This window comes from Rattus norvegicus, chromosome 11, assembly GCF_021556685.1.
Source record: "Rattus norvegicus strain SHRSP/BbbUtx chromosome 11, alternate assembly SHRSP_T2T, whole genome shotgun sequence".
Taxonomy (NCBI): domain Eukaryota; kingdom Metazoa; phylum Chordata; class Mammalia; order Rodentia; family Muridae; genus Rattus; species Rattus norvegicus.
The window spans coordinates 92,411,094-92,482,126 of record NC_141544.1 but is presented as its reverse complement, the minus strand read 5'-3'; the positions used below and the strand labels follow the sequence as shown (position 1 = coordinate 92,482,126).

Genomic DNA, 71,033 nt, shown 5'->3' with positions numbered 1-71,033 from the left:
AGTGAGCTAAATCCCCAACCCCATTGTCCTACTTTCATTCACATAGATCATTGTAATTTAAGAAGTATCTTAAGGGCTGGAGAGATGGCTCAGTGGTTGGGAGCACTGACTGCTCTTCCAGAGGTCCTGAGTTCAAATCCCAGCAACCACATGGTGGCTCACAGCCGTCTATAATGGGATCCGATGTGCTCTTCTGGTGTGTCTGAAGACAGCTGCAGTGTACTTATATATGATGGATGAATAAATCTTTTTAAAAAAAAGTATCTTAAAACAATATATAATTGTTTTTAAATCAAATTTGATAAACTTTTTTTTTCTTCTTTTTTCTTTTTTTTGGAGCTGGGGACCGAACCCAGGGCCTTGTGCTTGCTAGGCAAGTGCTCTACCAGTGAGCTAAATCCCCAACCCCTAAACTTTTCTTTTGATTAGCATATCTAACATACTTAAGGTTTCCCTTATCCTTCCTGAACTGTGCCAGGGATTGGCACATCCAAAGCAGGTGGTCTACCACTAAGCTATATTACTGTCACGGCCCTGAACTTACATTTAAAATAAATTCATGTTAGATGGTGGTGAACAGGCCTTTAATTCCAGCACTCTGGAGTCAGAATCAGATGAATCTCTTGAGTTTGAGGCCAGCCTGGTCTACAGTTCCAGGACAGCCAGAGCTACAAAGAGAAACTCTGTCTCAAAAATAAACAAGGGGCTGGAGAGATAGCTCAGTAGTTAAGAGCACTGACTGCTCTTCCAAAGGTCCTGAGTTCAAATCCCAGTAACCACATGGTGGCTCACAACCATCTGTAATGAGATCGGATACCCTCTTCTGGTGTGTCTGAAGACAGCTACAGTGTACTTATATAATAAATAAATCTTAAAAAAATAAGCAAACAAAATAATTTTGTGTCGGTACACTTAGCCTCCTATCTTGCGGACTGTTGGATTTGTTTCCCTGTGTGCACATGTGCGTGCATGCATGTATATGAATGCAGGAGCCACTGAAGGCCAGATGAAGATCTCTTGGAGCTGGAACGAGATACACCAGGCCCCCAACACAGGTGCTGGAAACTAAATGCGGGTCTTCTGAATGCATTGTCCTCTTAATTGCCAAACTATCCATGTAGGCTCCACTGTTTGGCTTTTATTTCTTTCATATGTTTTGTTCTTATCTTTCCCCTCCCCTATCTTTTAATTATTTGGGCATACTAAATATTCAAATTCCTTATCAGATGATGAGGAATCTATATAGAGTCTTTATTTTATAAGATTAATGTTTTTTTTCCAGGATTTACAAAGTTCATCATCATGTTGTGTGTAGGGGCTGGGAAGGGTTAGACAGTGTTTCTCTGTGTCCTAGAACTCACTCTGTAGACCAGGCTGGCTTTGAACTCAGAGATCACATGCCTCTGCTTCTTGAGTACTGGGATTAAAGGCATTTGTCGCCACTGTCCAGTCAAAGTTCTTCTTTAGGCTACTCTATGTCTAAATAATAAGACCTCGTGTTTAATTATTTTTTTAAAAAAATTTTGTAAAAGTGTATTTTAGATTGATTTTTTTTTCCTTTTTAAGTATATAACTATGCTGTCTTCAGACACATCAGAAGAGGGCATCAGATCCCATTACAGATGGTTATGAGCCACCATGTGGTTGCTGGGAACTGAACTCAGGACCTCTGGAAGAACAGTCAGTGCTCTTAACCGCTGAGCCATCTCTCCAGTCCTTATGTTTATGAAACTTACACACCAGTCTGTTTTCATGTTTGCGTCCTATGCTGTGGTTTACACAGTTCATCTCCACATTCGGCATGACCCCTGCAGTGTGTTGTCATTTTCTAAAGTTTGTTCTGTTTTCAGTGTGTGTGTGTGTGTGTGTGTGTGTGTGTGTGTGTGTGATATGCACATGTGCACAGGTACTTATAGTGCACAGAAGAGAACGTTAAACACCTAACGGTGGAGTTTCAGTTGCTTGTAGGTCAATTGAGCTGAGTTCTGGACACCAAACTCAGGTCCTCTGGAGAGCAGTGCATACTTCTTTTTTTTTTTTTTTAAAGATTTATTTATTCATTTATTATATATAAGTACACTGTAGCTGTCTTCAGATACACCAGAAGAGGGCATCGGATCTCTTTACAGATGGTTGTGAGCCACCATGTGGTTGCTGGGAATTGAACTCAGGACCTCTGGAAGAGCAGTCAGTGCTCTTAACCACTGAGCCATCTCTCCAGCCCGCAGTGCATACTTCTAACCACTGAGCCATCTCTCCTACCCTGTGGGTAGTTTTGTTTTTGTTTTTGTTTGTTTGTTTGTTTGTTTTTTCTTTCTTTTTTTTTTTTTCGGAGCTGGGGGCTGAACCCAGGGCCTTTGCGCTTGCTAGGCAAGCGCTCTACCACTAAGCTAAATCCCCAACCCTTGTTTTTGTTTTTTAATCTGAGTATCTTCTGAGAGAAGTTTAAAAATGAGGAAAGTACTATTTTACATCATCATATTTATCTCTTCTGGTATTTTAATCCTTTCTTCATTTATTTTTCTTTAATCAGGTATAATTTTTTTCAGCCTAAAATTGTTTTAAAAATTCTTAGTAGACCCTATGTATTGATATTGGTAATGAAATGCTCTGAGCTTCATTTGTTTGAAAATGGCTTCATTTCCCTACATTCTTTTTTTTTTTTTTCCTATTTTCTTTTTTTCGGAGCTGGGGACCGAACCAAGGATCTTGCGCTTGCTAGGCAAGCGCTCTAACACTGAGCCAAATCCCCAACCCCTTTCCTCTACATCCTTGATGATTAATATACAGTTTAATGTTTTCCTTTTTTAAAATTTGCTTTTTCTATATGTCTCTTCCCCACGCTGTGCGCGCGCGCGCGCGTGTGTGTGTGTGTGTGTACATACATTTGGATACCCAGAGAAGCCAGAATAGGACATCAGATCCCCTGAATCTGGATTTACAGGTGGATTTGAATTACCAAATCCTCTGGAAACAGAAGGGCAAGCACTTCCAGCTCCAGGATTTCTTTTTCTCCTGTCACTGTCCACGTGCGATCCTGGGTGCTCTGACTCACAGTTTCTCATGAGATGTTAGAGGACATTTTTCCCACTATTCCCCCACAGAATGCATATTTCTTCCTCTGGCTGCTTTTCAACTGCTTTCTTGTGACTCCATTTCAGTAGCTCACTACCATGTCCCTGGCATGTTTGAGTTCACTTTTTCTTTTTAGGGCCTCCGGGGATGCTTAGATCTGTGGGTTTATGTTTTGAAAATTTGGGGTGTGTGGGGTGGGGTGGTGGTGACGTTTATTCATGCTGTGACCATCATTTAAGTGCTTTCCTACCAAATACATCTCACCTGCTATCCTCAGAGCTGAACTTCAGGTGCAGTAGCTGACCCGATCCTGTCAGCAGGTCACTGACAGGCCATGTGTAGCATTTGTATAGGATGGTCCTATAGACTCCTATATATTTGAAGGTTGGTGGACTGTTTAGGAACAATTAGGAGTGTGGCCTTGTTGTAACTGGGTGTCTTAGTCAGGAGGATTTCTATTCCTGTACAAACATTATGCCCAAAAAGCAAGTTGGAGAGGAAAGGGTTTATTCAGCTTACACAATCACCTTGCTGTACGTCACCAAAGGAAGTCATGACTGGAACTCACACAGGGCAGGAAGCAGGAGCTGATGCAGAGGCCATGAAGAGATATTATTTACTGGTTTGCTTTGCTTCCCCTGGCTTACTCAGCTTGCTTTCTTATAGAACCCAAGACTACCAAGCCCAGGGATGGCACAACCCACAATGGGTTGGTTCCTCCCTCCTTGATCACTAGTTGAGAAAATGCCTTATAGCTGGGTCCCGTGGAGGCATTTCCTTGACTGAGGCTCCTTTCTCTGTGGTAACTTCAAGCAGCTTGTCAGGTTGACACACAGAACCAGCCAGCACGTTGGGATTACGCTTTTGTCTCTCTGTCTCTGTGTCTCTGTCTCTGTCCCTCCTGCTTCCCACCATGATAATGAACTAACCTGAAACTGAAGGCAAGTTGCCTTTTATAAATTACTGTGGATGGACATGGTGGTATGAATGCCTTTAATCTCCACCCTTGGGAGACAGAGGCAGGATGGTTTCTGAGTCTGAGGGCAGTCTACAAAGCAAGTTCCAGGACAGCCACAGCTAGAGAGGGAAACCCCGTCTCAAAAAGAAAAAAAAAAAAAAAAAAAAAAAGAGTTGTCTTGGTCATGGTGTCTCCTAATAGCTACAGGACAGTGGCTATGTTAACAATTCAGGCTTTTTGTCATTTTGGATCCAAGGCCATATGTTCTGTTTAATGATTTTCTTGTCGTGTTTTATCAAACCTATCTAGTGAAATCTTTAATTCATACATTTTGGTTTTGGTTGCTAGAATTTCCATGAAATTTTTTTATATTTTTGATCTTTTAAAATATTTTATTTATTGTATATGTGTACACTGTAGCTGTCTTCAGACACACCAGAAGAGGGCATCGGATCCCATTACAGATGGTTGTGAGCCACCATGTGGTTGCTGGGAATTGAACTCAGGACCTCTGGAAAAGAGGTCAGTGCTTTTAACCACTGAGTCATCTCTCCAGCCCTATTTTTGATCTTTTAATTCTCTCCCATGTTTTCTCTCACAATATTGTCTCTCCCTTACAATAGCTGTGACTAGAATAGTAGGTTTTTCTGGTGTTAAGACAGGGTTTCAAAGGCTGGCCTTTGATTTTACTGTGACTGGGAAAGACCCTAACCTTGAACTTCTGATCGTTCCTCCTCCCCATCCGGAGGATCAGGGTGCAGATTTGTGCACCCTGCTGACTTGTGTGGTGCTGGGGACAGAATGGAGGACTTTGTACACAGTGAGTACTGTCAGCTGAGCCACATCCCCAGCTCCTCCATCATCTTTTTTTTAAAGATTTTATTTATTCATTTTATATATGACGAGTACACTGTAGCTGTCTTCAGACACACCAGAAGAGGGCATCGGATCCCATTACAGATGGTTGTGAGCCACCATGTGGTTGCTGGGATTTGAACTCAGGACCTCTGGAAGAGCAGTCAGTGCTCTTAACCGCTGAGCCATCTCTCCAGCCCCCAACTTCTTTTTTTATAATTAAAAATATGTTTATGAGTGTTTTGCCTGAATGTATGTATGTGTACATGTGTGCAGTGTACACAGAGGTCAGAAGAACATATTGAGCCCTGGAACTGGAGTAAGGGATGGTTGGGAGCTACTATGAGGCACTGCAAACTGAACCTGGGTTTACTGCAAGAGCAGGAAGGGTTCTTAACCACTGAGCTCCTCTGTGTGTGAGAGAGACAAAGCCCCAAGTACTCCAGTGACAGGAATGTGTTGTATCTGAATTGTTGGTCAAAGGGCCTCATGGAAGCCCCCAAACTCTAGGTATTGCCAAGGCTATCAGTGGCTCTCCACAAACTGATGGTAAGGCCCTATGCTAGTGCCTAGGGTTCAGCAGGGATCTGTACCAAAGAGGGTTTATAAGGGTATGTGTGTGTGGTGACTTGGAATGGAGGCAGCAATCAGGATGTAGAGTGAGTGAATGTATGCATAAATGGAGGATAGCCCAGTAGTGGTCGGCGCCTTTAGAGGTTTGGTTTGCTGCACACACACACTGGGTAGTGCAGAGCTGCCTAATGTTAGGACTAGATTAGTCCTTCCCATAAAGTGAGGTCGTGGAGGCATCAGTCCGGTGGAGTAAAGACCATCTACCAGCCCTAAATGAGACAGGGTAGTTCAGCTCTTCTTCCTTGGACCGGCCTGCTGGGAGTCTCAAATGTACAGTTTGGCCAAAGACTTGAGGTTCCCAAGCTGATTTCCTTAATACCTCCCTTCTTGGTTACCTGCTCCACAGGTTCTAGAGCCCAGGTACCCCGAATAGAGTCCATCTTGTGCCTTGCAGTCAGCTGTGCTCAGAGCATGGCTCTGTCAACAGTCCAGAAACGGGAATAACCCCAAGGCTTATGGGCCACCTTGCCAGCTTTTGAGCGCCATGGTTCTGCATTACCAGTATAACTAATACTTTAAATGATGTTGTAGTATGGTTTAGGGATGATGTGATAGTAATATACTAAACCATAACTTGTAGAGATGGTCACGTGACTAGTCACTTTTCAGGGCTGGGGATTGAAATCAGGGCTTCCCTCACGCTGGCCACTCCCCCTCCAAGCCTACCTTCATCTTAGTCTGTTCAAATTGTACCTCTTTAAGCTTACAGAGTACACTAAGGTATTGTGACAAAGTAGTGTTTTTTTGTTTTTGGTTCTTTTCGGAGCTGGGGACCGAACCCGCTTCCTAGGCAAGCGCTCTACCACTGAGCTAAATCCCCAACCCCGTGACAAAGTAGTGTTAACTATCCCAGGCACCCAGAAGCATATGGGACATTAAGAAACTCCTTTTTTGATCATCGCCCAGCCTACAATACAGACACAACCAGACACATGCATCTTGCTTATCCTCAGGCTTAGGACACCCATCTTGATATGTATATTTTAACACACATGGTATTGGCTTTCCTGTTTCTAAGGCCTACACAGGTGTTCCAAAACCATCTAGCCGTTCTCAGCAGACGCAGCAATAAGGGAACCAGTCACATTTATACAACCTCTAGCCTCCAGGCTGCATAGAATGAAAACTTACTGGTTATCTACCTCAACTGTACTCACCCCCGGAGAAAATGCTGAAGTAAACACTGCCATCTACTCCTGTCTGGGACTGGGTTGAGGGGCACAGGATTACTGAACACCCCATTTGTAAAAGCCTGGTCCTGCTCCAACAGCTGTAGCAGAGACTCATGCGTGCACAAGTGACAAGGTCTGGATGCTCATATGGGCCTGAGTCAGCAAGCCAGCTGGCGCCTGGTGTCAGCTGCTTCCTGGACAGTCTTTAACCTTCTGCTGAATGGAGGTAACCCTGCCAGCCCCCAGCCCCACACCTTATTAACTCCATGGTAGAAGCCAGATGTCTAATTCCATTCCTCTGAGGCTCCTTTTGATGAAGTTTAACCCAAGTGCTGTTTTAAGAGGTGGAGATTCGGGGGTTGGGGATTTAGCTCAGTGGTAGAGTGCTTGGCTAGGAAGCGCAAGGCCCTGGGTTCGGTCCCCAGCTCCGAAAAAAAAAGAACCCCCCCCCAAAAAAGTTTAAAAGAGGTGGAGACTCATAACCTTCCTGACAATGGTTCAGATCTCACAATTTAAAATGACTTGGTTTGTAATCAATCTGCACCTCTATTGTTTGTTCACTCCACACTGCGGTGCATTTCCACCTCATTAGATGTTTTCCACTTAGAGCTATCAATGTGTCCCGCCATCCTATGGCAGTATAGTGGAATGTCCGATATCCTAACTGTATATGAAAGCATGAGTAAGTTTGTAGTAAATTTAAAATAGAAACAGCAGACCAAGGTTAGCCTGGTGTACAGTAGTAAGAGTCTCTAAAACAAAATTCCATAAAACATGAAAATTTAATTCTCCAGCTGTTCTCACTTAATGGTTTGTAATCTGGGGTTCGTGTAAGTCCCAGAAGCCATGGGATTCACTTGCAGGTCAATGACTTACTTACCTATGGTGCAGGAGAGAGCCAAACCACTTGGAACTCAGAAGCACCAGGTGTCTCCATTCTATCCTTTTTAAGTGCTTGGGCGCAAACCATCCCCCCCCCCCCCCCCCCAGCTAGGAGGCATTCGATTCTACCTGAGCAACACCCCACCCCCTTTTAAGACTACAGAATAAAATTGTACTTGAGTGACAGGCATGATGGCTCATGCCTGTGAATGCTATTAGCTTACACGAAGTCACTTCCTTTCATGGCATGGTGCTGTATGCCTAAACCCAGTACTGGGAGTTCCCTGGCTAGTCCACCTAGTGCAAGCTTCTAGTTCAAAGTAATAAAGGAATCTACCTCCTTCTCTGGCCTCTGCATGCAGATGTGCACACACAGCTGCTTTAAATACTAGCATCTGGAGTGAAAGTTCATGCTCTTGTTCACAAAACTCCCATCTTCTATTATGCTGCCAAGACCCTAGTCTTTTCCCTAGAAACCTTGTACCTAACATCAAGCTTCAGACTATTATTATTTTTTTTGGTTCTTTATTTTTCGGAGCTGGGGACCGAACCCAGGGCCTTGCGCTTCCTAGGTAAGCACTCTACCACTGAGCTAAATCCCCAGCCCCCAGACTATTATTGTATGACGTTTACACATGAATCAACTTACCCAACTCTTGCCCACAATAGCTCCAACATGTTTTATAGCCACCACTCTTGCCTGACCTCAGATATTTTGTGATTTTACTAAGACAGCAAGCAAAGCTACTCTTAATGAAAACCATGTTATATGATGCATAGTGTATCTGTGTGCTGTGTACCCTCAAGAACCCATTCCCCAAAGCATTTTAGCCATTAAATTCAAGCTCAAAATAAACCATAAGTCAATCAGCTCAAACAAAATTGTAAGCGTTACCATTTTAGTAAACTATAATCTTGCTCCAGGATGTAACTTCTCTGCTTAATCCAAACAGCAATATTCCTGGGCTGGGTTAAACAGCCTTTCACAAGATCCTACTGATAACTATTTTGATTCAGCATTCCTTTGCAACTACATTTTAGTCCCAGTCTGCAGTTTTAAGACACAAAATCTCCCATTAATACCTAAGAATTGAAGATATTTCAAACACTTAAAATCCCATTCTTCAATCTGGTAAGATCCTAAATTTTTACAAGATTTATCTGGAGGTATGCTAGCTACAAGGGGCCTAAGGCATCTGTTCCTACACAGTTAGGGATTACAGGAAGCTAGGAGCCTTTTTTTTTTTTTTTCTATTTTTCGGAGCTGGGGACCGAACCCAGGGCCTTGCGTTTGCTAGGCCACCGCTCTACCACTGAGCTAAATCCCCAACCCTGGAGCCTTCTTTCTTAAGGGCTAAGTCATTTTCCACTCCCTTAATCCCAGCACTCACAGGTAAAACTGAGAAGCCAGTCCAGTCTACAAAGTGAGTTCCAGGATAGCCGGGGATATAGAGGTAGTTGGATAGGTGTGCTGGGCTTGGTGGTACATGCCTTTAATCCCAGCAGTTAGTAGGCAGACAGGATGTACTCTGGATTTGACACGATTCTGGTCTAGACAGCAAGTTCCAGTTAGGTAGTGTTAGACAGATCAGATCTCAAAAACAAAAAGCCCTCACACTCCAAAAATTTTTAAAGGGGGGTGTGGGGTGTGAGAGGTTTTGGAAATTGGATAAGAATATTAGCAGATACAATTTAGGGCATTTGTCTCTCAAACTACCAAACACCTAAGCATTATATTAGTCACAAATAACAGTACACACAAGACTTATTAGATACTCACGTTTATGTATTTATACTAAAGCTGCAGTACCTGCATTCACTGCCTGCCTTATTTCTGTAATAATAAAAATTACCATTATTATTGGACCCGAGAACACTTAAACAGTCCTCAAAACACTGAGTGAATTGGGCCTCCTTTGTTAAGCAAAGGACTTGAAAATCATATTTAAATTATGAACAGGCAGTCCTCATCCATGACACACATGTGATTTCTTCTCTCATTCTATACTTTGAAGAGAACTTGTTGCCCTTGAAAGACCTGGATTTGACTTCCAAAATTAACATGGCAGTTGACTAAAATCTACAAAGCTCCAGATCCAAGAGATTCAGGGATTCTGACCCACCACCCCCAGCCTGTATTCAAGCACAAATTAATGGCACTTACTGCCCTTTATCTTATAGCTAAGAAAACTTAAGATTAAAACTGATCTAGAATTTGAATAACAGTATCTCAACACCCAAGTGGAAATTTAGTTCAACTTGTTACTGTTACATTTAAACTAATGTGACTCCTGTACATCTGTTACAGTCAACAAACCCCTGTCTTGCTTTTAGAGACCAACTGGCTTTTCATCAAAATGCATCCTGGAGATAATAATAAACAATACAGTGGAAGTGAAAACTACCTCATAAAAATGGTCTAAATGGAGTCTAGTTATGAAAAACATCAGCCTGCGCTTTTCTGAAGTACATTTACTCTGTTTGGCTGTCTAGAAAGACACTGTCATCTTGAGCTACATAGAAGTCCGGAAAACCCACTTGAAGGCAACAGCAAAGTCCCCACCCAGGTCTGAATCCCAGCACTGTATCAAGGTAGCCTTAGCAGAATTTCTGCACATGGATCCTAAAGTAGTAAGTAGCACTTATCAAACACCCGTGTGTACTAAATAACATCCAGTGCTAAGAAAGCACACAGTAAGCCCTGCATGTAATAGAAGCAAACCACACGCTTTGCAAAATACCCAGAACATGTGGGAAGGAGGTTAGCTATTTAATACCTCAGCCCCAAAGAGAAACTTTCATTCCGTATCTACCAACGTATTTGAGAAACACATTTAATGTTATCTTGAAGCGAGAACAGTATTGCACCAGGCACTAAATAAACTACAGGACTTTAATTACAACAGTTAAAAAGAAAACCAGCACTTCTTTGTAAAACAAGTTGCATCAGCAATTTTTCTTGCTTGTTTATTTAAACAGTTCTCAAAACATTTGAGTGAATTGGGCTTCCTTTGGTAAGCAAAGGACCTGAAAATCATATTTAAAAAATGAACAGGCAGTCTTCATCCATGACACAGGTGTGGTGATCCCTTCTCTCATTCCATACTTTGAAGCACCCAGTATTTTCATAGTCTAAAGGCTAGAAGAACAAGAGTACATTTGTGGTGGAATGTATTGTCACTTGCTGATTAGTTGAAATACCATTATCTCCTTGTAACAGCCTTAAGAAACAGCCTTTTAAAGGCATGTATCTATCTGTAGCTCTTATCCCCTGCTATATATAATACAGATTACATAAAGGCCGACAAATCCACATTAATGTAAGCATTAAGCATTAGCTGTATGGAAAGATTCTTGTTCTAATACTAGCAGTACAGAGTTACAGCGTATTTTTAACACTTAATTGCAGGTATATCGAATATGGCAAGTTTCATGGACTCCTGAAAGAAAATTTTTATTTATTTATTTTTTACTGATAACTTAAGAATGGTTCTTGTTAAGCATTGATATTTAGAAAGAAAAGTAAAAATCAAACTTGTTTATTGTTGCTTTTTGCCATCTGGTAGCATTTTACACACAGGCTTCGATCTTCAGAATACCCTGGATTCAGTAGAAAAACCTTTTAAATGAAGTTTTGTACAATAGAAACTTCTCAGCAGTCAAAATTTGGACTGTAAAAAAATACATGCAAAACATACTTTTCTGAAAACACTTAACTTTGAACAAAGCACCGAACTACACAAATGCAGAATGAAAACAGCATTTCAACTCCACCAAAAGTAGTCATCATAAAAGGTGTAAAAGTCACCTAACTTCACTAGGCACTGTTCACTTTTTAAACAGGAGACAATAGAAAATATTGTCCACAAACAACATCCCAGCTCTATGGCAGGTCTCAGAAAGTCTTCAACTTCATGCTTTAATAGCGACCTGGAATGAAAACAAACCATGTATTAAATGGGAGGCTTTTTTTAAGCATATATTTAAACCATTCATGTATCACAGATTAAACTGTGGGCCACCATCACCAGTTAGAATGGAACAACATGGACTTGCAAATTCTAACAATCACAGCAAATCACATTACACCAGATAAAGACCCATATCAAGGTAACTTACGAGGTGAGTAGGATCTTGATCGAGAACGAGACCTGTATCCTCCACGACTGTAGTAAGGAGAAGGTGACCGCCTTCTGTAAAAAAATTAGGATTGCATCTACATCTATAGGACATTGGGCTAAGAACATAAAGCCAAACTTTTGCCAGTTCCCAAGCTAGAAGGCTCTTAATCAACCTTTAAAATGTAGTATATTAGGTCCAAATATCAATTAATCATTATAATTAAAGTATGTTTACTCTTTAAAATGCTGTTCTACAACAAAAAACACCATTCATTCAAGCCATTTTCATGAACACTCAAAAGAAAATCCACTAATGGATAAGCTTTAGTTTTCCTGTTTTCATTTTCATGTGTAAATTAAAAACAAAAGAAAACTTAAGAGCACATGGACTGAACAAGCAGTCTCCGTGTGATTCAAAGCTTATAAAATGCACGATCTAAAAAATGGTGTTATCAACTTATTATCCTATAAGCTCAATTAACTTGTAATTTCTATAAATGCCTTTTCATTGTCTACTGAAATCTATTTTTCCAAACTTGAAGGAATCAAATCCTGGTCAGAGAGAGACAGCTAACAGTGAAGAGCAATGGTTAGTCTAGCAGATTCCCAGCACCTACAAGGTGGCTCTCAAAATGTGAAGCCCTCTTCTGTCCTCCAAGGATACATCATCTAAGCATGAATGTGGGAGAAAATAAATACAGGCAAGATATGCAAATGAATTAATCTTTAAAAAGCCAGTTATGATAGGGCACAAGTCTTTAATCCCAGCACTTAGGAAATTTTACAACAGAAGCAGACAGAACTCTTGAGTTCTAGGATCCTCTCCCTCACCTATCTCAAAACAAAATCTGTTGTACCACTTAGAGGCAGTTGTCTAAGTATCAGGCAAACATCTTTACAAGTATTCTACTTTACCCAGATTTTAAAACCCTTTGGCACACCTGTAAATCTGATCTCTATCTTGAGCTGCTCTCCATCCACCTCCTCCTCCACCTCCTCCTCTGTAAAGACAGAAAAAGGAGCCAATTGTTTAGTTAGAACAATCACCACAAATAACAGAGAAAACCCAGTTCTCACAGTTAACATGTTAAAGAACAGTCCCCCGTCCCACTAACCACAGCAATGATAATGGGGATGGGGAGATGCCATTTTGATAGAGGTCTGGACTTTAAATATTAGAGACTTATGCATAGAAAACACTATATGAACAACTGTCCATTTCTTGATCATGAAAATACAAAAACAAAAAACAAACAAAAAACCCCATGCATACCACACCTCGAGGAAGCCAAGAGGTGTGACCCACACTGAATTATACAAGTTTACACTAAAGCTTTAGAACTGTTTGGTGACTGATGCCATACAGACACAAAATTAAGTTTCACCTTTGTATTGGCAAAGTTTTCTTCATCTTTAAAAAAATTAACCAGGCATCCAACTATTAAAATTTGCCCTAAATCCCAGCTATTTCTTACATTCTAAAAGCATGGATCTTTTTGTGTGGATTGACTTCTATACAGCTTACCTGTATGATCTGCTGTAATAGTCCCGGTCATCATAACCCCGATCATATCCTCGGTCATAATAGTCCCGGCGTCGTGAACTGCCACTGTGAATGACAACGTATCTTTTAGCAGCCCTTTCTTGCTAAAACTGGTCCTCATAGATAGAAAGAGAACTCAACTCAACCTAGTACCTTGGATATGATTAAACAAATGTGTCTTTGGACTTCCTGTACAAAAACTGAAGATATCTACTAATAGACCTCTTTAAGTATGTATGCTAACCAGAAAATATTTCTATATATTAATTTATCAGTATCAATACCATGTTTTCTTTTTTCCTTGTTACACTTTATCATTTGTAAGTGTATATCCATATGCAATGTTTTTGATTTTAGGAGCACACAAATCTGACTTTGTATTAAAATTCAGCCAACAGTTGGGTACAGTGGCACACATTTCTTTAATTCTAAACCAAAGAGGCATAGGGGAAGGTAGATTCCTGTGAGTTTGAGACCAGCCAGGGTTGTATGCTGAGGATCCTTCCTTTGTTTTGTTTTACTGTTGATGTTCTGAGACAGTTTTCACTGTGTAGCCCTGGCTGCCCTGAAACTCACTCTGTAGACCACATTGGCCTTCAATTCACAGATCTGCTTGCCCCTGCCTCCCATGTGCTGGATTTAAAGGTTAGCAACACCACTGATATCTGACCTTAAAAAAAAATTTAAAAAAATAATTTGAAGCTGAGACTTAAAGATATTCTCTAGCATCTGCAATTTAACCCCTTCTCCCACCTCACGCATTTTAAAATACATTTAGAGGTTCTAAAGATGGATGAAAGGGTAAACTGTTTGCTGCTCAAGTATGAGGTCTAAAATAGGTCAATGTAATTAAGTACCCGCAAAGTCACAGCCTCACTGCAGTCAGTAAACTATAGATTCATTGAAACATTGTTTCAAATTTGAAACTGGGACCCATGATTTAGAGCAGCCCAATGTTAAGCAAAGCTTCTTTTGAAACTGGAAGTAAATTAAGTGTGTATGGAGTGTTCAACCATAAATGGGACATCAATATCAATCTATTCCCCACCCAGACACACACCAGGGAAACAGGAGGAAGATTCTAAAGCTACAGATAGAGAATTAGCACACTGTAAGGAAGCAGCTAGCTGTAGCTGTAGGTGCTGGCGGCTGGTGGGGAAGAGCCAGTCTTCTAGGAAGGTGTGAAGCATGGTAGGCTGAGCAGGGTCCAATAGACGCACACACCCATGAGGCATAAGGAAGTGCTATATTATATTATATAATATATTATATTATACTAGACTCAGTGTGTTTTAAAGGGGAAGAAAAGAGAGGACAGGAGAGTAGGAGGTGTATACCTGGGGGAAGACAACATGAACAGCGAGGTTGAAAAGGAAACAATCTCCAGAAACCACATGAACCACTAAGGAAGAAAGGGGCTCCACAAAGTTGCCCCCTGAACCTTACATGTGATTGTGCATATAAACAACATTAAAGAATTTCTTTTAAAAAGGCCTCGAGAGATTGGTGGGGGTGGGGGAGTGGAGCAGGACAGAGGAAGATACCCAATCCACACATCTAGATCATTCAAGTACCCACCCATTCTCACACACAAAAAGTTTAACTTACTAAGTGGGTCTCCCCATATAAATTCCTGGTGTTGGGGTATGGGGCCTTTTTGTTATAGAGAAATCGACCCTAATCCGACGTCCATCAAGCTCCATTCCATTGGCACGTTCTTTAGCCTTCAAAAGATAAAAAAGTTACACACATCCTGGACAATGTATCTAATTATCTTATAGCTATTTTTGGCCAGGGGACCAACCCCACCCACAATTTATAATGAGTTTACAAAGTGTTTACCTAACTACAGATTTAGACGGCCTTAGCATGACTAACCTGTCTGTGACATCCTAAGTGCTGAAACTATACACACATGAAGCACACTGACATCTATGAAGCCCCAGAGCCCAAACGTTCCCCCACTTCACACTCAGCTGTTGGGAAATAGAAGAAAAATTGTCACTGACATTTTATCATTCAAAATGCCTGCTATGGAAACCAAAAGCCTCAATAAAAAAGGCTTGATTGGCTTTTCAAATTGTATCAAAAGCTTATTTCTTGGTCTCGACAATAAATGACAGACTCGTTATTAGCTATTTCTCTTTACACTAAAATGAGCATGGACTAGAGAGACGGCTCTGCAGTTCACTGTTGGCTGCTTTTCCAGAGGACGTGGAATTCAATCCCCACAGAGGCATGCTAAGGTCTGTAGCTCCACTTCCAGGAGCCCCGATACCCTCTGATGGCTTCCAGAGACACTGCATACACAATGCAAAGAGATACTCATGGACATATAAATTTAGGGTCTAAAATGTAAAGTAGCACATTTCTAAACAGGTAATCACAATCTCACTTTCTATTGAGTCAGGCAAGAAATTCAAATGATGAATTCACTTATTTGCTAACAAGTACCTTTAAAACAGAAGGGGAGGGAAAAAAACCAAGCCATGATACTTCATGGCTTATGTACCAACACAGGATTACAGAAACAGCAAGTCAAATACATTAGCAGGTTAGAGCCAGACCCTTAATGAAGCTTAGCTTCTGACTCAAATCTACAGTTGTGTGCCTTAAATCTTAATTTATATACTATAAAATAGAAATTGCTTTGTCAATCACTTGGTTATCAGAAGTTAACAGGATTGGTGTTTTAAAATAAAGTGCAAAGAATTTACTTACTTCCTTGGCATCATCTACATTTTCAAAATATACAAAGGCAAATCCTCTTGACCGTCTAGACTGCTGGTCATACACAATAGACACATCAGCAATGGGGCCATACTTAGAGAACACTTCTCTTAGATCTCTTTCTGTGGTGTACAAGCTCAATCCAAACACTCCAAGACAACAGTTGGGGTCAGGATTTGCCTAGAAAACAGAAATGCGAGATTTTTTAACCTGTGAAAATTTAACATAAGTCTAACTAGTATAGGAAAATGATAAATGATTAGATCAAGCACCATTGTATCTTACAAAACATTGTGTGTGCAATAACCACAAAAAAGGGGAGGAAATCCCACAAAAGAACTAAATTCAACCTTAAAACAGGGAGGGTTATTAAACCTAACAATCTGCTTTTGGGGTTTGAAGTTCAGCTGAGTATTTATTCTAAGAAAAAATTACAATAAGCAGACGGAAATCAGAACAGCACAATCCCAAACCAAGGGATGGGGGATTGGGGGGGGGGGGCTTTTAAAGACCATTTTGTTCAGTCAGGGACTCACACAACTCAGGTTGGCCAAAACTCACTACACAATCTTGAATCAACAGTAAGCCACCGCACAACTCAATTCCCATCAATGAAATCACAGCTCAATGAATAAAAGCCCTTGCTTTGAACCTTCTAAGCCTGACAAACCAACCCATTCAAGCTTGTTCTGACTTCAATATGTACAATACACACACCCCCAGTTGTACACATATAAAATAAAGATGAGTAAAAATAAAACTTGGTTGAGCTGGGTACAGTTATAAACACTTTTATTCCAGCACTGAGCAAGAAGTCAAGTAGATCTTTAGAGGCCAACCTGGTTAACTCTTGAATTTCAGGACATGAGAATAACATTAACACTGTGAACCCTCCTCTTAAAATGGAGCAAGAAATAAGGATGAAGCTTCATAAATTAATTCATATGCTTTTCCCTTCCTTCTGAATGTCTAGCAGCTGAAGTCAGAAAGGGGAATTATACTGTATATTAAGTGATCATAGATGAAACCCACCATAAAATATAACAAATTAAACCCCCAGATTATATTCCAGCCAAATGAGTGTCAAAAGGTTCCAGCAGTTTTACAATCTGACTTACTAGGGAAAGTACACCCCAATGCAGACACTCAGCTGTTAAAAGCTCCACTGTCAAAACAAAGATCAGCTGGTTCAATGCTCCAAAAGAGTCTTAAGAGACTGGGAGCTGCACCTCAGCGTAGCACTTCAGAAATCTTACCCGGTTCCCAACATGACGCCTTCGAGTAGACATGGGAGAATGGCTGTGGCTGTGGCGTCTGCGATAGTCTCGGCTGTAAGACCTGCTCCGGGATCGTCTATGAGAGCGAGATCGTGATCGTGACCTTGTATAATGCCTTCTAGAACTTCTTCTGGATCTAGACCTGCAAGGCAGAAGTCTTTGGAGTTATGACTAAATAACTATGACAGAAGGCCCTTTTCTCTTTCTCTCCAGCCTAGAGTGAAATGTTGGCCACAACCCACAACAAACCCACCCCTAAGAGCCTTTTAACTTTACAAAGCACTCAAAGTCACAACAAACTCCCTCAAAACATTTCTTCAATATAAAAGGAAAAATCTTCATGTTAATTAAAAATACTTAGAATTCTTTTGCAAACTAGACATGGCACAATCCTTTGGTTCCTGCACACCCTTACCTCTCTCAAAGCTATCTATTCCCTTTATTCCGTATTTCCTACTATGCCCACTAAGAATTTAGGCCATCACAATTAGTTTCTTAAAACATTCATGGGTTATGACTAGGGTATTTACCTCTGTATTATTAAACCAGAACACATTGAGGGGTGGGTGCTGGTGCTACAAGCAGCTCAAATTCAAAAGGTTAGGTCAGCAAAAAAATAGGGGAAACACCTGAACCCTGACTCCAGAAGCCCAGGTTATTTCAGTCTTCTGGCCTCCATTGCTAATACCAACATATAACAGATCTTCACTAGTTTATCAATTACCCCATATCAGCAGAGTTAACAGAAGAGATCTCAAAATGGCCTTTTTTACCTAGATTCAGATCTGGATCTTGACTTTGATCTAGAACGTCTTGAATCTTCCTTGGAGCGAGACCTTGCAGGTGTGTGCCGTGCAGATTTCCCCGATCCATGAGCACTTCCACTTCGGGAAGCAGAACGGGATTCCTATACGCAGACGTCAAAAGTTTTAATTTGTATACTGTTTTGGAAATTTTAAAAACAAATAAGCTTCTGTGAGATAAATGGCCAAGGAGAGCAATCCTCTTCCAAAGATAAGAAAACATACGTGAGGGCAGGAATTGAGTATACCTGGTATAATGGTTTCATTGCTTCAACTGACATGAATCAATTGGTTCTTCCACCTTTCTGGAGTAGGGATAAGAAGTATCTAACTTCACTCCCTTAAAAGGTGTCCAAGTCAGACTGTTACTACAAACGATACTACAAAGACTGGGAACGAACTTAACTATGAAGTTTATTCTAGCAATTCAGTAGCAACGAAAACAAATACCCTACAAAACTAATAAAATTTCAAATTAAAGTTTGTTGAATGAAGGCGAAAGCAGTAAGGATAATCTTGAGTTTCAAGCTCTGAAGGTAGAACTAACTAGGTTCTTGTTTTTAATGTCTGTGGGGCCCTCCAACAGAACTCAAGAACAACCAAAAGGAGCTAAGAACAGAGGAAGGCAGTAAACAGTTTCAAGAGTAGAGAAGGTAGCAAAGATTGAGTTTTATTGACTAAACTGACAAGAGCCAAGGCAGAATACAACAGATAAATGAGAAAAAATAGAAATGACTTGTCAAAGGCACATTCAAACCAAGAATAAAACCAAAGCTCATTGTCTAGGAGCCCAGAAGAAAAATCCTTAAGATGCCTAGGCAAATATCATGTACTTGCTTTTCTGTCAAAACTCCAAAGAACCGCTAGTTAACCAACACAAATGAAGTCTCAAAAAAGCACAAAGAAATGGCTAAACAGGTAACCATTTCATAAGCCAAAGGCTTGTGTCTATTGTAGAAAAACACATATATAGCAATAGAATGCAAGAAAAATTCTACAAAGACATTAAAAATAAAAACTAAATAGGTAGACAGTACCAACTCTCCTAGACAGCTAAGTTTTACCATAACTAAACTTTTTAAGGCAAAACTAAAAGAAAGGACATGAATCTAAACAGACACTTACAAATAAAAGTAACCATAAAAGCTCTCCCTTGACAGAATGTGGCCATTCTCAAAAGGATAAAGAGAATACAGAATAAGGGAGGCAATTTAAAACACCCCCCCCCGCCCCCGTGCTCAGGAGATAAAAGTATGTGTATTTTGTATACAACATAGAAAAGGGACCTCAAGTAAAACAGTTATAGATAACTAGGCCAGACAACTAGGCCCCAAATCATCTAGAAAATACCCGAGTGATGATAAAACATAGTGTGATGTGACATGTCATAGGGTCATAGGTAGTATCACCTCTCAGACCTTCCTTAATCTCTAATTGTATAAGAGAACAGCTGCCTTTAATACCAAGATACAGTTTAACATCCATTGCGCTGGTGGGAGACTACTCCAATTACCCAGCCCCTGGATTTCTCTATCAAATGCTCAAGCAAACACATTCAGCAAGGCAATTTACCTCACTCTCTCAGATTAAAAAATACTGAGAGTAGCTTTCTCCATCTTTACTATAGAAAAAAAGCTAATCAAAATGCTTTCTATTTCAATCCTGTAAGAACATAATATACTGCCACATAGCATAAAACAAAAGGGAAATTTGGCCAACAGAAATTTGCCTAGGAATAAAAGGGTAGAAAATAAAAATTTCCAGTATGAAAACTAGCCATAGTAAGGTTTCTCTTAAAACTCTAATAGGCTGAAGGGGTCTAAACAGATGGTTTACAATGATCCTCCCAAGGCTCCATTCAGTCTCCCTATCTAATAGCTATATCACAGATGTACTTTTTGAGCAACTATTTCTTAGATCAAAAATGAGGGGAAGTAAGCACCAGAATACAAGATTTCACTTGTCTGTGCATATTGCCACCTTGTTGGACTAAGGACAAAAAACCCCAAAAAACAAAAAAAAAACCAAACTTTTAAACTTTCCCACCAGAGTCTAAAGATGTTAAATCCTTCCAGTTATGCCGAGCACCTTTAATTGGTGTAAAAAATATAAAGATTTTTGTGAAGAAACAAGACTCTGATTAGCTAAATCCAAAGCTCTATGGTAATCATAAACCTTAAAGCACAAACTCTATAAAACCAGCCAGGAAAACCCTTTATACATAATACTGAAATTCAACGTCATGAGAAAGCTATATATATATATATATTAAAAAACACAAACAAAAACCCAAAAAAACAAAAACTGTGAAGAATTAACTCTCTAGAGAGCCAATGTTGAAAGGAAAGAGACCATGAACATAAAGCATAACTAAAACAATGCCAGAAATTTCCAGGAAAAAAAAAGTTCTCATATGAATCTTAGCCATCATTTTAACTAGTGCACAACCTATCAGGAACAGGTCAAGTTTAAGACAAAATCTCAAGCAGCGTGTAGCTCTCAGAGATTAGCAGTTCAGAATCCAAAGCCCTAGATACAGCTTCTAGTTTGTTAGTCATGCTAGTCCTATGCTAGTTAACTTCACAAACTTAGTATTTTCTATGATTTCTTTGCAAAGTAATCTTCCCTGATTGCAAACCCTATTTCAGCCCTGATTTTAATTTCAGTTTTCCCTGTAAACAGGACTTAAAAGCATCATCCTCAATGGTCTGTAGGAGACACAAGATCCAAAAAAGAAATTAAAAAACAGATGGGAAAATGAATACGCTAACATTATTTTCACTTTAAGTGTATTCAACTTGGGCTATGGGGTAAAATTCCAAATTCACATAAATTTGTGTAAATAAAGTTAAACCACTAATAAGTTTTACAAAGCAACAAACTGTCTCCTATAAGTGAGTGTTGTGTTCTCTTTGCAAGATACAGAGATAATATAAAAATAACTGACAAGGTACACAACATGCATCCTCCACACCATTTAAGTCATTTTTTCCAATAGCTCTAAATACCTGACAACACTCGGAAAAAAATTAAAGTTGATATAGCTTTAAGATGATAACTTAATATTCTGCATGGTGAAGACAACTATTGGTAGTTTGCGGGTTATGTGTGCTTGGTGTTAACGTTATAATCAATCAAAATATAGAATGACAGGAACTTTTTACTTTTTCAGTTGGAGTAGCTAGAAGAAAATGTTTACTGTAGGATCATTATAATAAACCAAGGATAAGAGAAAAGGCACAAAGTACCAGCTCTATCATAGTTTTTGAATCAGCTCTCATTTCACTTGTATGACCCATTTCTTTTAAGGGAAGCTACTATATACTTCAGCAAAAACCCTAATTCAGTTGGAACAGGCATTAAACTGAAACAATGTAAAGAATCATCCTTATTTGGCACACGTAGATCTCAACATTGGACTTAAGTGGTTGTAGCTTTCCACAAATGTGAAAATCTAATGGTTTCCTCACGATAGAAGCAATTATGGTGGATGCTTTGCTTACATTTGGGGGATTTAGTCCCATTATCACCCTGGTAACAAACCTCAATTTTTCCAGTAGAAAATATTCTACTATACACTATCAGTGCATTTTGAGAGTCCAAAGGGCATTAAAGTAAGAGACCACCAGTTCCAACTCACTCATGCCCCAGAACCAGTAGAGTTTAATAGATGAAAAGCCTAAGGCAAAACAGAAGGCCAATTACCCAGAATGGATAGCACACTGCTGCAGCCTATTTGACTAAAAATAGTTATTGTTAAAGAATTGCATTTCCATCATTTGACTAAGCAGTTAAAATTAGAATTATTACCTAATTTAAACGATTCCCTTGGAAGTCACTTCTTTACCCTGTATATACTTTCTTCTATTAAACAAATAATGCATGCATGTTTAGCAAAATATACAGGGACACATAAACAGACTAGTAATTACTTAGCGTAGTGCTTTCTGATTCCAGATTACTTCTTATCTTAACTTCATTTTTATTTCTTTTCTTCATTCTTCCGTTTCAAATTCTGACTTCTTTCATCTTCCCCACTTCACACAAATTGCTCAATATTCTACAAGTGGGACTTCTGGTCTGATAATTAGCATGCATTCTTTCTTTTATTTTTTCAAATTTCAGCTTCACTTATTCCTGAGCTTCAAATACTCATTTATAAAACTTGTCAAATGACGACTTCCGCATTTTCCTTCTTCAACATTAACCTTAATAGAAAAAGAACAGGATGAAGAATATTTTAAAACTCCAGGATAAAATCCAGTGCCAAAACTGAAACTAGAAAAAAAATCCCTTTTTGTAGTTTTGGATTTAAAAAAAAAAACAAAAAACTAGATATGCAGCTCAAAAAACTGAAACTACATAGTTTCCTGTTAAACTGTAATCATTTGTTTATTCCAAATAAATTTATCATGCTTAACATGAATGTGAAGTGCGTCACTGAACATTTACTGTTCATTTAACATTTTTACAAACTGTAATCACATCTCACACTTCTTATTGTATTAAAGAGAAAATTCTAAGTGCCCAAAGCACATCTCTAGTCAAAAAAATGACACATTTCACAAAAGTGCAAGAAAAGAAGCATGGACAACTCATCTGCATAATAATGACAAAGGCTGGGGTTGAGGAGATTTACAATATTGTGACTTGTCTAGATAAGGAAATGTATTTAATGCCACATTACTGTGTATTTAAAAACAGCATTGTTAGACAATGTCAGCAAACCTGACTATTTGGATCTGTTCAACCCACCCTTGGGAAATCTGCATTAGCGAAACTGTACCCTAAGAGTAGTTTAATTACTAAATTTAAAACTAAAATCCTGATACTAAATAAAATTAATCAACATGCCAACGACTATAAAGAAAAACAGCAAGCTCAATTCCAACAGTGGTTATGCCCAAAGAATTCTGCAAGTTTTCCCCTCTATTAACAAAACATTAGTCTTCTGGATGTCCAAAGGAGAGATGATACTTGAAAGGATGGTTGAGAAAATTACAGTTAACCTCAAATTATTAAAAAGGCCCACTTTAGCATATTATTGAATTTTAATACAATCTGGGACACTAAGCAAAATACTGTCCATGTAAACCAGCCTAATTCCCCTTATTACCCTGTTACATATTTCTGCATGCTTACTATTTCCTCCTGTATTCTCTTCTGGTAAAAATGAAATTTCTTAAAAAAAAAAAAAAAGGGGGGGGGGGCGGGGGGACAAGTCTTTATTTTTGGTATAGGCAACCATGGCTATAGTAGATAGTAACTTTTCTAAGAAAAAGCTTATCGATTATCGTTTAATCTGGAAACATTTTAATGGCTTTTATTTAAGGGAGTCACAATAATTCATTTCCTTGTAACATCCATCACTAAAATGCAATGGGAAATATTTACTGGAAGCACGAATGTAATCATGGAATCAGAATGCCCAAGCACGTTTCCTTAGTGCCTGGTCTCCCTAAAGGCTATTTATGTACATGTACAGGGCTTAGATTCAGAAAACACTAAAGCTCTAGGTGCCGTGACTTCTCAACATTGAGGCCATTTGGCATTGCCTCATTACCACCTTCCAAGTCTCCCTTCTCTTATACTCAAAAGAACAAAATCACTGCTAAACAATATTTGCATTTAGAATTATTTGAACTTAGCTAAGCTGAAGCAGCCACTTCATAAAACCACAAGTTCAACTACTGGGCTAACATACATACATTTGGTTGAAAAAGAATCCATCCTACTTAGAACACTTTACTTGGGGGAGTAGTTTAATAATAAAATGAGATGAACAAAGAAAAACTCCACCTTGCTACAGAAAGAAAAGATCAGCACAGAAATGAATTAAGGGCTTTTTTTGAGTCAGTGTCTCATGTAGCCCAGAATGGCTTCAAAGTCACTACACAGCTTTGCATGACCTGATCCTTCTGCCTCCACCTCCCAACTGGGGTAATTAGAGGCAGTATTTTCTACTTTTATTCTGCAAGTATTAGAAAGATGGAGGAGAAAAATCCTCAAATGCTTAAGTAGTTTCTTTAAAAGAAAAAAGAGGGAGGAGACCTGACACACCTATACTAGCTATAAAGTATGATTTTTATAAATGTGCAAAAATACCAAAACCTTAAACTTATGTTGATAACAATCATTTCCCTCAAAAGCACATATATAAATCTTTTTGGTTAGAAAGTTCTTATCCACTATCTAAGCACAAAAATTTTAATGCAGAAGAGGGCCCCATCCAAAAACACCACATGAAAATCTATGCCAATAAGTAACCTAAAAATAGCCCCTAAAACCCAATTCAAAGCAATGATTTGGGGATTATAACTTGTTAGTCAATTTTTACTGAAACTTAAAAAACAACGAAAACACCTAATTCTATATGGCCCACATCCTACAATAATAAATAACCTATGTAAAAGTACTAATTTCTAAAATAATCACCATTAAAAATCACTTATTAGAAAACAATAGCTTCATATAAATACTAATCAATACAATGCTGGACACATACACCATAGCCCTCATCAATGACTTGGCCAAATTATAAACTCAAGGTTAAAAGTATTTATCTTTAGCTTATAGGTTTGTGGTTTTACTGAAAAGGAGAACGTCTGTACAAACGACAAATTCCTCTTTGAGTTTTCAACAAAACCAGCAGTACTTACCTTGTAAAATCATTTTAACTTCACCTTGAAAGTATCACTTTCTATTTTGACAATAGTCACAACATTAACAAGCATTCTTAAGCCAAAGAAAACAATTTTACAGTTTCAAGAGACTTATACCTATCTAGTCATCGATGAAAAAAGTATGCAATTTTTTAAGCTTGCCATTAATTCAACCCTTTCTTTGTTAACAAAAACTATGTGAAGACTACTATTACTTTAGAAATAAATGGTTTAGTTTTAAAAGTGAGAATTTAGAATTAGGGGATAAAACCAAGGAAAACACCAAAGGCATCACAGGATAGAGAAAAATTGCAGAATCTGAAAGCAATTTGATAGGGTGGTATCCAGAAGCTAATCCTTGATTCAGATGGCTTATGTTCCAAAATACTATGTTTCTAAGTAAACAGCGACTATCCTACCAGAATATTTGCTAATTCCAAACTTCTTTAGCCTCTTGGCCACTATAGTTATAAAATAGCCTAACAAAAAAAATTTTAATTATCTAGCTTGTACAATCCTTAGTTTCTGGGTTCTAAGGGCAAAGACTCACCTGTATAATCTCAAAGAATTTTAAGCTAAGTGGATGATCAAAATGCATAAAAGCCTCACACCTTATACTAGGTTTTCAAATATTAACACCAATATACTTTACACTTTTAAAGAGTGGTAGTGTTTTTCCTTCAAAGAAAAGGTGCTTTTCTTTGAATAACTTTTGAAAAGTACTAGAAGAGATTTTATTGCACCAACTTTAAAATGTTAAAAACAAACCAATAAATCCTACAGATAGCAAAGAAATGAGAACAGATAGCAACAGAGCTAAATGCTAACATCCATCCAATAAATTTTGTGACCAAGCCAAACACTATTTCACACACTCAATTATAATCTGCATAGGAAACAACTTTGAAAGCATCAAGGGTTTGAGGGAATCCAGAAGTGTGGGAGTGTCCACAGGAAGAGAAATAGTCATGTACATTAACTCCAAGTTTAAGGGTCTAGAAGTCAATGAAACTCATTTTCAGGATCCAAAGATGGGTGGTTATACCAGGCATATCCAAGACTATTACTTTGAACATGATTTTTTTTACACTTATAAGAGGTGAGCCAATCAGACCTGGCCATGTTACTTTGCATTTACTGCTGTGACTGGTAAAATCCAAGGGGAGCTTGAGCTACCTTGTATTATGTTTGAGTGTGAGCCTTCATGGCAGGCAAGCATTCTGAGTTACACAACCAGTCCTTAAACTACCCCTTATTCCTTTAGAGGAAAATGTTTAGTCTTGCTAAATAATTTACCCGGGTATCTTGAACTCTGGATCCTATCCAGGATAGTAGCTAGGATTTACAAACCTGCAACACTCTGCCCTGCTTACCACCCTAAAGTATTTTTAAGCCTTGCCTCTAAACTTTTTTTTGGCAAGCCTTCTTGAAAAGTTCAGCTAAACGTTTCAGTTTTCCACTCATCCTAAGATCCCAATTGCAAAGCCAAAAAAAAAAATTATAGAGCTGGAGCATTGGCTCAGCAGTTAAGAGCACCTACTGCTTTTTAAGAGAACCCCATTTTGTGCCCCAGCACATGTATCAGGTAGCTCAAAATTTGTACACATGGGCCAAGTTGGGGTGGGGGGGAGATCATACACATACATTAAAAAAAAAAGTTTATCTTTGCCCAAGGGGTTAATGACTCATGTCTTTAATCCCAGCACTCAGAAGTCACAGGCAGGAGGATCTCATGAGTTTGACAGGCAGAGCTACAGTCTCTAAAAAACAAACAAACCAAGAAAAACAAATAAATAAAAACTGAGGTTTAAGTATTGTGCAACTTTCAAGTTAGAAATAAATCAGAAAGTCGATTTTTAATACTTTTCTCTCCAACTAAGTAGTCAGGTTAGCAGGATGTGGCGATTCACACTTTAAACCACAGCATTAGGGAGACAGCAGCAGGCAGGTGCCTGAGGTTAATACTAGCCTAGTCTACAAAAGTCAAGTTCCAAGACAGTCAGGGACATGAGTAACCCTACTTCAAATAAATATTGAAAAATCACCAGAAAGTGCATCTTACTAGTAGAAATAAAAACCCTCAGATTAACAGGATTAATTCCTCAGTTCTTTGAAAATGGTACCCACGGGGCTGGGGATTTAGCTCAGTGGTAGAGCGCTTACCTAGGAAGGGCAAGGCCCTGGGTTCGGTCCCCAGCTCCGAAAAAAAAAAAGAACCAAAAAAAAAAAAAAAAAAGAAAAGAAAAAAGAAAATGGTACCCACTTTCATTCAATTGCTTTTTTTCCTTGAGTAATGTGTACCACACCTAATACTATGAAAATTTTCCACGGGTGTGATGATGCATACCTATCTAGTTTCAAAACAACAAAAAACTATTTGCTTTTAATTCTAAACAGACTAATTTCAACTTTGGGAGGCAGGATCAACATCAACGTGTGGGCTACATAAGTTCAAGCAAAACAAATGTAAAAGTTTGGGAATGTAGTTTAGTAGTACAGGCTTGCCCATCACTGAACTTGAGACTAGGTTCCATCTCCATTATCAGGAAAACAAAATTCTGTCCCCCACCCCCATCGGTTTCTTTTCTTAGGAAAGGCTAAAATGAGAAGGCTCAAACTGGTTGACACTGCACTTTAAATTATTAAATTATCTTAGGATAAGGAACTCATCTCGGTATTTAAAAATCAGATCTGTTCAAATTACTGGTTTTTTTTTTGGTTCCAAGTTCACTATGGAAGAGTCCCAGAATACTTTCTACCAAACAAAGGCCTTTTAGAGATTACTAATAAAAAAAAAAAAAAGTGACCAAAAGGTAAACTATGATCTAGTGGTTGAGTTCCTGTGAGCTTTTTGTGAAAACAGAAGGAGCAAAACATTCTTATGACGATGCTTCTAAGCAGTTTTCACACTGCAATTACTCGTTCACTGAGCCCTGTACTTCCGCATCTTCACGTGACAGTTTTTAATCTAATACTCTACAGTCACGCCACATGCGCTTTGTTAAGCTTTGGTACTGGGTCAAACCCAGGCCCGTTATATACAATCTAATCAACCTCCATCGATTTTCACCCTCTGGGAGGTGGAAACCTGAGAATTAAAAACACGTCGATTTCAGAGTTTAATAGCGCCATAAATCGTCGCCACGGGTTTCTCCTTTACAGGGGAGGGAGAATCCATACAAAAACGCCTAATGACCTTGAGTTCTAGTTCAGTAAGATCTCAACAATGAGAGAAACGCTGCAGCACAAAGCTCTCCAGCTAACGGGCCCCCAATTTCCCTCAGCTGCTTCCGTCTCCAGATGTTCCAAGAGCACCCTAGAGCTGTCCCTTCCCGGGACAAGGCGGCCCTCCACTAACCGAATTCACCAGCCTCCTTGGGCTCCGGGTCACACGTGGCCTTTCTCCGCTTCACCCTGGAGCCCGGGAGAGGCGGCAAAGCCTGGCTGCAGGAAGCGGCGGCGGCTCCGCCATTTTGTGCCTCTGGCAGCTCGCCCGGCCCGCGAGCCCAAGATGGCTGCGGCGCGGCTTCGCAGGAGAGCAACGGCGAAATAAGATACCGTTCCCATCCCCCACGCCGAGGGACGCCGCGGCCATTTTTAATCTCCCCCCACTCCGTAATGGGGGGGAAAAAAACGGTCGTGGCGGGTACGAGGCACGTATCCCACCGGCGGCCTCCCTCGGACCAGAGGCGTCTTCCTCCAGGCCCTTCGGCGCCCCGGCTCCCTCCTGACGTCAGGCTCCCTACAGCCGGGCGGAGTGGGCCCAGAGGCCTAGAAGGAGAAGCAGGGTGGGACCGCGGCGCCCGCGCACCCCCGCGCTTACCCGCTCGCCGTAGTTCTGCTCGCCGCTGTCGCTCATGACTCCGGGTTGCTGTCACCGCTGCTGGTCTTTACTGAAGCTGTCAAGCTCCCGCCTTCCTGACAGAGGCTCCGCCGCAGCCTCGCGCGACGCCACGCTAAGAGAGTAGTCCAAAGTCGACTCGCTCCGCACCACCTCCGCACCGGTCTAACGCTACCGGATGTGACGCCACGCTCTTTAACTTGGCCCCACCCACTCCCCCGAAGGCGCGCTTTCCTGGCTCCGCCTACTTCACCAAGCCTCCGAACCGCTTTCTCCTGCAGAGGCGCTTCCCAAGCCGGACGTGACGTCTACCTTGCCTCCCTGAGCTGACCCGCCCCTAGTACCGGGCCACAGCGTGGCGGGAAAGTGTGTTCCTGCCTTTGGGCGTGTGTAGTGATCTCTTTGGGACACCGTGATGTCGATAGCCTTGCCACAGTCGCTTCTGGAACTTCTAGGGGACCGTCCTGGGTGCGAGAAGGGAAGAGATGGTTGCACTTTTCTCCATGCCTTTGTTCTGCCTTACTAGTTTCCTTTCCTTTTGTTCTTTCTCTTGATGTAGGAGAGAACACAGCCACACACTGGATCCTCACCTCCCATTTATCTAGACTTAATTCTAGATCTTCCTAAATAAAACCTTCATTTAAAACTTGTCGGGGCTGGGGATTTAGCTCAGTGGTAGAGCGCTTACCTAGGAAGCGCAAGGCCCTGGGTTCGGTCCCCAGCTCCGAAAAAAAGAACAAAAAAAAAAAAAAAAAAAACTTGTCAAATTTAAACCGGGCATAGTGGTGCATGCCTTTAATCCCAGCATGAAACAGGCAGAGACAAGTAGATCTCTCAGTTTGAGGACAGCTTGGTCTACACAGAGAAAACCCGGCCCACAACAAACAAAAAATTGACACAAAGCCTCACTGTTGCCTGGGTTGACCTTGAACCCACCATGTAGCCTAGGCTGATGTTAGGAAAGCATTAGCTCTTCTGGGTCAGCCTCCCAGATCCTGGGGTTACAGTTATAAACCATCGATCCTGACTTTGATCTACTATAGTTTACTATGGCCTCACGTGGTAATGCAAGCCTTTAAGGCTCTGAGTGGTACCTTGTCTCAAACACACACACACACACACACACACACACACACCCATCAAGTAAATAAATGTTTAAAAAAAAAAAAAAACTAGGGCTGGAGAGATGGCTCAGCGGTTAAGAGCACCCGACTGCTCTTCCAGAGGTCATGAGTTCAATTCCCAGCAACCACATGGTGGCTCACAACCATCTGTAAAGAGATCCGATGCCCTCTTCTGGTGTGTCTGAAGACAGCTACAGTGTACTTATATATAATAAATAAATAAATCTTAAAAAAAAAAAAAAAAACTAGAGAGGGAGAAGACAGAACACTCCATAATCTCAGCCTAGTACACTAAGGGTTGATTACTTTATGCGTCAGGCTAGCCCCCGAAAGTGTTTTCCTAGGTGTCTATATATTGTCACCCACTCCTGCTACTGCTACATTTTCTTTGAGAAAGGCAGGTAATATCAAAACCCCATCTGAGTGGAAGAAAACAGGCAGGACATCTCAGGCTCTTACAGAAGTGGTATTTAGTTTAACAGAAAATTATAGAAAGTGAGTTTTTAGTTTCAGACCCCAGGGCAAGGGACTGAAGTGCATATTTTACATATCAAAGTAGACCTAGCCTCCAGGTTCTCCCAGCATCCCCCAGTCCCTAACTGGCATACCATGAACTTCTCTCTTCTCTTCTCTGAGAAATCAGTTTCTCTCTTTCCCCATCCTCATGGCGACTCCCCTGGCCTCAATCCTTGGGAAATCTATTGGGAGCAGCTTCCCAATAAACCTGCCTTTAATATAATCTAGTCTGGGGCTGGAGAGATAGCTCAGCAGTTAAAAGGACTGACTGTGCTTCCAGAGGTCCTGAGTTCAAATCCCAGCAACCACACAGTGGCTCACACCATCTGTAATGGGATCTGATATCCTCTTCTTGTGTGTCTGAAGACAACTACAGTGTACTCATGTAAATAAATAAAATCATATATATATGTATATGTATATATATGTATATGTATATATATATACATATATATATATACATATATGGTTTGAATTGGCTCATTTCACCAGCAGAGAAGTATCCAATGGGTATGGTGGCACAAACTTATAGGTCAGCATTTGGGAGACAGGCAGGTTGAGTTTCATGGTAGCCTGACAGGATCCAGCTTCTTTTCTTTCCCCGTCTTTCTTTTTTAGAGCTTTGATCTCCTTTTCATTACTAGGGGCATGAATTCTTACTGTTTTTATGTATGTTGCGAGTGTCTGTGCATGAATTTGAAGTGCTCTTCCTCATTAGCCGTCTACCTAGTGTTGTGCTTTATAAAAAAGAATGAGGGGTTGGGGATTTAGCTCAGTGGTAGAGCACTTGCCTAGCAAGCGCAAGGCCCTGGGTTCGGTCCCCAGCTCCGAAAAAAAGAAAAGAAAAAAAAAAAAAAAGAATGAATGAGGGCTGGAGAGATGGCTCAGCAGTTAAGAGCACCCGACTGCTCTTCCAGAGGTCATGAGTTCAATTCCCAGCAACCACATGGTGGCTCACAACCATCTGTAAAGAGATCCGATGCCCTCATCTGGTGTATCTGAAGACAGCTACAGTGTACTTACACATAATAAATGAATAAATCTTTAAAAAAGAAAAAAGAATGAATGAATCAAAAATATGTTTGATAGAGGCACGGTATGGGGAAGTGGGAGGAGGTGCCTCTGGGGGCCCACGCTAAGGCATCCTTTCCCCCTAAGGGACCAGTCACAGGACAGCATAGTATAGAATAGAGTTTATTCAGGGCATGGGAAGGGGAGTTAAGGAGGGAGTAAAGCAGAGAGAGAGAGAAAGAGAGAAAGGGAGAGAGAGAGAGAGAGAGAGAGAGAGAGAGAGAGAGAGAGAGGAGAGACTGGTTGGAACATGTGGAGAGAGAACAGGGAGGAGAATGGGGAGAGAAGGGACAGACAGGGTGAGAGTAAGAGATTAAGAGGATAAGAGAGTAGGAGGGAGAGGAGGGGGCAAGCAGCCCCTTTTATAGTGAGTCCGCACGCCTGGTTGTTGCTGGGTAACTGTGGGATGGAGCCTAGAAGGGATGCTAACGCCTAGTTTTTTGTTTGGTGTTTTGGAGATCTCCAAGTGCTGAAAGTAAAGGCTCACACCGGCAGTGCCAGGCCTTTGTGCTTTCTTTAATCCACAGGCACTGTATGCACATTGTAAACATGTAAACAAGCAGGCAAAGCACTCATACACAGACAAATATTAAAAAATAAATAAACAAGCATATGTATGCAACAACTATTTTGTGGAGTTCATCCTTGCTGGGACAAAATACCTTACAAAGGCAACATAAGGAAGGCAAGGTAGCCGTGTGGTGGCTCAAATTCAAAGGTGAACAACACCAAGGTGTGAGAGTCATGGTGGCAGGAGCTGAAGAGGCCTGATCACGTTTCCTTGTTACCAGGAAGCTGAGAGATAAACACTCAGGTCATTTTCTGGGCCTGAGCACTTGGATTTAGAGCTGGTCTTTCCACTTTAACTCAATGCAGAAACTTCTCCTAGCTGTGCAGACACTTGACTGAAGGGAGAGTCTAAGTCCCAAGTTGACAATCAAAGGGTCATTACAATAACTACCTTCTCTTTTCCCAACTCTAGCCTTGCCTCTAGATTGCATGCTATACAATCAGGTGGTGAGGGAAGCTGCCTTCTTTTGCAAGGATAAACAGTCAGGAACGAGGAATATCAGTTGGTGAGCCCAGAGAAAGACCAAGGGCTTGGTTTGCCATCTGTTTTGTGTTGCGTTTTATAAAAAAAGAAAGAAAGAATCAGAAATATGTTTGGTAGAGGTGCCACATGGTGAGATGGAAGGGGTGCCTCTGGGGGCCCATGCTGAGGTATCCCTTCCCTCTGAGGTACCAGTCACAGGACGACAGCTATAGTATAGAATAGAGGTTATTTAGGGTATGGGCAGGGGAGTTGAAGGAGTAGAAACAGAGAAAGGTGGGGGGCAGAGAGAAGAGGAGTAGAGGCCGGCCATGAACAGGTGGAGAGAGGGTGGGGAGAGGAATGGGAAGAAAAGGGACAGAGAGGGAAGAGGGTAAGAGAGAGAGGAGGAGGCAAACAGCCCCTTTTAGAGTGAGTCAGGCATACCTGGCTGTTGCCAGGTAACTGTGGGGCACCTAGAAGGAATGCTAACATTCCTCTGTTTTGGTTTAATTAAAAAGGGTGAAACTAGAAAGAGGTGATGGTGAAGGAAGAATAGGGTCATTGTGATCTTCAGCTACTTCCTGCCGACTTGGGGGCAGTGTGTCTCTGGGAACCTAAGAAAATTGGTATGGGGCATGTTGGTCCACTCTTAGGAGAGTTGGCTGTTTTCTTGCTGTCCAGGGCCTGTGGGACCACCTGTGGACAGACAGGAAGGAGCAGGTCCCGTAGGAGTGTCTGTGAAAGACGATTGGAGCACCTACGGGTTGCTTCTCTAGAGCTGTCCTGGACGTAGATTTTGAGTAAATGCCTGGACTTAACAAGATGCACACACACACACACACACACACACACACACACACACACACACACACACACACACACAGTGCTTCTCTACAAATAGAGAAGAAAGCTCGGTCTTAGCGCCATCTTCTTTGAGACTCCTGCGCCATGAGAGCGAAGGGCGGAAGAAGAGAATGCGCAGGCTGAAGCGCAAGAGAAGAAAGATGAGGCAGAGGTCCAAGTAAACCATTTTGTGCACCCACGAAGCCTGCGGGAGCAGAAGTAAGGGATGCTGGAGCCCGGAACGCCGGAACAAGTAGTTGGACTGTATGCTGCTGTCGGTAATAAGTCTCAGTAGACCTGGAATGTCACCTCGCCGAGGTCAGCTGGGAAAATGACTACCTTCCTCACAACCAAAACAGTCCCGCTGGCCCTCTGCCCTGGACCTTTGGCATTCTGGACTAGTTCTGTTCTCTCTTGTGGCCAAGTGTAACTCGTGTACAATAAACCCTCTTGCTGTCAGCTGAAGAATCAAAAAAAAAAAAATAGAGAAGAAAACTAAGTACATTTGGGAGAAATTTTTTTTCCTTAGGTGTACCTCTGAAACCCTTAGGTCTTGGTGGCTGGGGTGAGGGGAGTCCCAATCCCAGGGCACAGGGGAGGAATCCTGCCCTCTGGAATATGTAGCAAGTGGGAACTAAGGTTATTGATTGACAGGTCTACTTATCTGGATGGAGTCTATTTGGTCCATGAGAGGGAGATCTGAGTGGTTGCCTGTAGCTTATAAGTCTACAAAAGATATAAATTTGTTAATAACATGAACAGTCTTTCAGATGAGCTTACGGAAGGAAAAAACCTTTTGTGGAGCAGAAGGAGCAAGAAGGGCTTTTTCCTTCTGTCTAGGAGACTGAATATACTACATCTCAAAGACAATTAAAGGAAACGCAGAAATGTGACTACTTTGTGAATGTGATAGTTAATCATATAGTTTAGCACGAAAAGTCCATTGTCAAAAGACAACCAAAGTAAACTTATATTTGAACATGATAGCTTATAGTGTAGATTTATTGTGAGAAGCACTTTAAGTCTACAGTTAGAAGACAACCAAAGAAAATTAAAATTTGAACTTGTGATTGTATGGTTGGATTGTATGGTGGAATGTTTTATTAGAGTTATGATAATACCAATATAACATTATACCAATTAATGTTAGGACAGTGGCATAGCAAGGAGAGGAAATATGAAGCATTTAGTCACTGGAAACTGAGTTTAGATGAGGAGGTAACAAAAGGTTACATCTGTGAAAGTTCACATATGAACTCGTGCCTCCTTTATCGTGAAGTCTGTGAGGAAGGCAAGCCTGTCTTTTTGATAAGAAATCTGGCAGTCTTAGCTAGTTAACAACTTGACTAATGAGATAATAAGGTGGCAGATTACCTTGGGTAAGGAGCTAGGTCTGTTTTCTAGCTGTCAAGCTATAGTTAGCTTAGCTGTCAATGTAGTCAGAAACCTGGGAAGAGTAAATTATAATCTACGAGTCATGTATTAATTAAAATGGCAGAGGTTGATCTATAGTCCACTACCTAAACAGTGCCCAGGCCCCTGTGGTCTCTATGGCAACTTGGGTAGAATCACACTAGCCATCAGACCCATAACTACTTCCTGTGGGAGTAGTTATGTATGAAATAAGAAATGACTTAGTGACACAGTGACTTAGGCAATATGAGACATTTAACTCTCTGGTTATCCTGTTTGTCCACAGTGTAGATGAAGCCCTGGCAGTGGGCAAGGCAATGAGGTAGTGTTTCTCAGTGGTTATATCATACCACAATCCAGGCAGTCTTGTCACTGTGCCTATATCTTCTTGGAGACCTTGAGGGGGGACAGAGGTGGGGGTCAGGGGTAAGCTGTTAGGCTTTTAGAGTCTCTGTAATGATAAGTTTAAACATTTAATGTTACATTTAGCAGATTTCTGACAAGCTTGAGAACAGTATCTTTTATATCTGAGTTAGACAACCTGTGTTTGTTTAATTACTTGTTCGCGAATATGTCTAGCAAATAAAGAGAGAACATTGTAACTTAATGACAGTAACAAAAACAAAGCTAAACATATATTTAAGGCATTTAAGAAATCATTACTTACCAAGGCAGGATAAAATAAAAACCTTATTTTAATTGCTAAGTGACTTTGACAGACTGTACTCCTAAAGGCATCGACCTAGGGACTGCCCATAACAAAGATGGCGGATGGTCCTGGGCCTGTCCTTAATTAAGAAGGCGCTGAAATGGCAGCCAGCCACGTGACCACCCTTAGCTAAGATGGCATATAAGTTACAGCCCTGCCTGGAGGAAAGTCATATAACAGCAGAAACATGGCAGAGACAAACATTCAGACCAATACAAGAGGAGCAGTGGGGTGGGGGGTGGGGGGTGGGGAGCGCTCGGTGTGAGCTGGAAGCAAGCTGGTGTGGGGCAAGAGCTAGTTCCTCAGGTGGGAGAGCAAGTGCGCTCGAGGTGGCCTCTCTCGCCTGTGCCAGGAGCGAGAGAGAATGTGGAGAGCTGAGGATAGTCAGGTACCCAGAGCAAGAGAGTGAGGGGCAGCTTGGCAGAGAAGAGTCCTGGGCAGAGCGTGAGAGCACAGGGGGCGAGGCGTATGGCCTCGAGAACTCAGCAGTGGCAGAATCAAGGGGGTGGGGAACCAAGAGCAAGAGCAAGTGGCGAGACAATGAGCGGGGAGGGCCTGGATTGCTGGGAGTGGTAAAAGTGCCTTTAAGCAGCCATGTAGACTTATTGGTTGGTGGGTATAGGGGCCAAGTTTAGCCTGTGAATTAGACTGGAGGTGTCCGTAGGGACACAGCTGCGAGGATCTTCCCTTGGGTGAGGGACATTATTAAAATATTCCTACCGGCATCCCAAGAACAAATAATAACAAGGCAAGCGGCCAAGACTATCTTGGCTTGCCTCTTTCTTTTCTGTCACCGCCATGCCATCCAGACTGAGGAAGACCCGGAAACTCCGGGGCCACGTGAGCCACGGCCACGGTCGCATCGGTAAGCACCGCAAGCACCCAGGAGGCCGCGGGAATGCTGGAGGCCTGCATCACCACAGGATCAACTTTGACAAATATCATCCAGGTTACTTCGTTAAAGTTGGCATGAGGCAGTGCCACTTGAAGAGGAACCAGAGCTTCTGCCCAACTGTCAACCTGGATAAATTATGGACGTTGGTCAGCGAGCAGACACGGGTCAATGCAGCAAAAAACAAGACTGGAGTTGCTCCCATCATTGACGTTGTTCGATCAGGCTACTACAAAGTTCTGGGGAAGGGGAAGCTCCCTAAGCAACCTGTCATCGTGAAGGCCAAGTTCTTCAGCAGAAGAGCTGAAGAGAAGATAAAGGGTGTGGGAGGTGCCTGTTCTGGTGGCTTAAAGCCACCAGAGGTTAATTAAATGCAAACATTAAAAAAAAAAAAAGATATCTAGGCTTACCGGGTCGGTACACGGAAGCTAGTGGTTGAGTGGGCCCTGGGCCCATGGGAAAATGGTTTATCTAAGCTTAGGGTTTTTGTTCAGCAGGGAGAGAAAGCCACTTGAATGGGAGGTGGTTTTTTGAAGGCACAGTACGGTGTGGGGGATGAGGTGAAAGAGCGTACCCCTAAAAGGGGAACATGTCTCTCGCTCCAATTGTGGGATGGGGTGCCCCCAGGAAACACGAGTAGCCATTCTTGATGTAACAGCAAGAGGTAGCTTTTATTAATGAGATCCCGGGTCTTAGCGGGATCCCGGGTCGACACGTATCTCACACAGGAGACAGAGGAATCGACCCCGAGCCTCCAGACTCGGGGGTTTATATAGGGGAGGTTAGGGGCATTCACGCGGTTGCACATGATTGGTCAATTCAAATGGTGCACAGTTACTTTCGGCGCGAAATGACATCAGCAAGGAGTATGTGTTATCTAGCAGCTCGGCAGGCAGGTAGGGTGGCTCATCTCACTCAGGGGGGTGAAGGAAGGGGAGGGGGTGGCTACAGATGATCAATGTCCTCGGGGCTGATAGCTGGTTTGGCAAGTCCTATCTCTGGCTCTCCCTCAGGCACGTCCGGCCCTGCACATCTGGACTCTGACAACGAGCAACCTTTATGAAACTCTAGTTCTACAGAGGGTGCCTCTGCGGGCCCATGCTGGGGCATCCATTGCCCCTGAGAACCAGCCACAGGACGGGTATAGTATATAATAGAGTTTGTTTAGAACATGGGGAGGGGAGTTGAGGGCGTAGAGACAAAGGCAGAGGGGGGAAGGGGAGGGGAAAGGAGGGGAGGGAAGAGAAGAGAAGTAGAGACTAGTCATGAACACATGGAGAGAGGTGTGGGGGAAGGAAATGGGGAGAGAAGAGACAGAGACGGAAGAGAGGAAGAGGGGAAGAGAGAGGAGGGACAAAGAGCCCCTTTTAGAGTGAGTCAGCACACCTGACTGTTGCAAGGAAACTGTGGGGCGGAGCCTAGAAGGAATGCTAACACTTTATTTCTTTTTTCCTTTTTTTTTTTTTTTTTTTTTTTTTTTGGAGCTGGGGACCGAACCCAGGGCCTTGCGCTTGCTTGCTAGGCAAGTGCTCTACCACTGAGCTAAATCCCCAGCCCCAACACTTTATTTCTATTTGGCAAAGAGGCCTAGCTACCCAGTGCTTCATGTTTTCCAGATCTTCAGCTCTACCCGTCCGTTGTACATTCATTGTTTCTACAAAGATTTCCTATATGCTGGTACATCTGGATGCTAGGTTACTATGAGGGAAGGAAACACAGTGCCCTCAGGAGGAGCAAACACTCTAGGGAAAGAGGAGGCAGACAGTAAATACATAAATAAAATATACATGCTTGTCACATGTTGGCAATACAGGCTTATGAAGAAAAAAGTGGAGTATAAGGGGTAAAAAGAGACACCTTTAATTTATAAATATATTTTCCTTGAAAATATTTAAGTTCCGTTTCGTATTATAACCACAGTTCACTTATGATAAGAACAAGGCCTAAAATTCCGGTGCTTGGGAGGTAAAGGAGGATCCGAAATTCAAGGTCATTTTCAACTACTTATCAAATTCCAGGTCACCTCGGGCTACGAGACCTTGTCTCAAAACAAACTAACTGTTGAACACCATGGTTCAAGCCTTTAATCCCAGCATTCAGGAGGCAAAGGCAGGCTTCTATGAGTTCAAAGCCAGCCACATAGCAAGTTCCATGAAGAAAATTGTAGCGTCAGAATGATTAAGTAAATACCAGGAAACCTGGAGTGGGGGGCATCGAAAGGGTGTATGTAGTCATCCCTTACATTCCTTAAGGAGGGATGTGCAGGGTGGTATTCATGTGGGTTCCCTCACAGGTGGGGAAGTGGAGATGCTGACTCTGTTCTCTGCCTCTGATCCTCTTCTCCTACCTGGACTGCCTGGTTAGAGGACATAACTTGTCCTGCTGGGACTAGATGTCCCAGGTCGGGTGGTGCTCAAACAGGGCTCCCAAGGAGAAGAGGAGGGAGCAGTGGGGGGAGGGGGAGGGATTTGAAAGGTTGGTATTGGGAGTGGGGGCTGTCATCAGGATGTAAAGTGAATAAAAAAAATAAATTATTGAAAATAAAACGTCTCATGGAAACAGAAAATTGCCGTTCCTGTTGGGCTGCTCAAAGGACAGCTGCACTGCCTCATCTGCGCCCTCTTCAGGTTGGCTCTGGCAAGGGCTGCCCCCAACCTTTCCCAAACACTCCAGTCCGGGCTCTGTGCTTCTCCCCAGGATCCACCTTTCCTTAGTACTGCAGGGTCGTTTGTTTGTTTGTTTGTTTGTTTGTTTGTTTGTTTGACACAGAGCCCCTCTATGTAGTCCAGCCTGGCCTCTCAAATTCATAGATCCTCTTGCCTTTGCCTTCAGGGTGTCGGGTTAAAGGGTCGTGCCAAAACACCCATCCTTTTTTTTTGAAGTGGTGGGTGGTGGGTTAGAGGGGAGGTTGAACCTTTATCAAAATAGACTGAGAAAAAATCTTTGCTTACACAACTGTGCCTGGGTCTTTGCGCTCCTCAAGCACCAACTGAGATGGAGTGTTAATTCAGAGCAAACAGGCGGTGAGGTCTGAATTGAACCTCTCCCAGGACATCTTGAATGAAAAATCACAGAAGCAGTGATCGATGCAAAAGCAAGCGGAGTTTAATTCCGACACATCAGGGTCATCCCACTTCAAGGGGAGGACACCCCTGAGCAGACTCTAACAGGGAGTTCTAGACCTTGCAAGCAATTGGGGCAGAATTCAAACAACGGTAACTAGGCAGGGTACTATTGATGGGGCGAATCGACCTTCAAAGTGTCTTGTGATGAGTGGACCACTCTGGACTTTCCAGGGTGGACAGTTAGGAGTCACCTGGCTTGTTTGACCATTTGGCTTGCAGTTACTCCAGGAACTAAGCTAGCCCTACCTCCCTGGAAGGTTGTGCTTGGAGGTTTGTGGTGGAATTTTCCCACGGGCCTGGCTTTTTCAAGGCCATTCAATTATGTGTATGCAGATCTCTTTCTGGGGCATAGGATACACATGTACCCTGCCCACTGCGACCACTGATCGCACGAATCATTACGGGAATACTACAGAGTCAGAGTGAGTAAAGGAGTTAGCAGGAACAAGAAAGTTTCACAAGGGAGAAGGCCCGGAAAAGGGGTGTGATGCTCTATTGGGTGAAAAAAAAAAAAAAAAAAAATATATATATATATATATATATATATATATATATATATATATATATAAACGCTAAGGCAGGCTAGCACAGGCAGATGGCCTCAGCTGAGACCACATTCTTTCCTTTTAACCAGGGCTCTCTCCTCCCACCTCACTAAATCCCCATAGCTGGCTGTTGTCACGCATGCCCTCAGGCTTCCAAATTCCCTTGGCTAGCTGGGATGTACCCTTGTACACTACACCCTTCCACTGTACCTTTCTCTGGAACTCAGTTGAGTCGCCACATGAAGGAAAGCACCACACAATCTGAGTTTACAATCAACAGGTAACACAATTGTTGGGCCCAGGATCTAACATCTTAATTTTACAAAGTATTCTGTGTTGGAAGTCCTCTGGTGGAAGATCCGCTAGGATTTATTTTACCACTAGAAACAACTGCCTCTGGCTTCCTATATTTTGTCTGCCTCCCTGCTCTCCCTCATCCCCTCCTCTCTTCTCTTCCTTCTTCCGACCTGGAAGTCCTGTCTACTCGCCCAGTGATTGGTCTCTTGTAATGTTTATTTATTGTGTGAAGCTCGGACTACAATGCTCCCACCAGCTTAAAGATCTCATGCTAGGAGAGAAACTGCACATCCTCATCTGGTCCAGCTCTCCGTCAACTCTTTTCTTGTCTGAGAACATGGCCAGCAGGAAAATTGTAGGGAGCCGTATTGGATTTGGGCCTGGCCGTTTTGTGACTGTATAGCTCAAAGTGGCTACGTGACTCTTGGCCACACATACTCCTCTGAGACAACTGCCATAAAGCCTCGAGATTGTGGGACAAAAGCCTCTCCCATGAATTTACGGCACAGGGAGGTAACGTTCACAGGATGCTTCAGCCTAAGCAAAAATCAGTTATCTCCTGAGTCAACACCCGGTGTCTCCACTGCCTGACCTCATCGTCTACCGCCTGACCTCTTTGCCTCCAGCTATCACTGCCTATATCCTCTTCTCCCCCTCCTCTGTGTTTCACAAAGGTCACTCCCACTACCTGAAAGCCTTAAAAGCTGTAACATTCATCCCAATAAACGAGACCTTGACAATAGAATCTTGCTTGGTCTCCTTCTTCTCTCGCCCCCCCATTTGGCCCAAGGGTAACGCCCCTTCAGAACCCTGAATAACTGGGCCCGCTGGACGGGTCAGAAAATGGTCACAGCATTTGGAACAACACGTTTAAAAAAAAAGTCGTTTTTTTTGTTTTTTTGTTTTTTTGGTTTTTTTTGTTTTTTTTGTTTGTTTTTGTTTTTGTTTTTTTTTGAGACAGGGTTCCTCTGTGTATCCCCAGCATTTTAAAATATATGTTAACTTTGCTCACTTTTCTGACATCTGGATTTTTTAAGTCCAGAAGCCCACAGGGTGAACAGAACACAGACGGCCCCCCTAGGAGTAAATAGAAGGGCATTTTGTGCTTCGTGTTTTTGCTGTGAGCAGGTTGTCTTGATTTACGTTGTAAGAGCTATCTCGGAAGAACAAAGAGAGCTGGTGGTTTGTCTTTCTCCACCGCTGTCTAACTTTTTGGTGCAAACTGAGCTCTTTGTGGGGCACCTTTGCTGGATAAGCTCCAGAAGCAAGCAGGAAAGTGAGACACAGCTACAGGCGAGGAGCCTCTCTCACCTGGACGACTTCCTGTGCCTTTTAACTTACATCTCCTTTCCACTCTGACCCAGAGCCTTGAACCATCTTTGTTAATCAAGTCGGGCCCCTCTTCCCAGCCTCTTAAGGATCCCTTTGAAAATATCAGCATGAAGTCGTGGTTAATGTCCTCCCAAGACCCCCTCCCCAGGAGAACGCCTAGTACACCAGCTTCCCTTGTTGCTCTTTTTCTTTCTTTCTTTTTTTAAAAAAGAGGCCAAGTTACCTGTATTGTTAATAATTTCTTGACACGGTAAAAGAATTTTACATTACAATCCAATTCAGGCAGAGGAACAATGAAACAAAAAGGAAAACTGAGAAACTCATGGTGGGCGGGAAGGGGTTCAGCTGGAAGGGATCTGGGAATGGGTAGGTGTACTGCCTGAGGAAAAATGTAGTCGGTTTGTTACTGAGCACTTCTCATGGGAAGAAAGCATCCTGTCTCCAGCTCTATAGAATTCTGGGAGTGAAAGTGATACACCCAGGAGGAAAGATGGTGGGAATTGGAAGACGGAGAGGAGTCAAAGCCAAAGAGACTCTGAGAGTCACTGGCAGGCTAACCGCAGAGACCAACAAAAGCTGGGGGCTGGTGGGGCTAACACAGACGCCATAACAAGTGTTATCTCTGGAAGATTCGAGCAGGGGCAACTCTTCTATGGGTTTGACCTTTGCAGCATATTTATATACACACGTGAACACACACACACACACACACATCTGCACGTGTGTATGTGCACACACACATATACACATGAATTACTGCTTTCCCTAGAAGCACAATACTATAAGTACGAGAAACATTTCCTACAGGGAAAGCATACTGAGGAGCAGTGCCTTTGGGCCTCACAGCTGACCCCTCCCTAGCCAGTGCACATGCTAGCCTAGGAGAAGGGCAAGTGGGGGCCAGAGGACCAGCTTTTGCATAACACCAAAAAGAACATGAGTTGCAGAGGGAAGGCCTTCTTCACGAGCCTCTGCTTCTCCACTCTCATTCTCCTACAACTTACCCTGGCACCAAGGGCTACATTATCAGGAGAGGCTGGGCCTGGGACTTTTCCCCAGGTGGATGACTAAGACAACTATCACCTGCTGAGGCTTTGTATGTGACGGGGGGGCTTTCGGGGGTGGTGGTGCTAAAAGGAAGGTATGTTCTATAATGGAGCAAGAAGCATGTATACATGTCCCTATGTGTGTGTGCATGTGTACACATGTGTATGTGAAAACCCCAGCTATAAAAACATCCACAAAGCTGTAGGGATGAAGCTGAAGGCCTAAGGTATCCCTCGTCATGGTCAGGCTCCAGGTGGGATGGATGTAGGAAATCCCTAAGGCATCACCAGGGCAGGCAGGGAGGACCCAAGAAACAAGAGACACTAGCCTTGTGGCAAGAAGAGATGTCCCTTCCACATCCACTCCCCCTATTCCTAAAAGACACCTAACACTTTCCCTCAGCTTTGAACCAACTAATCATCAAAAGGAAGAAAACACAAAATCTAAAACAGGGAAAGAGAGGGAAGGGAAGAAAAACTAAAATCCCACAATTCTTCTTGTGCCAGTATGCTGCACAAACCTGGAGTTCTCCAGAAAGTAGGACAGGCTGGGTGGGGGATGTTGGGGGAAGGAGAAAGAGTTCCCGAGGCCTGAAAAAAAGAGGTAAACATGTCACAGAGAATTTCATTAGACTATAACTAAAACCAGAGAGGCGTGATTACTATTTCCAGCCGGTTTCCCCATCACGATAGTCATATAACAAACCAAGGCAATGTCGGTCGTGAGCCAGACTCACAGAGTCCCTGGCCCCGGCCCTGGCCCCGGCCCTAGCCTCAGTACAGTGTCTCTGCATCGCTCCGCGGCCGTTTGAGCTTCTCAGTGTTTTTCAGGATCATGTCATGGAGAGTGACATACCGATTCCTCAGCTCTGAGATGACGAGGCGTAGGCTGGTGTCCTCTTTCTCGTCAATCTCTGTGACAGTGCGGCGATAGTCCTCTATATGGGGATAGTTAGCTATTTTAGAAACCGATTTGGCTTTTGTAATATCTAGAAATCTGGTCCAGATAAGGTACAGCTTCCCTCTCCACAGTTCTTAGCTCTGCAACTGTTTCCTCCTGAACCGACACCCTGAAGTTGCTCCCGTCTTCTGTGCTGAACCCACATTTTGACCGTTGTTACATTTCTCGACCAGCAGCCGAATCTCGGGTTTCACTTTCTCAATAATGTCCACAAGCTGCTAGTTGCTTTCCCACATTTCCAACATCCCATTGGGCAACATGAACACCTTGGTTCCTTGGAAGGCCTCTTCGCATTTCATCTAACCTGCGCTTCTTGTAAGTGGGACCATCTAGTCCGTGGCTATTGGTGAGGAGAATGGGGTCAGGGAGTGGGAGATTCATGTCTGAGTGGATCCAAGTTAGGTCATGGAGATTTAGGATTGGTTTCTACACAAAACTATCAAGTTCTAATGATTTTTTTTTTGGGGGGGGGGGGACATTTGCCACCAGGTCTTCTGCCTCACTTGTGATCTGCTCCCTGAAAAAATCAACGATGAGTTTCATTTCCTGATCCACCTTCAGCAACAAGGCCGTGACCCAGGCTGGGCCATGTCCACTCTGCTGGGTGCCGGAGGTGCTGTGGGCTCTGGGGAGGGCACCGGAGGGGCCTGAGTAATCTCTACTCCCCTCAGGACCCAGGCGCCCTTGATGACTTCCTCACTGCTTATTCATTCTCCCTCCTCAGTGCCAGCCAGTCACCCGCCTGCCTGCTGCCTGCTAGCTCTCTCTTGCCCTCCCCGCTCTTTTCCTTTTAAAATGTTTATTACATTCTGTGTGCGCATATGAATCAGAGGATTGTGTAGGCTTTGATCCTGGGACTAGGACTCAGGTCCTCAGGCTTAGCAGCAAGCAATTATCTACGGAGCCACTCTGTGGCTCATCCTTGGTGTCTTTTTCAAACACACGCTCCTTTAGAGCCTTTGTGCATGCTGCCCCAGTCTGGAAAGGTCTTCCCCTTGTCACCCACTCTGTTTTCTCCCTCTCAGCATTTAGGGCTCCACTCAAATATCACTGATTCCACGAGGGCGTTTCCACGCCTGCATTTAAGCATGTGATTTTTGCTTTAGCCCTGTCACCAACTGGCTCCCTTCCCTACTTGACCTCTGACCCGTCTTTCCACACTAGAAAATAAGCTCTACATGGCCAGAGAGACAAGTTACTGATGTGCAGAAAGGAAACAAAACAGAGAAAAAAGGAAGGAAAAGCAGAATGGGAACTTTTCTTTTCTAAGATAACTCCACATTTTCATTTTGAAATTCCTGCTTCTCCTACCCTCTTCAATCTGGGGCGATGTCCCAATAATGATGTTTCATTTGTTTGTTTGTTGTACTTTTTTCTCTTGTTTTGTGTTGAGATAGGGTCTCTCAGATCGGCAATGTAGCAGAGGCTGGCATTGAACTTCTAACCTCTTGCTGCTTTCTGAGCACTGAGTTACAGGTGTGTAACGCCGTGCCCTACTTCCAACTTTTTTTCCTTTGAAACTTTACTTGAAATTTCTGAGAGATCCTTCGTGCAGATACATCAGTCCTGCCCTTTCCCCCTTGTATGTTTTTGAGACAGACAGACCTCTTGTAATCCAGGTTGACCTTAAACTTACTGTGTAAGGATGACTTTAAACTGATTCTCCTGCTTCCTCTGGTTAATTCTGGGATTACACACATGACCTTTCCATGCCCAGTTTTATGTGGTGCTGGGGACTAAACCCAGGGCTTTGTGTAAGCTAGGTGTCTTAGTCAGAGTTAACATTGCTGTGATGAAACACCATGACCAACTTGGGAGGAAAGTTTGTTTGGCTCACTGTTGATCATCAAAGGCAGGCAGAGCAGGAAACCAAACAGAACAGGAACCTAGAGTCAGGAACCGATGCAGAGGTCATGGGGTCTGCTTACTGGCTTGCTCAGCCTGCTTTCTCAGAATCACCAGTCCAGGGATGGCACCTCCTACAAGGTGCTGGACCCTCCCCCATCAATCACTAACTGAGAAAATGCCCTGCAGACTTGCCTGATCTCATGGAAGCATTTTCTCAACTAAGGCTCAGTAAATGTATCTTTTATTCCCCTGATGTAATTGTTGTCTCTGTAACTTAAAGTCTCCATCTGCTAACCTAGGCCTAGTCCTGGAAACTTCTAGCCTTCGTACAGACTTATCTAGGCCTAGAATATTTTCAGACTCTGACACTTGCTGATGAATTAAGCTCACCTGTGGCTGGTTGGTTTTACAGCTGTCCTGGCTCAAACTCCAAGCTGACTGATTCAATCTGGCTTCTCTCTCTCAGACTCTACTGAATTGCTCTGCTTGGCCTCACCTAAAATTTGGCCACCTGCTTTAATCTTCTAGCACTTTCTCATTTCTCTGGCTCTTTGTAATTTCACCTATGTTTAGCTTGTTCTCTCTCTGCAATCTGTCTCTATAACTGTCCCAGTCATACTGCCTCCTGTTTGCCTGAACTTTTTCTGTACTGTAGTTTCCTTTTCCTCTCTGTTCTCCTAGAGTTGGGCATATCCTAGTCTGTCAAATCTTTCTCTGATTAGTTACTTTGTCTGCCACTCAATTAAACATTACTTTCTTTTCTCTCTCTCTCTCTTTTTTTTTCCCGGAGATGGGGACCGAACCCAGGGCCTTGTGCTTGCTAGGCAAGTGCTCTACCACTGAGTTAAATCCCCAACCCCTAAGCATTACTTTCAAACACGGGTGCTTCCTTCTACCAGATAATTTTACCTGGGATTAAGGTGTATACTAAGAGTGTGTCTGTATTCCAGCCAGAGGGATTAAAGGTGTGTGTCTTTTATTTTATTTATTTTAATACAGGTTCATGGTTTTGTTTTTTTTTTAAGATTTATTTATTTATTATATATAAGTACACTGTAGCTGTCTTCAGATACACCAGAAGAGGGCATCAGATCTCTTTACAGATGGTTGTGAGCCACCATGTGGTTGCTGGGAATTGAACTCATGACCTCTGGAAGAGCAGTCGGGTGCTCTTAACCGCTGAGCCATCTCTCCAGCCCAGGTTCATGGTTTTTGTTGGTATGAATTTTTTATATTGATACAAAAATTGGGATTAATATTGTTACTCTTAGATAGCATTGTGCCTATGCAACTCATTCAAGAATACAAAGCTTAGACCCAGTCAGTCCTTTTGTAACAGCTATTACAAACTGTTTTCAAATGATTGAGCAATATGAATTAAGGGCCAGATAGCAAACTCATGGTTATGTTAAATTCTGATTAAATTATAAAACAGTGTTTTCAATATATTTCAATTAGAAATAGCTAAGAGTAGTCAAGGTTTAACAGTTCAGGTTACCTTATATATGTAGATAGTCTTCAAAAACATCAGAAATCCACAGAATGTGACATTTAATGTTATTTAATCATTTGACATCGGGACATGTCTGCTCCTACAGCACACCCTTCCTGGTTCAAAGAAGAAATTGAGCATCTTCACCTCCAGGCGAGGTTGCTTGTCATGGCAAGGCAGACCCTGGGCAGAAATTGCCCATTTCATCTGCAGACAAAATACTTTCCAGGAAAAGGACACATTATGCAGAATAGTCAACTGTTGGCTCTGCCAAGATAGGGTAAACAGTCCTTAATAATTCTGCTCTGCCAAGGTCTGTCAGATGATCCAGAAGGCTAAAGACTGATGCTCCAAGGTTTCGAGGAATTAGGGGGCTGTCCAGGTAGTCAGCTGTCTCTACAATTGTTTAAGTTTGAGAAGCTGTGTTTGGTGCTTCCTGTATACCCAGGTAATGTTTAAGTCATTCTCAGACTTCTGACAGGGTTGAAGACTACTTTTAGTCTCCTAATCAAACTCAAGTTGTTTAATATTGAGAGGGAGATTATAGAGTGGAAGACATGGTTTTCAGGTGGCATTACAGGCTGAAATCTAAACCTAATCCAGGGAAAGAATCATAATTCTTTCAGATAGAAATGATAGAGTGCTTTATCTAATTAACAAATACGATAGACTGGATGCTGGATGTCATTTGTATATCATACTGTGTAATTTACATGATTATTATGGTTTTGTTCAATTTATGTATGGGAGAAAACATACATACATATATATATATATATATATATATATATATATATATAGAGAGAGAGAGAGAGAGAGAGAGAGAGACAGACAGACAGACAGACAGACAGACAGAAAAAGTAAGGTGTAGGGAGAGGTTGCTAAGGTCCTGTTAGTTCAATTAGTTCTTGATCTGTCAGTAAAGAAAGCAGCCATGGGCCGATTGCTGGGTGGAAGGTACAGGTGGGACTTCCAGATCCCAGGAGGAAAAGCCAGATGCAAGGAAGGAGAGGGAGAGGGGAGGTTTTTTTTTTTTTTTTTTTTTTTTGTTTTTGTTTTTGTTTTTGTTTTTTGTTTTTTTTTTTTTTTTGCCATACTTGGGAGAGAGAAAAAGCCAGCAGCCATGTGAGGTCTCTGGAGGAGCTGGGGTCTGTGGCCACTGCTACAGGTGGGTGGTCAGGGATGTTTGACAAGGCCCAGATGGGATTAGCCTCCGAAATTTAGGGCAGGCAGAAGAGATGGAGATAATAAATTGGTAAGGGCACACTTTTCCAGGTAGGAGACAGTAATGCCCAGCAATTGTGCCAAGAAGGCAAGTTGAAATTGAACAACTGTGAGTCTGTGTCTTTTTATCTGTGGACTCAAGGGAAGCTGAGGGGGTGGGGGTGGGGGGGAGCTGGTAGTACTTCCTGGAGCTAAAGGACGTAGAACGTAAAACTGCCTGCAACAGATCTCTGTGAGCTTTCGATCTGCCTGGTCTACACAGCTAATTCCATGTTAGCCAGAGCTACATAATAAGACCCTGTCTCAAATAACCAACTAAAAAGAAAGCAGGCTGAGCAGGCCATGAGGAGCAAGCCAGGAAGCAGCATTTCTTCACGGTTCTGCTTCATTTCCTGCCTCCAGATTCCTGCTCTGGTTCCCCCTAGTGGTGCAATGTGACCTTCAGGGTTGTAAAATGAGCCAGCCTAGTGGCAGCTTCTAACTATGGTTAACTCCAATTCCAGGAGATCTAAACCCTCTTCTGGCCTTGTTTGAACATTCATACACATGGTGTTTTATCACAGCAATAGAAACTCTTATCAAGTCAGGTGGTGATGGCATACAGCATTAACCTCAACACTTGGGAGGTAAGCTGATCTCTGTGAGCCCAAGGCCAGCATAGTCTACAAAAAGTTCCAGGACAGCCAAGGCTACACGGAGAAACAAAAAACAAACAGAAGGGAGAAGGGGGGAGGAAGAGGGAAGGAGAAGGCAACAATGACAGAAGTTGGTACCAGGTTTTTGGAATATTACCATTACAGACTTGATCATGGTTTGGGAGTGATTATGGAAGGAATCGGAAGGTTTGGGCTAGAACTGTTGATTTCTCAGAGATTAGGGAATGTTTGTTATGGGAATCTAGAAGATAAGCTGAGAACAGTGCAGATGGTAGAAGTCTTGTAAAGTTTTAGAGGGAAGTTTGAGAGTCCCCTTGAGACTCTACTGAGGGTCATCTGACATTCTGAGTTAAGAATCTATGGTTTATAAAAGGGAGGTGGTGGCATATATCTTTAATCCCAGCACTCTGGAGGCCGAGGAAGGCAAATCTCAAGTTCAAGGCTGGCCTGGTCTACAACCAGAGCTAAACAGAGAAACCCAGTCTTGGGGGAAAAAAATTCTCTGTTTCTGTGATTAAGAAGAGACCAGCATCACTGAAATGCAATCTTTAAAAATGTTTCCTCAGAGTCAGCACACAGAGGCTGTGGTCCACAGGGGTCAAGGCTGTATTTTATGCTGGTAGCCAAACTTGGTATTGTGTAAGATTCTCCCAGGTGGTATTAACCCTGTGAGAGGACAGGAAAGGCCATTTTTTTTTAAAGATTTATTCTTTTTTTATATATAAGTACACTGTAGCTGTCTTCAGATACACCAGAAGAGGGCATTAGATCTCTTTACAGATGGTTGTGAGCCACCATGTGGTTGCTGGGAATTGAACTCATGACCTCTGGAAGAGTAGTCGGGTGCTCTTAACCGCTGAGCCATCTCTCCAGCCCAGGAAAGGCCATTTTTTTTTTCTTTTCATTTTTTTCGGAGTTGGGGACCGAACCCAGGGCCTTGCGCTTGCTAGGCAAGCGCTCTACCACTGAGCTAAATCCCCAACCCCAGGAAAGGCCATTTTTGAAGGTGCAGCCTCAGTTGTAGTTTGAAGTCCCGGGATTGAAGAGGCCATGAAGAAAAGTTGAGGCTTGACACTATGTGACCGGGTCAGAGTTCCAGAAGAGAGCTCCCAAGAGGCTATGGGTGAAGGTGCATTTTGAGATGACCACCAAACACAACAACAGCTATGGAGAGGCGTCAGCGCCACAGTACCGAGAACAGGGCGTAGGCCTGAGAGGTTTAAGAAAAAACACATACAGGGTCATTCGTGTTACAAAGAATGCCAAAGCTTTACAGAGATTCACAGAATATATAGCCCAAGTTCATTGGGTGGAGAAAACCCACCGGGTGGAAAAACAGACTTATGCCCTCAGGAACAAAGAAACAGGAACAAAAACCAGGAGCCAATTTAACAGCATCACTGCCTGGGTGTACCATCCAGGTGTCCTACTCAGGGCAAACAAAAAGGTCAGGATGTTCCTCCGTTAGAAACAAAAGGCTTCCACATGCATCAGCAAGGCTCAGCAGGGATCAAACACTGATGGAGGGTCTGACTACCCACAACATTACATCTACAGCATAATAATGTAGTTACCCTTGTTTAATTGGGGCTTGGAGGTCTAGCATATTATCATATAGCCTGATTTCTTTTCCCTCCAGCCTCTCCTATTTCTCTTCCTCCTATAGCTTGTACAAAGATACTTATAAATAATTTAAAAGTTACATGGGAGATGCCTAAAATTCCCTCCGTTGTTTCTCTAGAAGTAGATTCTTCAGGAATACCTCTGTGTGCGGCTGGGATCTTCTACTGATCTGCCGGCCTGTGTACTGGAAGCTATCTGCAGAGATCTCGGTCCTGGCCCATTGGGAGGGTTCGAGCAAAGGGGAAGGGATATGAGCAGGGAGGGAGAAGTGCCTCTGCTGCCACCTTCTGGTGCTCCTAGATGCTGCACTGGCTGTGGAGTCAGTCGGACCTGGTGGAGGGCTGGCTAGTGGGTGGAGTACAGGGGAGCTTCTGGTGGTGAAAGCTTCGGGAGAGCATTCTCTTCCCAGGGTGTGTTAGAGGGTTTTTTTTTTTTTGTTTTTGCTTTTGTTTTTTTTTTTTTGTTTTTATTTTGTTTTGTTTCTTTTTTCTTTCCTTTTCTTTCTTTTTAAAAGATTTATTTATTTCATGCATGTGGGTACACTGCACTGTCTTCAGACACACCAGAAGAGGGCATCGGATCCCATTACAGATGGTTGTGAGCCACCATTGTGGTTGCTGGGAATTGAGCTTGAAAGAATAAAAAATGTAGCTAAGAAGTCAGAAGTTTAAAAATGCTATCTCACCCCTAAGAAGCCCTAAATACCTCAAATTCCAGACCCTGCTCTCTACCTCTAAGTAAGTAAAAGGTCACATTTCCTGAGCCTGCTCTCCCAGGAACTAGATAAAAGGACTTAAGATAAGGTCCTTAGGGGGTTGGGGATTTAGCTCAGTGGTAGAGCGCTTGCCTAGGAAGCGCAAGGCCCTGGGTTCGGTCCCCAGCTCCGGGGGGGGGGGGGGGGGGGTAGGGACTTGTTCTTTAGGGGCTGGAGAGATGGCTCAGCGGTTAAGAGCACTGACTGCTCTTCCAGAGGTCCTGAGTTCAAATCCCAGTAATCACATGGTGGCTCACAACCATCTGTAATGAGATCTGATGCCCTCTTCTGGTGTGTCTGAAGAGAGCTACAGTGTACTTATATAATAAATAAATAAATTAAAAAAAAGATAAGGTCCTTAGATATGCGATTCCAGACCCAGTAAAGATAACAGAAAGCTTCTTCCATGAACTAGCTGACCATAAAGTTAGATTAAAATCTTAGAGAACAACCTTGAGAAGCAGGAAGCTTCTAGGAACTAGTGGACCATAAAGTTAAACAATCTTGAGAGTCAGGAAGCTTCTCCTTGTGATTTTCCAATGACACCATCCCTGCCCCCCTGGGTTGTGGTTTCTTCCTTTAAATACCCTTTCTCTCAGCCTCTCGGGGTCGAACTCCACTGCCCCTGCGTGGGATACGAGTCTCGACCCCAGTGCACTGGTTCCTATCGATAAACCTCATGTGATTACAGCAAGGACGGTCTTGTGTGAGTTCTTGGGGTGGGTCGCATCATCCCGAGACTTGAGTGAGGGTCTCCCCGCTCCGGGGGGTCTTTCAAGCTCAGGATCTCTGGAAGAGCAGTCAGTGTTGTTAACCACTGAGCCATCTCTCCAGCCCAGTGTTACAGCTTTTATGACAGATGCTCTGAGACGATTCTTACACACCTTTATCCCTTCTGGATAGGATCACATATATCCTATCCAATGGGTTGGAGTCTGACAGTAGGTGCTTCCTATGGGTTTGGTCTGAGATGTTAGGGCTGCCTCATCTTCATGTGGAGGGGCTTGCAGGCACTGCCCCTACATGACGACTGATGGTCAAAAGTGTGACTATGTGACAAGGGCCTAGTGCCAGGAGCAGGTAAAGCTCTCACTGTCCCTTCAGAGTCCCTGGGGCTTCAAGCCCTAGCTTGACCCTACAAGACTTCCTCTCACGGTCTACTGCCCCCAACTCCCCTTTTTCTTTTTATAAATGAGAGGTGTCTTCAGAATATTTGTCTCCTTGTTGGGAACGGTTTGATATTGAACCAAGACCTGATTGGTAGTGATCTTTGCAATGTTACACATCTGCTGCTTTAGAAACTGTATGAGGGGGGTTGGGGATTTAGCTCAGTGGTAGAGCGCTTGCCTAGGAAGCGCAAGGCCCTGGGTTCGGTCCCCAGCTCCGAAAAAAAGAACCAAGAAAAAAAAAAAAAGAAACTGTATGAGGCAAGGTGCCAAAAGAAACAAGGTTCCAATGGCTAGTATGGGGTTGTACTTGTGTCAACCTAATACAAGCTGAAGTTATCGCAGAGAAAGGAGACTCCCTTGAAGAAACACCTTCATGAGATCCAGCTGAAGGCATTTCTCAGTTAGCAACCAAGGGAGGAAGGCCCATTGTAGGTGGTGCTATCTCTGGTCTGGTAGTCTTGGGTTCTATAAGAAAGCAAGCAAACAAGACAGGAAGTAACATCCCTCCATGGCCTCTGCATCAGCTCCTGCTTCCTGACCTGCTTGAGTTCCAGTCATGACTTCCTTGGGTGATGAACAGCAATGTGGAAGTGTAAGCTGAATAAACCCTTTCCTCCCCAACTTGCTGCTTGATCATGATGTTTGTGCAAGAATAAAAACCTTGACTAAGACAGGGGCCAAGGAGGGGAAGAGTTCAAACCACCGAGGAGTTAGAGTACCAAGGGGTGGAGTGCTGGGAGCATAGTGCCTGGAGGTTCCCCTGGAGATCTTTGTACATCTTGTTCTACCAGCCTAGATTCATTGTCACAGAGGCAATGTTCCTCCCCTCAGCAAAATGCAAGTTCCTCCCTGTTCAGCAGTCAGTAAGTCCAGGGCTCTTTGGTTTGGGAGAACAACTCCTGCTAAGGAGGTTATCTGGTGTTGTAGAGACTCAAGGCTATCAGTAGTGGAAGCCATTGCCTGGTCAAGCTTGTCCTGGAAGTCACTGGCCAGATGCTATGTTTGGACAAGGGCTGCTCCAGTGGTTCCTGCTGCACCCAGTGAGACAGCAAGGCCTAATCCAATGAGCAGAGGGATGAAGATCTCTCTCTTCTTTTGCCTTCCTCCTATCTGCAAGTCGAGTTCTCTACATTTGTATAGATAAACCCGGTGAACAAGTATCATGGGGGTGCAGGAGCCTTGGGAAGGGGGTTAATACAGGCACCTGTAGTTCTTTGCACCAGAGGAGGGCAGGAGGGTGATAATGATGTCATGGTAAGACAGGATTTCGAGGAAGGTCCTACAAGGCAAAGGGGAGGAGGGGGGAGGTCAAAGAGCAGAATGCCCTGTGCTTTCCTCATGTGTAGGGGTCCATGGAGTTCATGAACGGAAATGTTAATGGGGACAGCTGCTAATAGTGGTTGGGAGAGAGAGGAGCACAGAAAAAGCATTGGGAGGAGTTGGGGTGGGTGGTTAAGGGAAGGAGGTCAGCTGGATATTGGGTGTACTGTAGCCAGGAGAGGGTAGCTCGGAGTTCCTTTCGAGACTGATTTTCCTGTTGAAGAATATTAGTGTGGGTAAAGTGATTTGGAGGTGGGAATAAGCTTGCAGGAGACCTGTAGGTATTTGGCATAGCCATTGGGGTAAAATTTGCCCATGACTCTGGTTTACCAACGTTCATCCCATGGATTGCTGATGAAAGCTGAAAATGAGTTTTAAGGTTGGCGAGCTTGGTACTGCCATGGCTGGTGTATTCTGTTCTGCAGCTCTAATATCTGCAACCCCCATGCGTGGAGACCTCCTGGAGACAGTCGCCAGTGTTTCAGAAAGGAAAGCAGAGGAAAGGACTGGGGATAGTGGAGATGGGAGTCTGGGTGTAGGAGGATCTCAATCCTGGTCTGACATCCTTCAAGTGGGCAGTCTTTTGTTCCCATGACTTTGTTGTGCCCATTGTAGGTTTCCCTCACGTAGAATCCAGAGTAGCATGGTGGGTGGGGTTTGTTTTTGCAAGGGAGTCACGAAAATTCCAAAGTTGTTGCATGGTATATGGTTGGGGTTAGGGGACTATGGAGTTTGGCAGGGTTTTGAAGGTGTTTTGCTTTTGTGGCTTGGGAATGGGGTGGAGGAAAGATATCTCTCTCCATTAGGGGAAGAGGGGTAGGGGGAGAGGCCAGGGGAAGCTCTGCCCTGTGTCGAGCGCCCAACGTCTCGCCAGTAAGAACAACGCGAGGCAACAGGATTCTTCTGCGAACAAGCCTTTACTGTACAGCCCTCTTGAACAGGGACCACGTGCGGCAAAGTCGCTCGCCTTATATACACAACAGTATGCTAATAATCTCTCAGGGATTGGTGGGGCACGGATCACCCCACTATCACCCCACTACTTGTCCTTCAGGGATTGGCGGAGAATGAATCACCTCACTAGCATGGTACCGCCCCTCATTAGCATATTAATGGCCAACTGACACCAGGTGCAAAAACCGCACATGTACAGTACCGTTGTTCACCACTGGAGGGCGCCCTACATCTCATTATTGTACGGCTGCCCTAGCAAGGGGACAAGCCTGCACATGCGCAGTAAGTTGTTGACATTCAGACGAGGCTGGATGTCGGCGCCATCTTTGTTTCGCCACGCCGCTCCCTACATCTCCCCCTTTTTTGTTTAATAAAATGACTGGTGTAGATCTGGGTGTCACGTCAATCTTGTCATTGCTCCTGTCTTAGGTCATTCCTGACGATGACTCAGCCTTACCCGTTGCTGGGTTACCCTATCGCCACCGGGCCCCATGTCTTGGGTTGGTCCGAGCTCGAGGAAAGTTGCCCGTCCCTGGATACAATGACTCCACATGACTGTGACAAAAATGATCTAGGGCGAACTCTTGATCTTTCAAAGAGGACATCCTTATGTTGGGAGAAGCACCCTTTCTAATGGTGGTCATAGCCTGGTAAACAACCACTTTGTGTCTGGCATGTTCTCTTTTTAAATGGCCAATAAGCCAGAGACATACTCCGCATCCCAGGGGGACAATAGCTCCCCGGGACAAACATGCCCGCCCACTCCTTGAAAAGGGAGAAAGCATTGGTAATCCATGAGGTCAAATCTTCAACTGTGATGGGGTCCAACCTAGTGCTGTTGAGGACAGCAATCTGCATCAGCAATTGTCTTGATAGTTGCTCTGCTTTCATGGGCCAGTTTCCTTTCAGGTAATTCGAGATTTCTTTGCTCTGTTGAGAATGCTGAGAAAAGTTAGCTCGCAAAGGAATAATGCATAAACTCTAAAGGAGGAATTGTAGGACAACTGCATCATATGACACAGTGCTTCAATTTGTTTTTGAACTAAATCTATCCTTTGATTAGCTAATAGAAAGCCAGATGCCAAATGGGTATTAACTTCTTCTTGCATCTCTAGCACCACTGCAGTTCTTGGTTTTTTTTTTTTCTTTCCTTTTTTTCAGAGCTGGGGACCGAACCCAGGGCCTTGCGCTTGCTAGGCAAGCGCTCTACCACTGAGCTAAATCCCCAACCCCAACCACTGCAGTTCTTTCTACAATCTGATTGACAGTCTCAGCCATCTGTATTTGATTGGTCATAGCGATTGCAGCTGTGGTAGCTGCGGCAGCAGACAGTACAATGGCTGAAATTATGACTGCCGTAATTCCAAAATCTCTTTTGGCTCTCAGCAAATTAAGAATAGGAAGGGGCTGGGGATTTAGCTCAGTGGTAGAGCGCTTACCTAGGAAGCGCAAGGCCCTGGGTTTGGTCCCCAGCTCCGAAAAAAAGAACCAAAAAAGAAAAAAAAGAACCAAAAAAAAAAAAAAGAATAGGAAAGCTATCTGGGTTTGCCTCCATTGGGATTGGCACAAAGGAGGAAATCTTTTTTTTTTTTTTTTTTTTTTTTTTGGTTATTTTTTTTTTCGGAGCTGGGGACCGAACCCAGGGCCTTGCGCTTCCTAGGTAAGCGCTCTACCACTGAGCTAAATCCCCAGCCCCCAAAGGAGGAAATCTTAACCGTCACTGCGGTGTCATTAGTGCCATCCCAGCATTCAGCTAAATAGCAGACTACATCAGAGCTATTACAATTTAAAACACCATTGCTGACATTAGTGCTTATCAGAAAGAAAAAAGGTGATCTAACACATACTGAAGTACTAGTGGCAGTATTATTTGCCAAGAGGTTATTATATTGAATATTGGTCAAACTGGTATCATTTTTTCTGGTAGCTGAAACATTATACAGCATGAAGTTCTCACCCATCAACCTAGCAAAGGGGGTCAGGGATGTATATGCCCCTTGCTCATTGGACAGCACCCACTGAAACCAAGGCCAGAGATTATGCTTGCCAGTCTTATTCTCAAAACAGTAGAATTGCTATGGACTGGCATGGGTACTGGCCAGGATCTGGCAATAGCCCACAGGGTGAGCGAATTAACCTGTATTACCATTCCCAGTAGTAATAGTAGGGTTCGTAGTCTCATCTTCAGGAAGAGCAGAAGGCAATTTTCGAGTCAAACACTCAGGTACCCAAATTGGATTTTCTTGATTCTGCGGAAAAACACAAACAGCTCCCTTAGATCTCGAAATCACGGGATCTGGGCCACGCCATTTATCAGTTAAGACATCCTTCCACTTTACTTCTGCATCAGTTATAGGTGTAGTAGCAGCACGGCAATCCGCAGCAGAGCGGCCATGCGCATCCAAAATTAAGAAATTTAGAGTAAAAAGAGCTAAAGAAAGTTGTTCTTTTGGTGTTCGGCTGCTGGCAATTCCCTCTTTTTGTTTTTGTATAAGCTCTTTTAAGGTCCGATGTACCCTTTCCACAATCCCTATGGCAATCCTGTAGTATGTTTGACCTGCATTGTCTGGCAAAATGCCTGAAAGGACTTTGCAGTGTAGGCAGGCCCGTTGTCTGTCTTGAGACTATCAGGCTTTCCCCAGGCTGCCTACACCTCTAAGCAATGGCTAATGGCATTACGAGCTTTTTCACCGGTCATCAGAGTAGCATGTATAATACCGGAACAGGTGTCAACAGAAACATGAGCATATTTTAAATTTTCAAATTGAGATATGTGTGTGACATCCATCTGCCAAAGTTTTAGTGGGATCAGACCACGAAGGTTAATCCCCACATGAGGAGGGTGGTGAAACTGAACACAATTCTGGCAACTTAACACCACATCACGAGCTACAGCTCTAGAGATTTTAAATTTTTGTTGAAGAGTAAAGGCAGGAACATGAAACTTTTGATGAAATTCTCTAGCGAGATCAACCAAAGCAGCATGAAAAATAAACTCTCTACGAGTACTAGCATCCACCAGGGCATTATTACTGGTCATGGGACCAGGCAAATTAGTATGGGCTTGAATATGTATGAAAAATTTATTTTTTCTGGCCCAAATCAAATTTTGTAATTCTAAAAGAATTTGACATATGGTACTAGTCGACCAAATTGGTCCTGCAATTTCAAGTGAGCGCACAGCATTAACTACGTAAGCAGAGTCAGAAATTAAATTAAAAGAATCATGAAATCTTTTGAAAACTTCCAATACAATTTTAGATTCTGTAATTTGGGGGGTGCCTGGACTACATTGAATTAATACTGGTTCTTGAGAATCAACCATATAGGCACCTACACCGGTTTTGGAGCCATCTGTATAAATATCTAACGCCCCAGACAAAGGCTCTGAGGCAGTGATCTTAGGAAAGACCACTGGATGTTCAGTAAAAAATTGTAGCAATGGATCCTTAGAATAATGATTGTCAAACTCTCCATCAAAACTACAGTGTAATATGGTCCAGTCATCTATCAAGGCACACAATGTTTCCATCTGAGCAGTTGAATATGGTATAATAATTTTCTTGGCTAAAATACCAAAATGCTGAATGCAAGATTTAACGCCTAACACAGCAAGCTGTGCAACGGCAGAAGGATAATATTCAAGGGTCTTATTTGGAGAAGTATGGGGATAAATCCAAAGAAGCGGACCTTGTTGCCATAGCACTCCTGTAGGCTGACGAAAGGTTCTCAGTATACACAGAAGCAGATCTTCCTTTTCCTTGTACCTTCTAAGCATTGCCTTTTCTAATCTTTCTTCTACTTTCCTCAAGGATAATCGTGCTTCCTTGGTTAAAACATGGGGTGAAGTAAGCTGAGAATCCCCTTTCAGGATCTCATAAAGTGGTTGTAAATCTACATTGGGCATTTTAATATAGGGTCGTATCCAATTTATGCTTCCTAGTAATTTTTGAAAGTCATTTAATGTTTTTTAAATTATTTATTTATTTATTTATTTATTTATTTATTTATTTATTTATTTATTATGTATACATCATACAGCTTTCTGCCTGCATGTATGCCTGCAGGCCAGAAGATGACACCAGATCCCATCACAGATGGTTGTGAGCCACCATGTGGTTGCTGGGATTTTTTGAACTCAGGACCTCTGGAAGAGCAGTCGGTGCTCTTAACCGCTGAGCCATCTCTCCAGCCCCATTTAATGTTTTTAAATGATCTATTCATAATTCAATTTTCTGAGGGGAAATACTATGAGGAGTGATTTTAGTTCCTAGATATTCCCCCATTTGGCCCATTTGAACCTTTTCAGGTGCTATGAACAATTGATTGTTAAGCACCTTAACCACCTTCGCATAAGCCGCTTCTAGGGTGCCACAATCTTCATATCTCTCCCTCTCACACTGAGCAGCCTCTTCCTTGAGATCAGCCTCATCATCCCAAAATCCAGTTTCCAAAACACTGAGTCTATCCTTCATGCTACAAGGTTTGACTGCCAATTCCTACATATGAACACATGATGGTGCAGTCTCCAATACTTAAATAAAGAGACATTGTCTTAAAATCTTTTAGAAGCCTGGTTTCTAGGATAAGATTTCCATAAAAATATCATCCCAATTTAGACCTGTTTCCCTAGATTGGCTCATGCCACATGTTGTCTAGAATGACTCCATCTAAATTTTCCAGTTTTATGTCAACTTTCTGTTACCAATGTTACATTATTTTAACCATATCCAATAACTTAAAAGCCAATAGTCCATAACCAAGGCATGTAGAGAATATTTATACATTTAAAACCAATCAGAAACAAAAATGAAGTGGCTACACATACCTTTAATATTTAAACCAATCACCATTTTTACTTTTTCTAGCTGTAGTTTTAAGAGAAACACCTTGTCACCTGTTGAGTCCAATAATCACAGTCAAAGATTTTTCTAAGAGAGACAGCCATCAGTCCCATTACCTTAGAAGCTGTGAAGCTCCTGGTGTCTTTAGGATTGGCTAGTATAAACATTTAGCCAGCCTCCTGGGGAGCTTGCCCAGCTGACTTAGGCTTCTAGCTACAGATGCAGGCTCCAAAAGCCAATTGAAACTTTTTATTTATTTGTTCCTTTCTTGAAAGGAGTTAAAGCTACATCAATGGGTGAATCAACCAGCATTTAAACTTTTAACCTTTTCTTTTAAACATGAAACACAAAACATTCAAGCAACGAGAAGCAAAACCCAGACATAAATTGACATACATGGACAGCTTGGTGCACCAAGGACAGACAATAGACACAGAGGAAAAGAACTAGATGGTGTTCCACCAAAGGGACCCAGACATCCTACCTAAAGAACCCAGAACCAGAAATAAGCACTTCTCCAATAGGAGCCAGCAAGGAGACAAGATGTCTCCCACCTCTTTCTGTTCCCAGGAGAGCTCCAAAAAGTTTAAGTTCATTTCCTTCTTTTGCCAAAGCATCTGTGGAGAGTTCGGGAGGACTGTTTTTCTCAACCCCATTCTCTCTCTTGTCTAGAGTGTAAACTGTCTCTAGTCAGGGTCCAAAGACTAGAAGCATCTATGAGAATCGACTTTACTTCTCTAGATTTTAACATAACTCTAAAAGAACACATACACAAAAACATTTTACCATTATTACCTTGTCCCCTTTTGACCACTACCACTACCCCAAATCTTTATCTTTGCACATGCTTTCAATTTCTGAGATCCTTCTGAATTCTGCTTACTGGGGCCTTTAAAATCTGTATCCACCACCTGAGTTCCCATTCGAGGGGTCAATACGAGTCTGGTGGTGGAACTGAGGTCAAGTCCTGCGCTTCCTTTTGTTGCTCTGCGGGAGGCCCGGGACCCGATGGTTCTACCTTTAGTTTCACTTTCTCTAAGAGGTCGGTGATGCTTTCTAGATTGTCTGACATTTCTAAGGTCAAGGCTTTTAAAGAAGAATATATCTTATTTGTTTCCTGGTCCTGATTATCCTCTTTTTTTTTTTTTTAATCTCTGCCTTCTCTCTGTTCCTTTTATCTCCTTTTCTTTTCTTTTTTTCTTTCGAGACCTTTTCTCCCTCAGACATACTTTCTTGTTGCTCTGCAAGGACCCTCTGACCTGTCCTAACGGCTCTAAAGGCTTCCTCACATCGTTTATCCTCTAAGCAGGCAGGGACCATTCGCCAAAGAGGTTTTGGTCCGGGCTTAAGCTTGCTGTCTGTGGCTTCTCTATCCCACACAAAGAAAAAAAGAAACAAAATTACCAGCCTTGCCCACAAAAGATCCATAACTTTCGGTTTCTTCACAGTGACTCTCCACCTAGGCCCATATCTTTCTTCCTCATATCTGGCTGCCTCTTCCTCTAATTCCTCCTCCTCCGACTCTGACAACTCTTGCTCAGAGTCACTGCCAGCCAGTTCTAAGGCTTCTAATTCTTTTTTTTTTTTGTTTCTTTTTTTTTTTCGGAGCTGGGGACCGAACCCAGGGCCTTGTGCTTCCTAGGTAAGCGCTCTACCACTGAGCTAAATCCCCAGCCCAAAATGTGTAGCCCAGGCTGGCCTCGAACTCGTGATCCTCCTGCCTCTGCCTCCTTCAGCAAATCCTACCGGCGTGCGCCACCACAACCGGCTCTAATTCTTTTAATGGATACAAAGTATCCTCTCCGGATGACTTGTACTTCGTCCTCCAGGGCATACCTATTTTTTCCTCCTGCGGCATTTCTTCTGCCTTTTGTATCTCTTTCACTTTTGTTTTAGTAACCTTTTTCTTTTTGCCCGCTCCTAATTTCTCACTCCACTCGTTTCTGACATGTTCTCTTCCAAAAAGGCGCATGCCTCTCGAAGCTTACCTTTTAATTTACCTTCTTGCAGTTCTGAATCCTCTTCAGCACACTGAAGGGTCCCCTCGGCACCGGCGATGTTGGTTTCCGGGTTTCGGCACCACTTGTCGATAGCCCAATGTCTCGCCAGTAAGAATGACGCGAGGCAACAGGATTCTTCTGCGAACAAGCCTTTACTGTACAGCTCTCTTGAACAGGGACCACGTGCGGCAAAGTCGCTCGCCTTATATACACAACAGTATGCTAATAATCTCTCAGGGATTGGTGGGGCACGGATCACCCCACTATCACCCCACTACTTGTCCTCCAGGGATTGGTGGAGAATGAATCACCTCACTAGCATGGTACCGCCCCTCATTAGCATATTAACGGTCAACTGACACCAGGTGCAAAAACCGCACATGTACAGTACCGTTGTTCACCACTGGAGGGCGCCCTACATCTCATTATTGTACGGCTGCCCTAGCAAGGGGACAAGTCTGCACATGGGCAGTAAGTTGTTGACATCCAGACGAGGCTGGATGTTGGCGCCATCTTTGTTTCGCCGCGCAGCTCCCTACAGCCCTGCCCTTGGATGAGGGAGGGAGCAGGAGGAGCAGATGGCTTGGTTAGTGTTTCCTCTGAGGGATAAGGGGGCAGGGGTGGGTAGATGGGTTTTATTTCCTTTACTAGTTGGGTAAGGGATGTGATTTATCCTGGGCTCCCCTGACTGAGGGGCGCAGGGGCTGTGTTGCTCTCAGCCTATTTTAGACAGCCCTATGCATTGCTGAATTGCAGGTAAGATTGGCAAAAAATCATGGGAGGGTTTTTTTTTTTCCTTCTTGAGTATCTCTATTTTTTTTTTTTTTTTTTGGTCAGTAGGAGCAATAGGATTTTAATAAACAGAACCCATCCCAAAGCCATGACTACAACAGTTGAACTTGCACCAAAACAGCATAGAAAACCCGGGTGTAGTGGGAGGGCTCAAAGCAGGTTTGGGGAGGACAAGCATGGGAGCCTGGAGGTTGTGGGGTACATCAGTCTTCAGGGATAGCATTGTGCTTTAGCCCAGGTTGGGGGAGCAGGGCAAATGCACCAAGGTCCCCATTTTTTTCTGCTGCCCTCAGCACCCTGGAGATGCAGGTATCTGGGCCTATTGCTGCCCACCAGCATTAAACACCCCTGACCCCAACACTAGCACCACAGGGGGACCCAGGATAGGGAGAAGGGCAGGAGTGTCTCTATTTTTGATGAGAGAAACTACTTAGATTCGTAAGTCAGGGCTGTAAGTACTGCCATGGGGGTATCTGAAGGACTTCTTCGCAGAACAAGGAGGCCTGTTTTTTGGCTATTTTTATTCCGTGGGATTTTAGTAGGGCACTTATCTCCCTGACCTGGGGGGATTTTTTTTATGCGACGATGAGCTGCTCATGACAGAAAAGAGGAGAAACATTTGTCTAATGGGAACGTTCCCTTGGCCTATCGGCTTTGGGGGATTCCACAGAGGTCCAAAAAAAAAAAAAAAAAAAAAAAAGGCTAAGCCTTCCCACAGATTTAAGAACCGGCAGCTACCCTGTGGCTTTTACGTGGCTGCTGCATTACCAGGTTGTTTTGGTTTCTTTTTTTTTTTTTTTTTTTTTTGGTTCTTTTTTTCGGAGCTGGGGACCGAACCCAGGGCCTTGCGCTTCCTAGGTAAGCGCTCTACCACTGAGCTAAATCCCCAGCCCCTTGGTTTCGTTTTAAGGAGAAGTTAGAGAGTCTTTGACAATACCGTTGCAGGCTGCCCGGTTTTAGACAAGGGTAGAGGGACCCTCAGCCAGCACCAGAGAGTAGCTCTGGCCAGGAGGCTTCAGTTGCCCCTTCAACTTGTCCAAATCCACGTGATGGCGATGGCGTGATGGCGCTGACTGAAAGCACAGCAGGAAAGGACAGGTTGCTTGTCTCCAGAGTTGGGGTAAGGGGCTTACCTTCCCGCAGTATCTGATCCTGCAGTTGAGGTGCCGTTAGTGCCCTTTGTTGGGGGCCAGTTGCTGATCTGTGTACCGAGGCTATCTGGGAGGCTGTCTGAGGAGATCTCTGGCTCTGCCGGGTAGGAGGATTCAATCGAAGGGGAAAGAGCATGAGCAGGGAGCGGGAAGTGGAGGCACCATCTCCATTGCTGCTCCCACCACTGCCACTGCTGCTGCAACTATTCTGGTGCTCCTCCCCGCTCCCCCACTCCACCTGCCCGGCAGCTGCTGTTGCTCTGGGACACTGCACTGGCTGCACTGAGCTTAGCGGAGCTGAGTCTGTGGAGGGCTGGCTAACCGGGAGAATCTAGGTGAGCTTCTGGTGGCGAAATAGCTCTTGTGACAGATGCTCTCAGATGAAGGAGTAATTCTCACACACACCTTTACTCCTTTTAGATAGGATCTTTTTTTCCCCTTCTTTTTTCTTCTCTCTCTCTCTCTCTTTTTTTTTTTTTCCGGAGCTGGGGACCGAACCCAGGGCCTTGCGCTTGCTAGGCATGCACTCTACCACTGAGCTAAATCCCCAACCCCGGATAGGATCTTATATACGGTTTTTGGGGTGGGTCGGGGTCCGACAGCAGGTGCTTCCTATTTTCTCGGCCTGAGATGTTAGGGATGCCTCATCTCCATGAGAAGGTGCTTGGGGGTGCTGCCCCTAAGTGACTAATGGCTACAATTCCCTCTATGAGGGGCTTAGGCTATGCGATCCTTCTTTCTGACCTTGTGTTTCTTCTTCTCCTGATCTCCCAAGGCTCAGGGTGGCTCTGTGGACAGGTCCATTCTGGAGAACAAACATTTTTGCATTGATAGTACTGACCAGGGTTGTGACTCAGTGGAGGGCCTGAGTATTTTGGGACCTTGGTGCTGAGGTGGTCAGATGGATGACTCTGCACCTGGGGAAGAGGCCTCAAAAGGAATCCATGGAGCTTTTGTGGTGACCAACTTCTGGGCCCACCTAAGCAAAGGGTGTCATCAGGTGGGAGACAGAACATTCTTTCTTCCTTCATTAAGTCCCTTTCCCTTCTCCAGATCTACTTCTATCCATGTTTGTCCCCAAAGTAAGCCTCACCCCACAACATCCACCCTGGGACTTAGCAGACCTATGTACATTAGGTACTTGCTGAGGCTGTGTTGGTAAAACTAAGATTATATGGCATCTGTTTAAAGCTGAAGAACTTGACTATTTGAGGAGAGCTGCCTAATAGATCCAGCCATTAGATTCTCCACTTAGTACTGCTTGTGGGCGGAGGGCAGCGATACTCTGCATACACTGAGGTTACTTGTATAGCAAGCGGGAAGATAAAATAGGAGCAATGGGGCTGGAGAGATGGCTCAATGGCTAAGAGCACTGACTGTTCTTCCAGGGGTCCTGAGTTCAATTCTCAGCAGCTACCTGGTGGCTCACAACCATCTGTAATGGGATCTGATGCCCTCTTCTGGTGTGTCTGAAGGACAGCTACAGTCTGAAGATAAGCGACAGTGTACTTATATACATAAAACAAACAAATCTTTAAAAAACATGAGCAGTATATTTATACTTCAAGCAGAGAATATGGGATGAGTTAGTAAAGGGTACAAGGAAAAAGAGAGCAAGCAGGTAACAGTTGCAGGGGGAGAGGAGCTTGTGGGGAAGTATGGACACCTGTATAAGTGAGCTATGACTCACAGAGCTCTGCAGAGGCCACACCTCAACCATAGCAGTGGGGTGGGGAGGAAGGGGAGTGTGCCTTGGCACGTTAGTAGAAGAGAGCTTTATGTGCAAGTTTGTGTGTATGGAAGAGGGAGGCAGGAGAGGCTGAGTAAAGAAACTGAGGCATGCAGTGACAATGTGTTTCCCCAGAATTCGGGAGCTGAAGAGACATGGCGGCTTCCTCTGCAGAGCATTACTCAGCATGTAGCGGCAGGGAACTGGTTTGGTTTTGGTTTTGGTTTTGTGGAGTCTGGCTTTGTACTCATGGTAGCCCAGGCTGGTTTCCAACTTACAGCAATCCCCCTGTCTCAGCCTTCCAAATGCTCCAGTTATAGGTGTGAGCCACTATGGCCAGCCAAGGACCGTTCTTTCAAATTATAGGATCGAGGGGGCTGGGGATTTAGCTCAGTGGTAGAGCGCTTACCTAGGAAGCACAAGGCCCTGGGTTCGGTCCCCAGCTCCGAAAAAAAAAAAAAAAAAAAAAAAAAGAACCAAATTATAGGATCGATTTATCCTCCTGTGAAAATTCCCTCTTCCTGCTCTCCTATCCCGTGTGTGTGTGTGTGTGTGTGTGTGTGTGTGTGTGTGTGTGTGTGTGTGTGTGTGTGTAAATCTGCAAAACATACTAAGCTTGTAAAAAGTTACGGACGGCATCAGCTATTTGCAGAAATGACACAGTTCAGAAAAGTAAATATAGGTCAGACCTGTCTTGGGAATGTTTGCTGGATTGGGATGCTTCTTACTGTTCTCTGAGTTAGTTTGGGGGTGTCCTATCTGGGAGGGGTGATTAGAATCCTGCTGCTTTTTGTAGTAAGGATAAATCCAGGTGTCACAGGTTTCCTGTCACTTGACTACTTGACTCTGTCCTCTGGCTTTTTCTTTCTTTCTTTTTAACTTTTTTTTTTTTTTTTTTTTTTTGAGACAAGGTCTTAGCACGCTACCCAAGCTAGCATGGACCCAGTATGCAGCCCAGGAAGACTGAATTTGTGATCCTCCCTGCCAAGGCTCCCAAGAAGTTGAGATTTCAGGTCTTTGCCCCTGGGCCCAGTTTCCCAACCCTGCCTCCACCCCCGTTAAAAGTATTTCTTGAAGTTCAATTCTATTTTTTTTCTTTTCTTTTTTTTCAGAGCTGGGGACCGAACCCAGGGCCTTGCGCTTGCTAGGCAAGCGCTCTACCACTGAGCTAAATCCCCAACCCCTTGAAGTTCATTCTGACATTCACCCATCCAGATAAAACCTGAACCCCAGGTTATCTGTCATCTCCTAGCCTCACCTCTCATGACTGTGGCTACTCTATCATCCAGACTACTACGCTGTAGGTGCCAAAAGGAGGCTTCATGCAAGAAATGGGTTTTGGGGTGGAGGGTTGACTCAATGGTTAAGAGGTTAAGAGTTTCTTTCAGAGAGCTGGAGTGCAGTTGCCCACACCGACCCTGGGGGCTCACAATCACCTGTAACTCAAGCTGCAGGGGACCTGACACTGTCCTTGGGCACTCTCTAATGCGTGCACAAACACATACATACATGTCAATAATAAGTCTTTTAAAAGAAGAATGGATTTGTAGATACTCCTGAGGGCATTGGTGACCATCAATAACCAACAGTGCCCAGAGTCTCGTAGGAGGCATCCGGTTCAAAGTGAGGACAGGACAGCTCATTACCGGAAGTAGAAAGGACTGGTGCCATTTTCCTCCGCACAGGTGCTGATGGGGGATGGGACAGAAAAAGCTGTTCCAATCGTATTACTGAGTTGAATAGAAACCTTATGGCCCACAAAAGTCTCAAGTGGTTATGTGTCCTCGAGGAGACAGTTGGTCTATGCTGGGTGTCTTAGTTTTGTTTCATGCTGCTGTGATAAAAATGCCCTAACAGGGCTGGAGAGATGGCTCAGCGGTTAAGAGCACTGACTGCTCTACCAGAGGTCCTGAGTTCAAATCCCAGCAACCACATGGTGGCTCACAACCATCTGTAATGGGATCTGGTGCCCTCTTCTGGTGCATCTCAAAACAGCTACACTGTACTCATATAAATAAAAATTAATAAAAAAAAATGCCCTAACAAAAGCCACTTAAGGGGAAAGGGGCTCATTTGGCTCACAGCTCCAGGATATAGTCCAACATTGCTGGGAAGTCATTCCATCCACAGGAGAAGAGAACAACAAATTAATTCATGCCTGTGAGAGCCCAGATACCTTTTTCCTTATCATTCAGTCCAGCACCCAGCCCAGAAAATGGCTGCTTATCTTCATTCAGGGTGAGCCCTCTACTTCAGTTGATCCAATCAAGATAATGCCTCACAGGCATGCCTGCAGGCCAAGCTGCTTTAGACAATCCATTATCAAGATGGGTGATTCTAGACTGTGTCAAATTGACAATTACCATACCAGCACGTGGCTTACACACCTGTAATTCCAGCACACAGGATGTGGGGACAGGGAGGTTTTTTGGTGAGTTGCAACCTGAGTAGAGTGAGATTGCGTCCCGACATTCCACCCCAAAATAAATCTTATTGACTCCCGTTCTTGAATATCCCCCCATTCCCCTCAGAAATGGAAGGTAGAGTCTTGTTTGCATCAGCAGCTCTTGGTGTAGTTGTTGGATGCGGGAGTAGGATAGGGAGGGGGCTTTAAGAAAACATAGGAGTCTCCCTAGCTAGCCAGTCTCCACAGGGAGGGGGGCAGTGATGGTGATGGTGGTGGTGGTGGTGATCGTTCAGACTTCAATTCACCCTTCAGTGGTAGCATCGTGAGAGCATTACTAGATCTTTTATTCTGAAAAAAAACATGACCTGTATCAATCAAGGCATAAAACAACAGTAATCACACAACATTTCATAGAGGAAGTTAAGTTCTTCCAAGCCTAAGAAGACAAGCTCTCGCTCAAAGATGGGCTCAGGAGAGGCCTGTGTATAAATTTCCCAAATGGCCCTTGCCCTAGGGCATTCATATTGGGTCTTTTGTTTGTTTGTTTGTCCTCTGTTTGGAAGAGGGAGGCACATAGGAAATGGGATGCATAGTGCATTCATTCTCAGAGGACTGGGTAAACAGTTTTAGATGACTCGGGAACGTCCTAGCATTTTAGACAGATACCCGGTCCCTGCCTGTTCTTGGAACATTGATTTACTCCCTAATGCAGTTAAGGCTTTTCCAGCACCTAAAGTTCCAGGTCATTAGGGGCCAGAAATTCTGTCTGTCTGGAAGGAAGACAAGCCCGTATTTGCACTCAGGTAGCAAAATGCTTAGGGACTAGGTTGATTTTGGCCACAAGGTGGTGCTCTAGCCCTCACAGTTTGGTACCCTCTGGTCTCCAACCTGCCCGACCTCTCGCTGCTCGGAGGGAGTCCGTGGGACAGACTGGTTCAGGCTAGGCAAAGTCCGCCAAACCCTCATTAGTTGTTCAGGGCTGGCAGAACTGTCTAACCATGGAGGAAGCGTGGCTCTTTCAAAAAGTGAGTTCGAGCGAACAGTTTTCAAAAATCTTTAAAAAGCTTCAGTAATAGAACCCCATTTATGAGATTTGCTAGTTGTCATAGTTACAAGATGACGGTGTGGCTTAGAGACAGCTTTGCAGTCACCCCCTATGCTTCCTACATAAATTATTCTGTTTCCAAACTCAAAGTTTTAAATATTTTTTTCTAATTTAAAATACATTTTTTTGTTTTATTTGTGTGTCTCTGTGTGGCATGTGTCTGTATGTGCACATACATTAGGGACTCCGGGAAGCCAGAAAACTAAACTTGGGTTTTCTGCAAAAGCAGCATACTCTTTCAATCTCCAGCCCTTATTTTTTCAAATACTTATAATACTTATAAATATATTATTTATATATATTTATATATAATATTTATATATTAAAGCAACATTCAATGGGTCATTTCATTCAATGTTACCAACACTCCTATTTTGCTAAAGTTCTTCAAATATATTTATAATATTTTATTACTCTGTTGATGGGCATGTATGTTGCTCTTGAATTTTCTTTTCTTTCTCCCCTTTTTGTTTTACCTTTGAGACAAGCTGGCCTAGAACTTTTTATGTTACACAGACCAGCCTCATAGAGATTCTTCAACAGCCGGAATGGAGTTTTTATTATTAAGAATGGCTTGTGGTGGCCTGGGGGTGGTGGCACATTTCTTTAATCCCAGCAGAGGCAGGCAGGTCTCTGAGATTGAGGCCAGCCTGACCTACAGAGTGAGTTAAGGGACAGCCAGAGCTTTGCAGAGAGAGCCTGTGTTGGGGGCGGGGAGGCATATGACAATCATGGGTTTGTTGATCTGTTTTGAATTGGGAGGAAATTTATAGTCAGGTACATTTAAGGGACAAGTTAGGCTTCTCGAACCACTCAGTCCTGGTCTCCAGGCGCGGTTATATCTCACACATTTTTCTAAGAACAAGTGGAGGCCCAGTGAGGTGGCTTTGCAGGGAGACAATTGATGCCAGCCCTGATGACTGGAGCTTGATTCCCAGTACTCATGGGACTCACGGGGTGGCAGGAGAGAGTTGACTCCTGCAGGTTCTTCTCTGACCCCACACTGGTGGGGTGTGTGTGTGTGTGTGTGTGTGTGTGTGTGTGTGTGTGTTGTGTGTGTGTGTACAGACATACAAATACATGTAATTTTTTTTAGATTTACTTTATTTTTTATATAAATGAGTACACTGTCGCTGTCTTCAGACACACCAGAAGAGGGCATCGGACCCCATTATACATGGTGTGAGCCACCACGTGGTCGCTGGAAATTGAACTCAGGACCTCGAGACGCACAGTCAGTGCCTCAGCCATCTCTCCAGCCCCATGAATATTTTTTAATGGAAAAAAAAAAAAAAGCAAGTGAAACTGTAAGGTCATAGTTTACTTCTGCAGCGAGGGCGGATTATATCGAGGCAGATACTAGAGAGGATCTAGGCATCTAGTTAGTGTTGGCAGGAGTCAAAGACAGATGTGCTAGTAAGCATGGGATGTGCATACATGTGCTTGTTAGGTCCTGCCTGGTCCCCACAGAGGCTAGAAGTATAGAAGGGGGGAATAAAGCAAACCATAACTCTAACCACGACGGGGAGTGAATGGGTGGGATTTCCCCTGAGTAGAGAGCCATCATGATGGAGACCAACACCTGTGCGAAGCCAGCTATATAGAGCTAGGAAGGTAGAGTATCCCAGAGGCCTGCCAGGGGATCTCAGGGGAAAGGGAGAGGAAGCCCTCTGAAGGTGCTCAGCTCTATCTTATCCAGATGCCTGGACCTCAGACGGTGGAGCCTTGAGCATCTGTTAGCTAGCACATGGGTGTAGCATCACCAACGAGGGCTGTGCTGGAACCTGTGACCACATCTACATCTCTGCAAAGAGGACTCGCCTCTTTCCGTGGGATGCCACACTTGAAGACCATACGTATATGGTTTTACACAGCTCAGATCAGCGTTCATCACCCAATTAGTTCACCAGATTCCCGACAAACTGTGTGATAGTTACTGGGAAAATTTTCTTGGATTTTGGAGTTAAAGTATATGGATCTGCATCATTAAAATGAATATTTAAAACTATTTTAAGTGTTAACAATAACACTTACTGCTTTCTTCCTTATTCTTAAAAGATCACACCTGGGGCTGGAGAGATGGCTCAGCGGTTAAGAGTGGTTAAAAGCACCTGAGTGCTCTTCCAGAGGTCATGAGTTCAATTCCCAGGAACCACATGGTGGCTCACAACCATCTGTAAAGAGATCTGATGCCCTCTTCTGGTGTATCTAAAGACAGCTACAGTGTACTTATATATAATAAATGAATAAATCTTAAAAAAAAAAATCACACCCCAGACGTGAGAAACTGAGATTCTCTGGAGTAGAGGATTGGTCAATATGCTTCTTTTCTTTTTTAAGATTTATTTATTTACTTATTCATTTATTATACATAAGTACACTGTCGCTGTCTTCAAACACACCAGAAGAGGGCATCGGATCCCATTACAGATGGTTGTGAGCCACCATGTGGTTGCTGGGAATTGAACTCAGGGCCTCTGGAAGAGCAGTCAGTGCTCTTAACCAC

The 71,033-nt window shown here is 43.3% G+C and overlaps 2 protein-coding genes and 2 pseudogenes across 8 annotated transcripts; 1 reads left to right on the top strand and 3 right to left on the bottom strand.

Moving 5' to 3' along the window:
- Positions 1-10,500: 10,500 nt before the first annotated feature.
- Positions 10,501-28,719, bottom strand: Tra2b (transformer 2 beta). 6 transcript variants are annotated; one of them, XM_087575263.1, is made up of 10 exons: positions 28,535-28,719; positions 21,982-22,257; positions 18,020-18,153; positions 17,226-17,388; positions 15,961-16,149; positions 14,848-14,963; positions 13,222-13,305; positions 12,638-12,697; positions 11,695-11,768; positions 10,501-11,505 (listed from the first exon to the last, which is right to left on the bottom strand). In XM_087575263.1, the coding sequence occupies exons 4-10, from the start codon at positions 17,256-17,258 to the stop codon at positions 11,495-11,497; spliced, it is 567 nt and encodes a 188-aa protein (XP_087431389.1). In that variant the 5' UTR covers positions 17,259-17,388; positions 18,020-18,153; positions 21,982-22,257; positions 28,535-28,719; the 3' UTR covers positions 10,501-11,494. The 6 variants fall into 6 exon arrangements, with proteins under 6 accessions (XP_087431389.1, XP_087431391.1, XP_087431390.1 ...); XM_087575265.1 differs by having other exon boundaries at positions 11,695-11,765; XM_087575264.1 differs by lacking the exon at positions 28,535-28,719 and adding an exon at positions 28,070-28,194.
- A 7,315-nt stretch (positions 28,720-36,034) lies between these two features.
- Rpl27al7 (ribosomal protein L27A like 7) lies at positions 36,035-36,529 on the top strand (annotated as a pseudogene). Its single transcript, XR_015633663.1, has one exon. The product of XR_015633663.1 is annotated as a ribosomal protein L27A like 7 (transcript).
- A 6,743-nt stretch (positions 36,530-43,272) lies between these two features.
- Positions 43,273-43,840, bottom strand: Psme3-ps4 (proteasome activator subunit 3, pseudogene 4; annotated as a pseudogene).
- Positions 43,841-54,454: 10,614 nt separating this feature from the next.
- LOC148002685 (uncharacterized) lies at positions 54,455-70,381 on the bottom strand. The gene is made up of 4 exons (XM_087577261.1): positions 70,291-70,381; positions 63,269-63,589; positions 61,332-61,481; positions 54,455-56,748 (listed from the first exon to the last, which is right to left on the bottom strand). The coding sequence occupies exons 1-4, from the start codon at positions 70,379-70,381 to the stop codon at positions 56,720-56,722; spliced, it is 591 nt and encodes a 196-aa protein (XP_087433387.1). The 3' UTR covers positions 54,455-56,719.
- Positions 70,382-71,033: the final 652 nt, after the last annotated feature.

Excerpts from the sequence above, each read along its gene's own strand:
- Tra2b (NM_057119.1), bottom strand. The coding sequence starts at position 28,570 with ATGAGCGACAGCGGCGAGCAGAACTACGGCGAGCGG. Across the intron at positions 16,150-17,225 it reads GGCGTCATGTTGGGAACCGG|GCAAATCCTGACCCCAACTG; the intron begins GTAAGATTTCTG and ends TCTGTTTTCTAG. Across the intron at positions 12,698-13,221 it reads TATTACAGCAGATCATACAG|AGGAGGAGGTGGAGGAGGAG; the intron begins GTAAGCTGTATA and ends CTGTCTTTACAG.
- LOC148002685 (XM_087577261.1), bottom strand. The coding sequence starts at position 70,381 with ATGGTCTTCAAGTGTGGCATCCCACGGAAAGAGGCGAGTCCTCTTTGC. Across the intron at positions 63,590-70,290 it reads TTCCAGCACAGCCCTCGTTG|ACTCAGCTCCGCTAAGCTCA; the intron begins GTGATGCTACAC and ends AGCCCTCCACAG. Across the intron at positions 61,482-63,268 it reads GGATCAGATACTGCGGGAAG|AAGAATCCTGTTGCCTCGCG; the intron begins GTAAGCCCCTTA and ends GCTTGTTCGCAG.